The sequence below is a fragment of the Jaculus jaculus genome, chromosome 14 (assembly GCF_020740685.1).
Source record: "Jaculus jaculus isolate mJacJac1 chromosome 14, mJacJac1.mat.Y.cur, whole genome shotgun sequence".
Classification (NCBI taxonomy): domain Eukaryota; kingdom Metazoa; phylum Chordata; class Mammalia; order Rodentia; family Dipodidae; genus Jaculus; species Jaculus jaculus.
The window spans coordinates 4732100-4802091 of record NC_059115.1 but is presented as its reverse complement, the minus strand read 5'-3'; the positions used below and the strand labels follow the sequence as shown (position 1 = coordinate 4802091).

The 69992-nt window shown below is 50.3% G+C and overlaps 2 protein-coding genes across 3 annotated transcripts in view; one reads left to right on the top strand and one right to left on the bottom strand.

The window, feature by feature from the left end:
• Positions 1-717, bottom strand: part of Gipr (gastric inhibitory polypeptide receptor) — a 13638-nt gene extending 12921 nt beyond the window's left edge. Inside the window, exon 1 of the mRNA XM_045134498.1 lies at positions 644-717. The gene's annotated coding sequence lies outside the window, so the exon portion shown is untranslated. The remainder of the gene's footprint in view (positions 1-643) is intronic.
• A 19894-nt stretch (positions 718-20611) lies between these two features.
• Positions 20612-59780, top strand: Eml2 (EMAP like 2). Of its 2 annotated transcripts, XM_004672952.2 has the most exons (22): positions 20612-20795; positions 23599-23817; positions 24681-24807; positions 24957-25061; positions 27663-27691; positions 30203-30332; positions 32553-32702; positions 34599-34668; positions 34752-34862; positions 37394-37489; positions 38716-38850; positions 40666-40765; positions 46385-46539; positions 46681-46806; positions 48518-48649; positions 49691-49758; positions 51248-51336; positions 51522-51619; positions 52140-52227; positions 53551-53646; positions 56402-56532; positions 59367-59780. In XM_004672952.2, the coding sequence occupies exons 1-22, from the start codon at positions 20612-20614 to the stop codon at positions 59490-59492; spliced, it is 2565 nt and encodes an 854-aa protein (XP_004673009.2). In that variant the 3' UTR covers positions 59493-59780. The 2 variants fall into 2 exon arrangements, with proteins under 2 accessions (XP_004673009.2, XP_044989505.1); XM_045133570.1 differs by lacking the exons at positions 20612-20795; positions 23599-23817; positions 24681-24807; positions 24957-25061 and adding an exon at positions 26975-27046.
• Positions 59781-69992: the final 10212 nt, after the last annotated feature.

Sequence of the window (69992 nt, the reverse complement as noted above, 5' to 3'; positions counted from 1 at the left end):
CAAGGGGGCGCACGCATCTGGAGTTCCTTTGCAGTGGCTGGAGGTCCTGGCATTCTCTCTCTCTCTGTCCCTCTTTCTCCCAAATAAATAAAATATTTTTAAAAAATCCTTCTTGCCGGGCGTGGTGGCGCACGCCTTTAATCCCAGCACTCGGGAGGCAGAGGTAGGAGGATCGCCGTGAGTTCAAGGCCACCCTGAGACTACAGAGTTAATTCCAGGTCAGCCTGGACCAGAGTGAGACCCTACCTCGAAAAACCAAAAAAAAAAAAAATCCTTCTTGGTCCCAAATACTCACCTATCCCTACCTCAAGTACTGTGTAGGGGAGAACAGGAGGTACCAAAGGATCTCAGAGCCCCCCCCCCCCAAGAAAAGCAAACACGGGATCAGGCACATGAGACGGAAAATGAAAGCCAAACGAGGCATATACAAGTGACCAGAGACCAAAGGTCAGAAAAAGCGACAAAAACACGGGGTGGGGGGGAATGGGTTAGGACACAAGAGATGTGGAGAGAGAGAGAGCCAGAGAAGGGGGTGGGGGGGGAACAGGAAAAGAAAGAGATGAGGATGAAGAGGACTGAGAGAGGGCAAGGGGTCTCAGAACAGAGGGAGAGAGGAAGGCAAGCTGGCATGGGGAGACCTCACCTGTCCCCAGCCCCTGGATCACCGCGGTCTCCAGCAGCGCCTTGTCGCGGCTGCCTGCCAGCGCTCAGAAAGAGGTGACGAGGCTCCCGGCAGCCTGGGGTGTCGGGAGGAGGTGGGGCTGGAGTGGAACAGACAGCAGCAGGGGGGGTTAGACAGCGGGAACTGGGGGGACAGTCACGTGTGCCCCAGCCACTCCCGCTCACATGGAGGGACGGCAGTCATACAGACACGGTCTTGAGGAGCACGGCAGCCCCCCCCCCAGAGCACACGACCACCCCACCCAGCCACTTACACTCGCACCCACACGTTCCCCCTAAGCCAGAACCTCAGGGAGGCGCAGCCAGTCATAGAAACTCACACACTGCTGCGCCCATGTCACACACACACGCGCGCACACACACACGCACGCATGCACGTCTCACAGTCCCATTACTCTTGTCATTTCTTTTATTTATTTATTTGGAGAGAGAAAGAGGCAGAGAGTGAGAGAGAGAGAGAATGGAGACGCCATGGCCTCCAGCCACCGCAAATAAACTCCAGTTGCATGCGCCCCCTTGTGCATCTGGCTTACGTGGGTGCTGGGGAGTCGAACTGGGATCCTTTGGCTTTGCAAGCAAACGCCTTAACCATTAAACCATCTCTCCAGCCCTCTGTCATTGTTTTTTAAAGTACTCTACGATACTTTACTACTTGTTGTTTATTTTTACTTATATATTTGAGAGAGAAAGTCAGAGAGAAAGAGGGAGAGAGAATGGGCACACCAGGGCCTCCACCCACTGCAAATGAACTCCAGACGCGTGCGCCCCCTTGTGCATCTGGCTAACGTGGGTCCTGGGGAATCGAGCCTGAACGGGGGTCCTTAGGCTTCACAGGCAAGTGCTTAACCGCTAAGCCATCTCTCCAGCCCCCTCGGTCATTGTTATTATTGTTTTGTTTTGCTTAAGACAGGGCCCAGGCTGGCCTAAAACTGTGGACCCACCTGCCTCAGCCTCCCCAGTGCTGTGATGACCAGTGTGCATCACCACACCCGGCTGCCAGTAACACCGTCAGGGGCACTCAAGAGGGCGCGTCAGACTGTCTTCCCCACTGCCCTGTGTGTCTCAGAGGTTTCCAAGACACCTCCATCGCAGCTGGATCGCCACCACTGCCCAGGGCAGGCCCTCAAGCAGCCAAGCGTGGTGGGGCACACCTTGAATCCCAGCACTTGGGAGGCAGAGGGAGGAGGATCGCCGTGAGTTCGAGACCACCCTGGGACTATATAGTGAATTCCAGGTCATCATGAGCTAGACTGAGACCCTACCTTGGAGAAAGAAAGAGAGAGAGAGAGAGATAGGGAGGAAGGGAGGGAGGGAGGGAAGGAGGGAGGGAGGGAGGGAGGAAGCACTGTCTATGACACAAATGTACACAGGTGTGCAGTGACTCACACAATCCATTCAGTCCTTTCATGAGCGTCTCAGTCAGGTAACCACACCCACTCATGCTTTCACAGTGCGACACACGTCGCACAATCTCTCAGGGCCCACGGTCACGTCCCAACGGCACACGTCCCGAGGTGTCACTGAGATACACACTCTCACAAGCTCTAATGTCACGCATCATCTCCACCTGGAGTCATGCGCAGTGACCTGGTAATACCAGTACCTCGCTTTCCCATAACCCCACCCATATTTACAAGTCAAATGCATGCTTTTTTTGGCGGGGAGAGAGGTGTGGTTTTCGAGGTAGAGTCTCGCTCTAGCCCAGGCTGACCTGGAATTCACTATGTAGTCTTTGGCTGGCCTCAAACTCACAGCGATCCTCCTACCTCTACCTCCTGGGTGCTGAGATTAAGAGGTGTGTGCCACCACACCAGGCTTCAAATACATTTTTCATTTTTAAAAGATATATATTTAGGGCTGGAGGAATGCTTAGAAATTAAGGTGTTGGCTTGCAAAGCCAAAGGATCCCGGTTTGATTCTCCAGGACCCACGTAAGCTAGATGCACCAGGGGATGCATGCATCTGGAGTTCATTTGCAGTGGCTGGAGGCCCTGGAGTGCCCATTCTCTCTGTCTCTCTGCCTCTTTCTCTCTCTCTCAAATAAATTAATTAAATATTTTTAAAAATTATAAAAAACATATATTTAGTTATTTGAAAGAAAGAGGTAAACACAGAGAGACTGAATATGGACACACCAGGTCTTCCTACCACTGCAAATAAAATGAACCGCAGCCACTTTGTTCATCTGGCTTTACATTGGTACTGGGGAATCAAATTCAGGCCATCAGGCTATGCAAGCAAGTACCTTTAACCACTGAGCAATCTCTCCAGCCCACACATGGGTTTTTTTTTTAAAGAAATATTTTATTTGTCTATTTAATTGAGAGAGAAGCTGAGAGAAAGAAGCAGACAAAGATGGAGAGAGTGTGGGTGCACCAGGGCCTTCCTGCCACTGCAAACAATCTCAAGCTGCATGTGCCACTTTGTTTATCTGGCTTTATGTGGGTACTGGGGAATCAAACGTGGCCTGTCAGGTTTGCAAGCAAGTGCCTTTAGCCACTGAGCCATCACCCCAGTCTGTCGCATACATTTTTAAATACATATATTTTTATGTATTTATTTGCAAGGAGAGAGAGAGAGAGAGGAAAGAGACAAAGAGAATGGGTGTGCCATGAACTGCAGATGCATATGCCACTTTGCATCTGGCTTTATGTGGTACTGGGGACTTAAACCTGTGTCATCAGGCTTTGCAGGCAAGTGCATTAACTGCTGAGCCATCTCTCCAGCCCACACATACATTTTTTTTTCTTTTCTTACAATCTCTCCTTCCAGAATCTTCCTTTGCCCTAGATGTGAGAAACATCTGTCCATGGAGTGTGGGACGGGGAGACTTGGAACCCAGTCGGGATCCTCAAGCACTCTTCCGCCTTCACCCACACCACCCCTGCAGGCCCTTTCCTCATGCGATTGACATTCGTGCGCACGCGCTCCCAGGGGACCCACAAGATAAGTGGGACAGGGGTGAGTTTGCCCATTTTGCAGGCAACAAACCGAGGCCCACAGGAAGCGCAGAGGGAGTAAAGAGAGGGTGGAAGCAGATTGGTCTGGGAGGAGGGGGTGGGGGGTCCTCATCGCATGGCCCCTGGGAACCCATGGTCTCTGCCCCACATTCCTGGCGCCCTGTGGGTCCTGGGAATGTCTGTCCCTGAGTGGAGAAGGAAGGAGCTCTGGGGCAGCACCTCGAGGAGAGGCTTGGGTTGAGAAGATTCTCCTGGGCCTCGAGAGGCCCTGAGGGTCACTGGACTGTGGAGGCGGAGGGGCCCTACCCAGAGAGACTGACATGGTGAGAGACAGGAAGAGAAACCAAGAGTCAGGAAGATAAGGACAGTGAGGCAGGCGTGGTGGCGCACGCCTTTAATCCCAGCACTCGGAAGACAGAGGTAGGAGGATCACCGTGAGTTCGAGGCCACCCTGAGACTACAGAGTGAACTCCAGGTCAGCCTGGGCTAGAGTGAGACCCTACCTTAGGGGGAAAAGAAAGAAAGAAAGAATAAGGGGAGTGAGACAATGGCTCAGGGCCTCTCATCCCAATGCTCTGGAGTCTGAGGCAGGAGGATTCTGAGTTTGAGGCCAACCTGACCAGATTCTGCCGCAGAAACACAGTGCTGAGTGTGGTGCGCGCTGCAGTGGCCTTTAGTCCTGGCCCCAGGAGCATCACCCTGTCTCAGGCCAGCCTGGGTCAGAGTGAAACCTACTTTAATCCTAGCGCTTGGAAGGCAGAGGTAGGAGGAGTGCTGTGAGTTCGAGGCCACCCAGAGACTACATGGTGAATTCCAGGTCAGCCTGGGCTACAGTGAGAACCTACCTCAAAAAAAAAAAAAAAAAGAAGAAGAAGAAGAAAGAAGGAAAGAAAGAAGGAAAGAAAGAAAGAAAGAAAGAAAGAAAGAAAGAAAGGGAAAGAAAAAGAAGATGAGGAACTGGCTTAGCAGTTAAGGCACTTGCTTGCAAAGCCAAAGGACCTCGGTTCAATTCCCCAGTGCCCATGTAAGCCAGATGCACAAGATGGCGCATGAATCTGGAGTTTGCTTTCAGTGGCTGGAGCCCTGCCATGCCCATTCTCTCTATCTCTGTGTGTCTCTCTCTCAAATAAATAAATAAGTAAAATATTAAAAGAAAAAACAGGGCTGGAGAGATGGCTTAGCGGTTAAGATGGCTTGCCTGTGAAGCCTAAGGACCCCGGTTCGAGGCTCGGTTCCCCAGGTCCCACATTAGCCACATGCACAAGGGGGCGCACGCGTCTGGAGTTCGTTTGCAGAGGCTGGAAGCCCTGGTGCTCCCATTCTCTCTTTCTCCCTCTATCTGTCTTTCTCTCTATGTCTGTCGCTCTCAAATAAATAAATAAATAAAAATTAAAAAAAAAAAAGAAAAAGAAAAAACAATTCTAAGGGCTGGAGGGATGGCTGAGTTTATAAGGCGCTTGCCTGCAAAGCCAAAGGACCCAGGTTTGATTACCCAGGAGCCATGTAAGCCAGATGCACAAGGTGGCACATACTTCTGGAGTTTGTTTGCAGCAGCCAATTGCCCTGGCATGTCCATTCTCTTCCTCTTTCTCTCTCTGTCTCTCTCTCTTTCAAATAAATAAAACATATTTTTAAGCAATTCTAAAAATGAAGAAAAACTAAGAAAAATAAATTAATTAATGTGGGAGGAGGCAGCCTAACAACTGTGGTTCAATTCCCCAGTACCCATGTAGAGCCAAATGCACAATGTGGTGTGTGCATCTATGTATCTGGAGGGTTGTTTTTGTTTGTTTGTTTTTGTTTTTTTTTTTTTTTTTTTGCTTTTTTGGTATTGGTATTTTAATGTAGGGTCTCACTCTAGTTCAGGCTGACCTGGAATTCACTATGTAGTCTCAGGGTGGCCTTGAACTCAAGACCCTTCTACCTCTGCCTCCCAAGTGCTGGGATTAAAGGCATGCACCACCACATGCAGCTTGGAGTTCTTTTTAAATATATATATTTTTTATTTTTATTTATTTATCTGACAGCAATAGAGAGGATGGGCACGCCAGGGCCTCCAGCCACTGCAAACTCCAGATGTGTGTGCCCCCTTGTGCATCTGGCTAATGTGGGTCCTAGGGAAATGAGCCTCAAACCCGGGTCCTTAGGCTTCACAGGCAAGTGCTTAACCACTAAGCCATCTCTGCAGCCCAGCTTGGAGTTCTTTTGCAATAGCTAGAGGCCCTGGCTCACTGCACCCATTCTCTTGCTTTTTCCACATCTCCCTCTGCTTGCAAATAAATAAATAAAAATATTTAAAACTGGGCATGGTGGTTTGCCTATAATTCCAGCACCTGGGAAAATAAGGTAGGAGGATGCCTGTGAGTTTGAGGCCAGCCTGAGAATATGGAGTGAGTTCCAAGTCAGCCTGGGCTACGGTGAGGCCCTGCCTCAAAAACAAGCAAAGTAAATTGAAGTGCTGGGGAGATGGGTCAGTAGACAAAAGTGTTTTCTATCCAAGGGTGAGGACTGGAATTCAAATTCACATAAAACTAGATGCCCCTGTAATGCCAACACCCCTGTATGAGATTGGAGGCACCGACTGGACAGTAGACTGGCCTGTGTAATGGTTTAAAAAAGGGAGGGGGCAGGAGAGGTGGCTCAGTGGTTAAGATGCAAGCCTGCAAAGCCTAATGACCAGGGTTCGATTCCCTAGTACCCAAGTAGAGCCCGATGCCACAAAGTGCTATATGGGCTGGAAAGATGGCTTAGCAGTTAAAGTGTTTGCCTGTAAAGCCTAAGGACACAAGTTCAACTCCCCAGAGCCCATGTAAGCCAGATGCACAAGGTGGTGCATGTGTCTGGAGTTTGTTTGCAGCAGCTAGAGGCCCTGGTGTGCCAATTCTCTCTCCCTCTCTCTCTCTCTCTCCCTCTCTCTCTCTCTCTCTCTCTCTCTCTCTCTCAGTTTTTCGAGGTAGGGCCTCACTGTAGCACAGGCTGACCTGGAATTCACTATGGAGTCTCAGGGTGGCCTCGAACTCATGGCGATCTTCCTACCTCTGCCTCCCGAATGCTGGGATTAAAGGCGTGTGCCACCATGCCCGGCTCTCTCTCTCAATTCATTAAAAAAAAAAAAATTAATGGGATGGAGAAATGGCTTAGTGGTTAAAGGCTTGCCTGTGAAGCCTAAGGACCCCAGTTTGAGGCTCAATTCCCCAGGACCCACGTTAGCCAGATGCACAAGGGGGCGCACACATCTGGAGTTCATTTGCAGTGGCTGGAGGCCCTGGTGTGCCAATTCTCTCTCTCTCTCTCTGCCTCTTTCTCTGTCTATCTGTCTTTCTCAAATAAATAAATAAATAAAAATAAACAAAAAAAAAAATAAGACACCTTGTCTCAAACAAGGTGGAAGGTGAGGACCAATATTTGAGGCTGTCCCCTGACCAGCACCTGGTGGAAGGGCACCTCCACACCTGAGGGACACGTGTAGAAATGCACACGTACACACAAAGATAAAATAAATAAGCCAGCCAGGCATGGTGGCACACACCTTTAATAATAGCACTCAGGAGGCATAGATAGGAGGATTGCCATGAGTTCAAGGGCACCCTGAGACGACAGTGGATTCCAGGTCAGCCTGAGCTAGAGTGAGACCCTACCTCAAAAAAAGAAAACAAAAAAGAAAAATAAATTCAACAAATAAGCCAAAAAATAGCTTCGTCAGTGGGCTGGAGAGATGGCTGACTGGCTAAGGCATTTGCCTGCAAAGCCAAAGGACCCAGGTTCTATTCCCCAGGACCCATGTTAGCCAGATGCACAAGTCTGGAGTTTGTTTGCAGTGGCTGGAGGCTCTGGAACGCCCATTCTGTCTCTCCCTCTTTCTTTATCAAATAAATAAACTGGGCATGGTGGTACACACGTGTAATCCTAACAGTCAGAAACCAGAGGAGACAGGTGGCTCCTTAGGGCTCACTGATCAACCAGTGTAGCCTAACAAGCCATAGAGAGACCCCGTCCCCCCAATATTTAGAAGACATCCAAGAATTGGGCGTGGTGGCACACACCTTTAATCCCAGCACTCGGGAGGCAGAGGTAGGAGGATCGCTGTGAGTTCAAGGCCACCCTAAGACTCCATAGTGAATTCCAGGTCAGCCTGGGCCAGAGTGAGACCCTACCTTGAAAAAGCAAAACAAAAAAACAAATAAAAGTACTCACAGATTTGAAACTTTTGGTAGTCTGAAACCAAGCATCCTCCCCTTGCCTGGCGGATTCTGTGGGCCACACAGAGTAGAGGAAATAGCACTGGAGTCAAGCGACCTCAGTCTTGCTTCAAGGACAACGACAGGGACAAGTGAAGGACGACATCTTTTAATCTTTCGGGAGGAGCTGGACTAGTGAAAAGGAGAGGAGGAGCCTCGGAACTTTTCCATGATTATTTTCGGACATTACCACGTGAATCTAAAAACTGGGATTCAAGTTAAACTGGGAACTGTCAATAAAATGTCTCTCAGCCTTTAATCCCAGCATTCACTCGAGAGCCTGGGGTAGGGAGGGAGATCGCTGTGAGTTAAAGGCCAGTCTGGGCCTAGAGAGTGAGTTCCAGCCTGGGCTAGGGTGAGACAGACAAACAAACACACAGACAAATAATAAATAAATAAATAAAACACTTCTCAGGGTTGGCGAGAGGCTCATCTTGCCTACTTGAAAGGGTTCAGGCCCATTTTCTCTCTTTCTTCCTGCAAATAACAATAGCAACAATAAAAGCAAAAAAAAAAAAAGAGAGAGAGAGAGAGAGAGATTGGGCTGGAGGGATGGCTTAGCGGATAAGGCGTTGGCCTGCAAAGCCTAAGGGCCCAGGTTCGATTCCCCAGGACCCATGTTAGACAGATGCGCAAGGGGACACATGCATCCGGAGTTCTTTTGCAGTGGCTGGAGGCCCTGGCATGCTCATTCTCGCTTCCCCCCTCTTTGTCAAATAAATAAATAAAAATATTTAAAAGACAGAGAGAGAGATAACCTGGTATGGTGGTGCACGCCTTTAATCCCAGCTCAGCAGGCAGAGGTAGGAGGATCGCTGTGAGTTCGAGGCCACCCTGAGACTACGTAGTGATTTCCAGGTCAGCCTCAGCTAGAGTGAGACCTGACCTTGGGAAAAAAAAAAAGAAAAAAAGGGAGAGAGGAAGAAATGATAGCAAAGTAGGAGTGAGTAAGGCGGTCCTGAAGAGAGAGCTGCATCCCCCAACCCGACACACACACAGAGTGCAGAATTTGGTTCCCTGCCCAGCCCCCACCCAGCCCAGCCATCAGGGTCCTCCAAAGCCACCCAGGGTCTGGAGACAGGGCAGCGTGGCCTTTGCACACAAACAGCTCTGTCCAGGTCCTGTGCTCTGGGATGGGAACTTCTAAGAGACAGTCAGAGAAGCAGCTGGTGCCTGCCTGACTGCCCAACCACTCCCCAGCAGCCCACCCCTACCCCAGGGGACCCAGCTCACCCCCCCCCCCCACTCCTGCCTCATCTCCAGGGTCCGTGGTTCTTCCCGTCTCTAAATATAGCCTGCTGTCTCTCCCCAGCCCCCAGCCTCTCTCCTAGCCTGCCTCTCTGGCTCGCTTTCCCTTCCTACTTATCATTTTACTCTCTCCCTCCCTCCCTTTTGCCCTCTCTCTCCTCTCCTCCAGATTTCTCCTTTCCTCTAATCCTACATTGAGTGTGTCTCTTTCTCTGTCTTCTGCAAGACACTCTCCCTTCTCTCCTGTCTCATTCTGCCTCTTTACTGTCTATGTATTTATTTAGTTTTGGCTTTTCAAAATACATCTCAGCTTAGCCCAGGCTGACCTAGTGTTCACTATGGAGTCTCAGGGTGGCCTCGAACTCACAGCGATCCTCCTACCTCTGCCTCCCCAGTGCTGGGATTAAAGGCGTGCACCACCACGCCTGGCTTCTTTACTACTTTTAAATATTTTATTTATTTGTTTGACAGTGAGAGGAAGAGAGACAGAGGTAGAGAAAGAAAGAGAGAGAGAGAGGGAGAAAGGAAGGGAGAAAATGGGTGCTCCAGGGCCTGTAGCCCCTGCAAACAAACTCCAGATGCATACACCCCCTTGTGCATCTGGCTAACATGGGTCTTGGGGAATCGAGCCCTGAACCATGGTCCTTAGGCTTCACAGGCAAGGCTTAACTGCTAAGCCATCTCTCCAGTCCTGTTTTAAATTTTTTATGTTATTTTGTTTTGCATGTGGGGCTGTAACCCTGGGTCCCATACAAGCTGGCCATCTCTTTACCACTGATTCTCCATCACTCTTCTTGCTGGTCATTAATCTCTCCCATTCTCTTCCCGCCTTTTGATCTTCTCTTTGGGTGTCTGTTTCTCTCCACTGCCCCTGGTCCTGACTTCCCTGGCTCTTTGCTCTTGCCCTCTGCCCTGGAGCAGCGACCAGGCCGAGGATGTGATGGTTGGGCAGAACTGGAAGGCCTGGGTTTCCCCCCATGGGGCTCTTTAGCCAAACAGAGCTTGCAGGGAGCAGGCGGGGACCTGGGGTGCTGGCAGATGGTGCAGGAGAAATGAGGCAGAGAGAGATAGGGAGAAGGGGCACCCTGTGGGACCTGAGGCCAGAAATGGGAGAGGCAGACAACACTTGAGAGTCACAACTACAGACAGGAGGCCTGAAGTAACAGTGACTGAGTGAAGAGACCGAGACCCAGAGACATAGCAACAGGAGACAGAGATAGCCTGAGGGAGACATGCCCACCCACGTAAGGAACCAGAGAAAAGCGGACGTCTCAGGGAGACCTAGAAGACAGAGCCAGAAAAAGAGGGATATAGGGCCAGCCACGGTGGCACACGCCTTTAATCCCAGCACTCGGGAGGCAGAGGTAGGAGGAGGATTGCCGTGAGTCCAAAGCCACCCTGAGACTACATGATGAATTCCAGATCAGCCTCAGCTAGAGTGATACCCTACCTTGAAATATCAAAAAAAAAAAAAAAAAAAAGGGTCAGAGAGATGGCTCAGCGGTTAAGTACTTGCCTGTGAAGCTTAAGGATCCCGGTTTGAGGCTTGATTCCCCAGGACCCATGTAAGCCAGATACACAAGGGGGCGCATATGTCTGGAGTTCCTTTTCAATAGCTGGAGGCCCTAGTGGACGCTGCTCTGACACACACACACTCTCTCTCTCTCTATCGCTCCCAAATAAATAAATAGAAAAACAAGGAGGGGAGGATATGGCTTAGTGGATAAAGTTTGTTGTGCCACTCTGAGGACTTGAACTCAGGTCCACAAACGCCCATATAAAATGCTGGGCCTGGTGGCACGCACCTGTAATCCTAATGCTGTGGATGTGAGGATAGAATGTTCCCCAGAGCTTGAAGGCCAGCTAGTCTGGCTGAATTGGTGAGCTCTAGTTTCTTTGGGATAACTTGTCTCAAAAAAAAAGGTGGAGGAGCTGGAGAGATGGTTTAGCAGTTAAGGCACCTGCCTGTGAAGCCTAAGAACATAGGTTTGCATCTCCTGGTCCCCAGGTAGCCAGGCACACAGAGATGCAAGCATGCCATGTCTGACATGCGCACAAGGGGGCGCACGTGTCTGGAGTTGATTCACAGTGGCTGAAAGGCCCTGACACACCCATTCTCTCTCTCTGTCGGTCTCTCTCTTTCAAAACTAAAATAATGTGGTGGACCCAGGCTTGGTGGCACATGCCTTTAATACCAGCACTTAGGAGGCAGAGGTAGGAAGACGGCTGTGAGTTCGAGGCCATCCTGAGACTGCATAGTGAATTCCCCGTCAACCTGGGCTACAGCAAGGAACCTACTTCAAAACAAATCAACAAACTAAGACTAAATAAATATAGTGGAGAGTGATGGAGGAAGACACCTGATGTCAACCTTTGGTTTCCACGGGCATGGACATGCATGGCTACCCCCACACAGTCACATGGGCCTACACACATGTGATCATGCATACACTCACACACACTCACACACAGACCATGGTGCTGCGAACCAAGCGTGGTATCTACTGCAATTCCAGCACTCCAGAAGTACAAGAAAGAGGATCAGGAGTTCAAGGGCATCCTTGCCTGCATAGTGAGTTTGAAGAAATACTTGGCTACATGAGACCCTGTCACATACACACACACACACACAAAAGCCAGGTGTGGTGGCACATGCCTTTAATCCCAGTACTCCTCTGGAAGCAGAAGTAGGAGGATCGCCATGAGTTCAAGGCCACCCTGAAACTACAGAGGGAATTCCAGGTCAGCCTGAGCTACACCAAAACTCCACCTTGTAAAAACAAAAACAAAAACAAAAACAAAACAAAACAAAAACAGAGGGAAGGGGCTGGAGTGATGGCTTAGCAGTTAAAGCACATGCCTGCAAAGCCAAAGGGCCCAGGTTCAATTCCCCAGGACCCCTGTAAGCCAGATGTACAAGGTGGCACCTGAGTCTGGAGTTTGTTTGCAGTGGCTGGAGGTCCTGGTGCGCCCATTCTCTCTCTCTCCCCCTTCCTCCCTTCCTCTTTTGTTCTGTCAATTAAAAAAAAAAATTATATATATATGGAGAGAGAGAGAGAGAGAAGACCCAAAGAGACACAGTAACAAAGACATATGAAACCCAGAGATAGGTATCTGGCAAGACAGAAAGAGAGAAGGGAAAGTATCCAGAGAGACTGAGGGACAGAGAAGGAACCCAGAGATAGGAGACCAAGCATAAGAGACCAGGGAAGGTCCCCAGAAAAAAAGTGTGTGTGTGTGTGTGTGTGTGAGAGAGAGAGAGAGAGAGAGAGAGAGAGAGAGAGAGAGAGAGAGAGAGGCAGAGAGGGACATACATCCCCAAGAGACCAGAGGAGTCCATTCTCCCTAAGACTCGGGAGATGAAACAGATAGACAGCCCCCCTCCCCCCAGCCTCTTTTGGGCCTAGAGGGTGTCTGTCTCCATAGCAACCTTCCCAGATCCCCAGGGCAAATATTGTCCTGGCCAAAAGTGGCCTCCGGGCTGTGTTGACACAGTCTAGTGCTGGGTGGGGTGGCGGGGGCCCAGAGTCCCAAAGACCAGGGTGGCCCTACCGCGCGCGCGCGCACACACACACACACACACACACACACACACACACACACACACACACACGAGAGGGACTCTCAGCTGGGGTTCTATTGACAGCAGCGTCAGCCTCTCTCCACCTCCAAAATCCCTTTGCAAACACCCCCTCCCACCGGATCCCAGCAGCTGAGTTAAACCAGTAGACGTCCCAAATGCCCCCTGGTGGCTGTGGATGAGGATGGACGCCCTTTCGCAAGCTTCAGAGGTGGCCCATTGAGGCTGCGGGTGCAGCTTAGTGGTAAGGGTGCCGGGTGGAGATGGAACCCAAAGTGGCAGGAGGAGGAGAAAAGCCAGGCGTGGTGACATGTCTTTAATCGCAGCACTGAGGAGGCTAAAGGATGAGGGATCTCTGTGAGTTTGAGGCCGGACAGGCCTACAGGAGTGAGTTCCAGGTCAGCCTGGGCTAGTGTGAGACCCTGCCTTGGAAAACAGAGAGGGCTGGGGAGATGGCTTAGCGGTTATGACACTTGCCTGAGAAGCCTAGGGACCCAGGTTCGATTCCCCAGTTCCCACATAAGCCAGATGCACAGGGTGTCACATGCGTCTGGAGTTCATTTGCAGTGGCTGGAGAACCTGGTGTGTCCATTCTCTCTCTCTGTCTGTCTCTTTCTCTCTTAAATAAATAAATAAACTATAAAGGGGCTGGAGAGATGGCTTAGCAGTTAAGGTGCTTGCCTAAGAAGCCTAAGGACCCAGGTTTGATTCCCCAGGACCCACGTTAGCCAGATGCACAAGGGGGCGCGTGTGTCTGGAGTTCATTTGCAGTGGCTGGATGCCCTGGGATGCCCATTCTCTCTTTCTCTTTCAGATGAATAAATAAAAAACAGACACAGAGAGAAAGAGGCGGAGAGAGAGAGAGAATGGGTACACCAGGGTCTCCAGCCGCTGCAAACGAACTCCAGATGCATACGCCACCTCGTGCATCTGACTAACGTGGGTCCTGGGGAATCAAACCTTGAACTGGGGCCCTTAGGCTTCACAGGCAAGCCCTTAACCACTAATTAATTAAGTAAGTAAGTAAGTAAAATAATTTAAAAAGGCCAGTGTGTTGGGCTTGTCTCAAAAAACAAAACAAAAAAACAAATGTAAAAGCCGAGCGTGATGGCGCATGCCTTTAATCCCAGCACTCAGGAGGCAGAGGTAGGAGGATCACCGTGAGTTCGAGGCCCCCCTGAGACTACAGAGTTAATTCCAGGTCAGCCTGGACCAGAGTGAGACCCTACCTGGGTCTCTCTCTGCCATACTCTCCAGCCATAAAATATATTTTTAAAATATATATTAAAAAAGAGCTGGGTGTGATAGTGCATGCCTTTAATGGCAGCACTTGGGAGGCAGAGGTAGGAGGATCGCCGAGAGTTCGAGGCCATCCTGAGAGTATATAGTGAATTCTAGGTCATGAGCTAGAGTGAGACCCTACATCAAAAAACAAAAAACCAAAAACAAAGTATATATATCTATTATATTTGTATATTATATATTATAAATACATATGTACATACACACACACACACACACACACACATATATATATGTGTGAGAGAGAGAGGCCTTGGTGGGGAGAAAAAGGCATGTGGGTCATGGGGCCTGCCTAATCACCTCCCCCAGCACAGCGGCCCCCTTCCTCACCTGTCTTCCAGGCCCTTGACATCACCCGGTGAAAAGCTCTTGGACTCCAAATAGCTCGTCAGCTGTCCCCAGAGGCAGTGTGCCGAGCACTTCACACACACGTGCTCATCCAGCCTGCTCTTCCACCCTGGGAAGTGGGTGCTTCAAGACTCCCATTTGCCAGAGCAAAAGCTAAGATCATCTTGCTCACATGGCCTCTGTCAGTGGTCCTCCTGGCCAGAGCCTGGGGGCCCTTGGAGGATAAGGGCTCAGCACTGCCACCATGCCCAGCCTGTTTTTTTGTTGGTTTGTTTTTCCCAAGGTAGGGTCTTGCTTTAGCCCAGGCTGACCTGGAACTCACTGTGTAGTCTCAGGCTGGCCTGGAATTTACAACAATCCTCCTACCTCTGCCTCCCAGAGTGCTGGCATTAAAGGCATGTGCCACCACACTCAGCTCAGATCAGGTTTTTGTTTGTTTGTTTGCTTGTTTGTTTTGTTTCTCCAGGTAGGGTCTCACTCTGGTCCAGGCTGACCTGGAATTAACTCTGTAGTCTCAGGGGGGCCTCGAACTCACGGTGATCCTCCTACCTCTGCCTCCCGAGTGCTGGGATTAAAGGCATACGCCACCACGCCCGGCTTTTACATTTGTTTTTTTGTTTTGTTTTTTGAGACAAGCCCAACACACTGGCTTTTTAAAATTATTTTAATTAATTAATTTTTTAAATTTCTTTTTTAAAAATTTTTTGTTTTTATTTATTTATTTGAGAGTGACAGAGAAAGAGGGAGGGGGGAGATAGAGAGAGAGAGAATGGGCACATCAGGGCCTCCAGCCACTGCAAATGAACTCCAGATGCATGCACCACCTTGTGCATCTGGCTTATATAGGGCCTGAGGAATCGAGCCTCAAGCCGGGTCCTTAGGCTTCACAGGCAAACACTTAACTGCTAAGCCATCTCTCCAGCCCTTCTTAAAAATTTTAAACGTTTTTAAAATTTATCTATTTAAAATTTTTTTTCTGATTTATTTTAATTTATTTATTAGAGACAGACAGAGAGAGAGAAAGAATGGGTGCACCAGGGCCTCCAGTCACTGCAAATGAATTCCAGACACATGCGTCACCATGTGTATCTCGCTTATGTGGGACCCGGAGAATCAAACTTGGTCCTCAGGCTTCGCAGGCAATTGCCTTAACCACTAAACCATCTCTCCACCCCAAATTTATATATTTTATTTATTTATTTGAGACAGAGAGAGGGAGAAAGAAGAAAGAGAGAGAGACCGGGAATGGCGCACCAGGGCCTCCAGCTACTGCAGACAAGCTCCACACCCATGTGCCACCTTGTGCATCTGGCTAACGTGGGACCTGGAGAATCAAATCTGGGTCCCTAGGTTTCCCAGGCAAGTGCCTGAACTGCTAACCCATCTCTATACCCCCTCCCTTTTTTTTTAATTTTAGAGAGAGAGACAGATAGGGAGATAATTGGCATGTCAGGGCCTCCTGCCATTGCAAACAAACTCCAGATGCATGTGCCACCATGTGCATCTGGTTTATGTGGGTCCTGGAGGATCGAACCTGAGTTCTTTGGCTTTTCAGGCAAGCACCTTAACTGCTAAGCCATCTCTCCAGCCCAAACCTCCCGTTTTACTATTATTTTTTTAATTTTCTTTTCTTTTTATTTATTTGAGAGAGAGGGAGGGAGGAAGAGAGAAAGAGGCAGACAGAAAGAGAACGGGTGCATCAGGGCTTTTAGCCACTGCAAATGAACTCCAGATGCATACACCACTTTGTGCATCTGGCTTACATGGGTCCTGGGGAGTTGAACCTGGATCCTTTGGTTTTGCAGGCAAGTGCCTTAATGCCTAAGCTATCTCTCCAACCTTTTTTTTGGGGGGGGGGGGAATGGGGATTCCAAGGTAGGATCTTGCTCTAGCCCAAGATGACCTGGAATTCAGTATATAGTCTCAGGGTGGCCTCGAACTCACAGCAATCCTACCTCTGCCTTCCGAGTGCTGGGATTAAAGGAATGCACCACCATGCCCAGCATAACCATCCCATTTTCATTATCTTCCTAGCACTTCTCAGGACCGGAAATGATTTTATCAGCACTGTACCTGTTACTTCATGGTAAAATGGAAAAGGAAAATAAGACTGAATCGTGAGGGCAACTGGGTGCTTTGGCACAAAGGAAGCGTTCAACAAATGTCAGCTGTTGTTGATTTTGTGTATGACGGCTTCTCTCCTATGTGAACCTGGAGGACCCGGGAGAGGTAAGGTTGGCTTGGTCGCTCTGGGAAACCTCAATATCCATGTCACAGCTTGGCACATGGCACACTGCATGTGTGTTCTGTGTGTCCAGAGGCAAATCTCTGCTCTTGGTCTTCCTTCTTCTGCCTTTTAAAACACCATCCGAGCCAGGCATGGTGGCGCACGCCTTTAATCCCAGCACTTGGGAGGCAGAGGTAGGAGGATCGCCATGAGTTCCAGGCCACCCTGAGACTACATAGTGAATTACTGGTCAGCCTGGGCTAGAGTGAGACCCTACCTCAAAAAAACAAAAAAGAAAAAGAAAAAGGAAAACACCATCTGGAGGCTGAAGAGATGGCTTAGTGGTTGAGGCACTTGCCTCCAAAGCCTAAGGATCCATGTTTGACTCTCCAGATCCCACTTAAGCCAGATGCACAAGGTGATGCAAGCGCAAGGTCGCACATGTCCACTAGGTGGCGCAAGCGTCTGGCGTTCGATTGCAGTGGAGCCAATTCTCTCTCTCTCTTTAAAAAAAAATCACCATGGGGGGGGGGGGCGCTGGAGAGATGGCTTACCCCGGTTCGAGGCTCGGTTCCCCAGGTCCCACATTAGCCAGATGCACAAGGGGGCGCACGCGACTGGAGTTCATTTGCAGTGGCTGAAAGCCCTGGCACACTCATTCTCTCTCCCTCTCTCTCTGCCTCTTTCTCTCTCTGTCACTCTCAAATAAATAAATAAAAATGAACAAAAAAACCCTCACTATCTGCTGGGCATGATGATGTATACCTTTAATCCCAGCACTCAGGAGGCAGAGGTAGGAGGATTGTCGTGAGTTCAAGAGACTACATAGTGAATTCCAGGTCAGCCTGGACTGGAATGACTGGAATGAAATGCTACCTTGAAAAACCAAAAAAAAAAAAAAAAAAAAAAAAAACGCCATCTGTGTGGGCTGGAGGGGTTGCTCAGTGGTTAAGGCGCTTGCCTGCGAAGCTTAAGTACCCAGGTTCAATTCCCCAGTACACATGCAAAGCCAAAAGCACAAGGTGATGCTTGTGTCTGGAATTCATTTGCAGTGGCTAGAGGTCCTGGTGCACCCATTCTGTTGCCTCTCAAATAAATAAAATATTTTTTAAAAACACCAGCTGGGGCTGGAGGGATGGCTTAGCAGTTAAGGCAGCTGCCTATAAAGCCAAAGGACCCAAACTTGATTCCCCAGGACCCACATAAGCCAGATGCACAAGGTGGCACATGCATTTGGAGTTCATTTGCTGAGGCTCAAGGCTCTGGAGTGTCCATTCTCTCTCTCTCTCTGCTTCTCTCTCTCCCCCTGAAATAAATAAATAATTATAAATACCATGTAGGGGCTGGGGAGATGGCTCAGTGGTTAAAGGTGCTTGCTTGCAAAGCCTTTTGGCCTGGGTTTGATTCCCCAGTACCCACATAAAGCCAGTGGGACAAAGTGGCACATACATCTGTAGTTTTTTTTTTTAATTTTTTTGGTTTATTTTTATTTATTTATTTGAGAGTGATAGACAGAGAAAGAGGCAGAGAGAGAGAGAGAAAGAATGGGTGCACCAGGGCTTCCAGCCACTGCAGACGAATTCCAGATGCGTGCGTCCCCTTGTGCATCTGGCTAATGTGGGTCCTGGGGAATTGAGCCTTGAACCGGGGTCCTTAGGCTTCACAGGCAAACGCTTAACCGCTAAGCCATCTCTCCAGCCCACAGACATCTGTAGTTTGTAATGACGAGAGGCCCTGGTGAGCCCATCCTTTGTGCCCTCTTTCTCTCCTCACGAATAAATAAAAATACTTAAAATATAAAATTAAATTAACAACATTGTCAAGCCAGGGACAGTGAGGCACGACTTTAATATTTTAATACTTGGGTGGCTGAGGTAAGAGGGTCACTGTGAGATAGAGGCCAACCCGGGCTACAGAGCGAATTCCAGGTCAGCCTGGACTAGAGTGAGACCCTGCCTCAAAAACAAAACAAAACATGATGGGCATGGTTGCACACGCCTTTAATCCCAGCCTTCGGAAGGCAGAGGATCGGTGTAAATTCAAGTCCATCCTGAGACTACAGACTGAATTCCAGGTCAGCCTGGGCCAGAGTGAGACCCTGCCTCGAAAACCAAACCAAAACAAACAAATACGTGTGGGAGAGTGATCCAGGGCATGTAAACCCAGCATTCGGGGCCTGGAGAGATGGCTCAGCAGTTAAGGGTACTTGCTTGCAAAGCCTAAAGGCCAGGGTTCAATTCCCCAGTATCCATGTAAAAACAAATACCACATGGCTCATGTATCTGGAGTTCCTTTGCAAGGGCAGGAGGCTCTGGTGGCCCTTACTGTCTGTTCGCCTCTTTGTCTCTCCGTCTCAAATTTATTTTTCAAAAAATTTAGGGTTGGAGAGATGGCTTAGCTGTTAGGGCCTTTGCCTGCAAAGCCTAAGGACGCAGGTTAAATTCCCTGGTACCCATGTCAGTCAGATACAAAAAGCAGTGGGTGCATGCCAGGCTTGGTGGTGCACACCTTTAATCCCAGCACTGGGGAGGTAGAGGTAGGAGGAACACCGTGTGTTCGAGGCCACCCTGAGACTACATAGTGAATTCCATCCAGGGCAGCCTGGACTAGAGTGAGACCCTACCTCGAAAAAAAAAAAAAAGTGACTCATGCGTCTGGAGTTCGTTTGCAGTGACTAGGGCCCTAGCGCTCCCATTCTCTCTCTATTTGCCTCTTTATCTGTCTCTCTAAGTATATATATATATACATATTAGTTTTTCCAGGTAGGGTTTCACTCTAGCTCAGGTGGCTTCGAACTCACGAGGATCCTCCTACCTCTGCCTCCTGAGTCCTGGGATTAGAGGCGTGTGCCACCAAGCCCGGCTCATAAATAAACTGTTTTTTAAAAAGGGGGAGGCTGGAGGGATGGCTTAACGGTTAAGGCATTTGCCTGCAAAGCCAAAGGACCCAGGTTCCACTCCCCAGAACCCACGTTAGCCAGATGCACAAGAGGACGCACACCTCTGGAGTTCATTTGCAGTGGCTTGAGGCCGTGGCGCGCCCATTCTCTCTCTCTCTCTGTCAAATAAATAAATAAATAAATAAATGAAAAAGAAACATATTAAAACGAAGTATACCAATCCACGGCCTGAGGCCTTCGTTGATCCTGAGTAGAGGCTTGGGGAAGTTAGGGGTCAAGTTTGCTACCCTCCTTTCCCATCCCCACCCCCCACAACTTCGGAGACCTCTAACTCACAGCGCCTGCCAGCCAGTGTCACCTCAATGCTGGGCCCAGGGCAAAATGTGGCCTGGCCAATAGGTTGTGGGAGATTTAAGGACCTTAAGGGGCGGAGCTAATCTAGGGCTCTGGACCAAGCAGGATGCTTTGCATATTTGGGGGCGTGCCTAATGGTCCTGGGGGCGTGGCTAGAACTCTGCCACCAAATCCTGGGGGTGGGGTGAGGGGTGGAGCTAAGAGCCCTGAGGGGTGGGTCTAGATCTAATAAACAAGGACCAAGGACCCCCCCCCCAAGCATGAGTTCAAGGGAGCAGCTTCCTAGGGTACCTGGGAGCATTGGAGGTTTTCTTTCTCATGTCAAGCTCTGGGGGTCGTGCGAGGAGACTCCTGGGAAATTCAATAGAAGATTTAAAGCGGCCTTTAAAGATGGAGAGGTGTGTCTTTCCTCTCCCTCCACCCCATCCTCCTTCCAGAGGTCTTTCCCATCCGTCTGTCTGCACATCGCTATTGGCCGAGGAGCCTGCGCGACAAGCTTCCATTGGCTCAGAACTGGCGGGGTGGGGGTCTAGAGAGGGGGCGCTCTGCTCGTGGGAGGGACCCGACAGTACCTACGAGGGCCTGGGCACAACCAATCCTGGCCTGAAGATTGTGTTGGTGGTGGTGGGAGGAAGGGGGATTGGCAGAGGGTAACCCCGACCTCTTCCCCCTCCCCTCTTTTTTTTTTTTTTTTGGGGACATTCTAGGGGGGGGTGATCCCAGTGCCAGGCTCGGCGCCGGCCGCCTGGATGCTGGGTGGGGGCAGAGCTGGGGATGCTGGAACGAAGGGCGTTGCTATGGCAACGGGAGGCAGGGCCTGGTGGGGGGGTGGACCGGGCCCGGACTGGGGCTGGGGGGGCCGGCGGCGGCGGCGGCGGCTGTGGTGGGGAGATGGCGGAGCGCGGCCCGGCCTTCTGCGGCCTCTACGACACGTCTTCGCTGCTGCGATACTGTAACGGTGAGAGACCACCCCCTGGCCCCCCGCCTCAATTCCGACCCCGGCCCCGCCCAGGGTTGGGCGCATCTCCGGCTCCATCCTCCTTCTTCCAAAGTCCTTGTCGCCTTCCTGGAAAATCACCTTTTCTTCCCTTATCTCATGGCAACGTCCTCCGTCCCCAAAGCCAGCATCCCTTCCCCTGCATCCCCTCCACCTTCTGCGGAGGTGGCTAGACAGAGGGTACGGGGCACGGACCCCGCTTGAGCCTGTGGATGAGAGAAGAGGATTTGCGTCTGAGGAGGTGTGTGTGTGAGTTTGGGGCGGGGGGCGACTGAGCCTGAACTCTGCTCCGACTCTGCCCCCCTTAAACCTTTTGGACCCTTCCTTGTGTGCCTGGTGTATGTGGGGGGGGGGGTGTTGACTTGAGGGCAGGATACGGGTAAAGAGGACTTTTCCACCACTGTGTCCCTCCCGCATCAGGACCCCTCCTTTCTCCCTCATCTCTAAACAGAAGGACTGTTTGGGGGTGTCAGACTCAGGTGAGGGTATCTGGGGGGGAGATGGTAGGCGAGGTGGGATAAGTGGGAAGCGGAGGCTGGTCTGTGGACCAAGGAGATGGTCAGGAGGGAGCTGGGGTAGGGTGGTGCTGAGCAAAGGTCACCATCCCCCAGTCTGGAGGTCACTCCCTGGGCACACAGCCATTGGTCAGGGACTCCTGGAGTTGACAGAGAATCTAGGATGTTCATTTTGGTTTCCTCTGCCCCTCTAGGAAGTAGGATCGCCTGACCTCTGAGGTTGGGACGGGTATGGGTTCCATCAGTAAAAGGCTGTGCCCTGCAAAGTACCAGGGCTATGAGAGTCTGGGGCAATAGGGTAGCATTGTTAAGGGTTCGTCTAATCCTGGTTTTATTGAGCACATATCATGAGGCCAGAAACATGCTAAGTGCAGCACACACACAAGCTTGCAATAGTCTCTGTCTGTCTGTCTGTCTCTTGCAGTATTATTAATGGTTGGTGGGAAGGGGTTCAGCATAAAGTGAATAAGTGCCCCTACCCCATAACACACACACTGTTGGCAATGTGACTTTTTTTTTTTTTTTTTTCACCGTAGGGTCTTGCTCTAGCCCAGGCTGACCTGGAATTCACTGTGTAGTCTCAGGGTGGCCTTGAACTCACAGCGATCCTCCTACCTCTGCCTCCTGAGTGCTGGGGTTGAAGGCGTGGGCCACCGCGCCCGGCTGCAATGTGACTCTTGATGATCTCTGTACACTCCCTCTAACCTTCTGCCTCAGTTTCCTCCTTGCGAAGTGTGGTATACACAGCACACTGTTAGGGGTTCCAAGTCCCTACACCTCTCTCCCTCTACCCTCCCCCCCCAGAGGCCCCTATGTCCCCTCTGCAGGTCCAGAGACCAGACCTGCCAAGTGTTGGGGGAGGGCAGGGCATCATGGCCCGGCAGACGATTGGGCCACGGAGGGAGAGGAAGGGGAGGGGCAGGCCACTCTGCACTGCGGAGCCTACTGGGCAGGCGGGGCGGCCTATGGACACTGGATGGCAGGTCCGACCTCCCTGCCCCATCACTGTCTGTCCTGCCATTTTTATGGACACCAGGCTGGAAGCCAGGGCCTCTTCGGTTGTGGACAGCAATGAGTCTGGGTAGGAGGGGTCTGGGAGGGAGAGAGGGGGAGAGGGTCACCTAGGCCCCCACTGGGGGAGGAAATGTTTGGGGTATGGTGAGAAGTGATTGGAGTCATTCAAACTGCACCCGTGATGAGGGAGGGAGCTAAATTTGGGGCGTGGGGTACAGAGGCTAAATAAAGAGGGGGACAGAGGAGATGAACTATGCGGGGGGGGGTGGCGGGAGAAAGAGGTTGGATGTCGTGTCTCCCGCATCTCCACTTCTTGGGTCCCCGAGGTCTGTGTGGCGCTTGCAATCCCCAGTCCTGCCGCGAGGGGTCGTAGAAGTTCTGTCCTTGCTGTGGCTGGTGCGGGGCGGGGCGGGGCGGGGCGGGACGGGGGGGGGGTCGAACCCCTTTTCTGAGAAGAGGAGGGTTATAGGGAGTATAAAGACATGATCTTTGGGGCTTGGCAAGTGTTCTAGAAACAGTGAGCGAGAATATTAAAACCCGTGAGAGCATATGAACATTAATTACAGAAGGTAGGGGGCTCCTCTCTAGGAGGTCGGTGTCGCCAAGAGTCGGTTGACGTCACCTTTCAAACGATGGTCTCACTCGTAAGTGTTTAGCAACTTAGTCACAGAGTCTTTGAAAAGCCCGAGTGAGGCTGCGGGATGGTGATGGCTTCCAGAGAGGGAGGGAAAGCCTGGGAACTCACAGCCCTCGGGAGGCAGAGGTAGGAGGATCGTCGTGAGTTCGAGACCACCCTGAATTCTGAATTCCACCACAGTGAATTCCAGGTCATCCTGTACCAGAGTGAGACCCTATCTTGCAAAAACCAAAAAGAGAGACAGAGACAGAGAGACAGAGAGAGAGAGAGACGGGGTGGGGGTGGGGGGAAGAGAGGAAGGGACTTCCCCAAGGTCGCACAGTCTGAGCGCTGTGGTCCGAAGAGGAGGCGGAGAAGGGGGTGGGGATTTCCTTCGTCCCCGATGACGAAGCCCTCTTCCTGGACCCCGGGTCCAAGCATCCTCGCCCAGCCCCAGGTTGCAGGAGAGTCCCCGGAGCGCGGCTGGACTGTTACTGGGCTGGGGGTGGGGGTGGGGGGAACTTGGGAGAACACGAGGGACCTCCTACAGCCCGGGTCTTCTCCACCCCCCACACCTCCCCCCCCCCCGCTCCCCCAAACCCTCTCCTCGGCCTTGCAGATGACAATCTGTCGGGCACCAGCGGCATGGAGGTGGACGACCGCGTGTCGGCGCTGGAGCAGCGGCTGCAGCTGCAGGAGGACGAGCTGGCCGTCCTGAAGGCGGCGCTGGCCGACGCGCTGCGTCGCCTGCGGGCGTGCGAGGAGCAAGGCGCCGCGCTGCGCGCCAAGGGCACCCCCAAGGGCCGCGCGCCCCCGCGCCTGGGCACCACCGCCTCGGGTACCCGGGTTAGGCTGGAGGGCGTGTGCGTGTGATGGGGATGGGTCGAGGCACGGACCTCACAGTCAGCATCTTCTGTCCACTCTTTTAAAGAAAATATTTGTGTTTATTTGAGAGAGAGGGAAAGAGGAAGAGAGAGAGAGAGAATGGGTGCACCATGGCATCTAGCCACTGTAAAGGAACTCCAGACACACGCGCCGCCACCTTGTGCATCTGGTTTACGTGGGTCCTGGGGAATCGAACTGAGGTCTTTTAGCTTTGAAGGCAAGTTCCTTAACCGCTAAGCCATCTCTTCAGCCCTTTTTAAATATTTTTAAGCAGAGAGAGAGAGAGAATATGCCAGGGTTTTCAGCCACTGCAAACCAACTCCAGAGACATGTGCCAACATGTGCATCTGGCTTAAATGGGTACTTGGGTATTGAACCTGTGTCCTTAGGCTTGTTCTCTTTAATTTTTTTTTTCTTTTTATTGACCCTGATATGGTGGCACACGCCTTTAATCCCAGCACTCAGGTGGTAGAGGTAGGAGGATCGCCGTGAGTTCGCGGCCAGCCTGAGACTATAAAGTGAATTCCAGGATAGCCCGGGCTAGAGCGAGACCCTACCTCGAAAATTAAAATATATATTTATATTTTAGAGGGAGAGTGAAAGAGGCATCTATCTATCTATCTATATCTCAGAGAGAGAGAGAGAGAGAGAGAATGGGCATGCCAGGGCCTCCAGCCCTGAAAACGAACTCCAGAGGCATGCACCATCTTGTGCAGCTGGCTTACATGGGTCCTGGGGAATCGAACCTGGATCCTTAGGGTTTGCAGGTAAGCCACCCAAGTCATCTCTCTAGTCCATCCTTTGTCCACTTCACAGTGTGTCAGCTGCTGAAAGGCCTGCCCACCAGGACGCCCCTCAATGACTCGTTGGGACCCCCGCGACGTGTGGGTGGCTATGCCACCTCCCCATCTTCCCCCAAGAAAGAAGCGACCTCCGGGCGTAGGTAATGCCAGGAAGACGAGACCTCAAGCCTCCTGGCAACAGAGTCAGAGGCTGTCAGTATACGCCAGGGTTCCAGCAGCGCTGGTTCGGGGTCCACGCGCCACCCCACCCCCGCCCCATCTCATCCCTTGTCTGCTTGTCTTTCTGCAGCGGCCGCCGTTACCTGTCACCTGAGCGCCTGGCCTCGGTGCGCCGCGAGGACCCGCGGAGCCGCACCACGTCCTCCAGCAGCAACTGTAGCGCCAAAAAGGAAGGGTTAGTATGCGGATGGGGCCCAAAGCCCAGGCCGGCAGGGAAGTGCCCGGGGGAACCGAGTCATGGTCCCTAGACACAAGGTCATAAGCTAAAGTGGGGTGAGCTTGTTCCTAATGGTGTGTGGGGGGGGGGCTTGTTCAGGGTGGCCAGATGGAAATGGAAGGCCTGGGGACCGGGCCAGAGCTTTGGGAAGCGGAACTGGAACCCAGAGGCTTGGCTGGCTAAGGTCGACAGCAAAAAGGAGGCTTGGGAGAGTAGCCAGGCTCATGGGCGAAAATCCGCATTGAGTTTGGGGTGAAGTCAGGGCCTCATGATTTCTGTACAGAATGGAAGGATTCCAAGGTAGAGGTGCGGTGGAATTTGGAGGTGTGGCTAGTGTTTACTAACTTGGATCAGAACACGGGGTAAGAGGCAGACGAATTTAAGACCAGATGAGCGTTCAGGAGGCCGAGCTAGGAGGATCACTGTGAGTTGGAGGCCACCCTGAGACTACACAGTGAATTCTAGTTCAGCCTGGGCTAGAGTGAGACCCTACCTCAAAAAACCACACACACACACACACACACACACACACACACACACAGATGAAGCCCTCATAAGCCCAGAACACCAGATGGCACTGCCAGTTGAAAATGGGCATGATATAAAACTTGAACCATGCCATCAGTGAGAGTGGTCTAATTTAAAGAGGCGGAGCCAACGTGAAGGTCTTGGAGGGACTCAACAGTTGGCTTGAGAAAGCAGGAGGGGGTCATAATGCCCAGCGGTGCTGGGGGAGCGAGGCTGAGGGTAAAGTTTAGGGTGCTAGGTATGAGTCCGGGGTCAGTCTGAGTTTCATATTAAGTTCCAGGCCCACCTGGGCTATGTAAATAAATCACCCGAGCTTGGTGGCTAGCACTTGGGAGGTGAAGGCAAGCAGAAGGATCAGAGGTTCAAGATCATCCTTGGCTAAACAGAGTCTTGGAGTCCAGCCTGTGCTACTTGACACCTTGACTAAAAAACAAACAGGTGTTAAGCCGGGCGTGGTGGCGCACGCCTTTAATCCCAGCACTTGGGAGGCAGAGGTAGGATAGCTGAGAGTTCGAGGCCACCCTGAGACTACATGGTGAATGCCAGGTCAGCTTGAGCTAGAGGGAGACACTGCCTCGAAAAACAAAACAAAACAGGAGGTGGGTGTGATTTCCTGATTGGCGTGGCCAGCAGCCGAGTTGGGCGGGGCCAAAGTCACGGTGGGCGTGGTCATGACTTGGAGGCTGGGCCCTGGCCGGACCGGGCTCAAAACCCTGCGCATTTTTAATTGCCGTTGTAGTAATCGCAGGGTGTCGGGCAGTACTAGCAATTACCCATTTCTTCCTCCGCCCTCCCCGGGAAATATTCTACCCGCTGTCTTTTTTTTTTTTTAAAGCTATTATTTATTTACCTATTCATTCATTTCTTTGAGAGAGAGAATGGGTGCTCCAGTGCCTCTAGGCACTGCAAACTGCAAACGAAATCCTGAGGCATGCCCCCACCTTGTGCATCTGGCTCCCGTGGGTTCTGGGGACTCGAGCCTGGGTCGTTTTAGGCTTTGCAGGCAAACGCCTTAACCGCTGAGCCATCTCTCCAGCTCCCCTAGCCCCCTGCGCTGTTAAAATGAGGACACCCAGGCAGAAGTTGGGTAACTTGTCAAACTGCTATAGTGAGGCGGCACTGTGCGCGGGAGTGTGGGTGGGCGGCGGAGAGGTCGGGGTTCGGGCCTGCAAGCTCTGTGTTCTCGACCATGGTCAACAACCCTTCCAAAAAGAGAGCCTGTGGGCCGGGCGGTGGGGCCCGCGCGGGGGGCACCCGGGCCTCCGGCGGGGGTGGGCGCGGGGGGCGGGGCAGGGCGCGGCGGCGCGGGCACCTCCCCGGGCCGGAAGCGGCGGGGCTGGTCTCCGGGCTCCACCTCCCCACCTCCCGGTCCCCAAGCTCCGCCAAGTCGCCGCCATGAGTAGCTTTGGACCTGGGTGAGACCCTCTCGCCGACCCCCCTCCTTCTCTTCTTCCTGCTCCCCACCTCCCCCAGTTGCACTCCGGGATCCTGGATCCCCGAAACCACTGCCAACCCCAAGGAAACCCCAAGGTCCTTTCCTCCCGGCAGAGAAAATGTGGGGAGACACGCCCCTTGCCCTAAACTTTGTCACCGTTTCTTCCCTCCGTGCTTGCAGTTTGGGGGGGCAGGGGTGGAGGTGGGGATGACATGGGGGCCTGGGGGAGGTGGACAATGTTGGGGAGCATCGCGCTGATGAGGAAGGAGGGCTTCCTGATGACTCCCCGCTTCCAGGATCGCATACCTGCCACTTGGAGCTGTATGACTTTTTTTTCTGATTTTTTTTTTCTTTTTCTGGCGATCACTGCCTCTCTGGGCCTGTGTCTTAGGCTCTGCAAGATCTAACGAGCAAAGCACACGGCCTGCAGAGAGGCAGCGCTCCGCTGCATACCCGGCGGCCCTGGTCCTTCGTCGGAGAGCTCCCCCGCGGCGCGGTGGGTTGGGGAGCGCTTCCGTCCCCGCTGTCTCATCTGCCTGTTAAAGCATTTTTTCTCCCCCCTTCCCCTTTCCCCCTCCTGTGTCTATTCCTGACAGCAAAACCAAAGAAGTTATCTTCAGTATGGGTGAGTGTGAGGAGGATTGGGAGGTGCGGGGGGCTCGGTTGACGTCTTAAAGGGTGCCAGCTTAGAACCAGAGGTCAGGAGTCTTTGCCTCTCCAGCCTTTCTCCACCTGCTTTAAAAATATATATATATATTATTATTATTATTCCTTTTTTATTGTTGTTGTTTTTTCGAGGTAGGGTCTCACTCTAGCCCAGGCTGACCTGGAATTCACTACGTAGTCTCAGCGTGGCCTTGAACTCACAGTGATCCTCCTACCTCTGCCTCCTGAGTGCTGGGATTAAGGGCATGCGCCAACAAGCCAGGCTTTATTATTATTATTATTATTATTATTATTATTATTATTAACAACATATTGCGTATGGCTACATCATGCGTTGGTATCTTCTTTTTTTGTTGGTTTTTTGTTTTGTTTTGCTTTTCGAGGTAGGGTCTTACTCTAGCCCAGGCTGACCTGAAATTCACAATGTAGTCTCAGGGTGGCCTCGAACTCACAGTGATCCTCCTACCTCTGCCTCCTGAGTGCTGGGATTAAAGGCGTGCACCATCACACCCGGCAGTACATTCTTTTATTTTATTTTATTTTATTTTTATTTATTTATTAGAGAGAGAGAGAAAGAATGGGCACACCAGGACCTTCTAGCCACTGCAAACAAACTCCAGATGCATGTGCCACCCTGTGCATCAGGCTTACCTGGGATCTGGAGAATCGAACCTGGCTCCTTAGGCTTTGCTGGCAAGCAACTTAAAGCTCTCCAGCCCCCTCTCCCCCTTTTTTTGAGGTAGGGTCTCACTCTAGCTCTGGCTGACCTGGAATTTACTATGTAGTTTCATGATGGCCTCAAACTCACAATGATCCTCCCTACCTCTCTCTCTCTCCTGAGTGCTAGGATTAAAGGCGTGCACTAGCAGGTTCGGCTGGTACCTTCTTTTCCCTCATCCCTGTCCCCATTCTGTTGGGGACCCTCCTCAGTGAGGGTGCAGGTATTCCCTAGGGGGTTGTGGTTTATGCGTTATGGGAGCAGCAGTCAGTTATTTGTGGGCGGGGGGAATGCCTCTGGGCATGATGTCTCAACCTGTGGCTCTTATATTCTTTCTGCCCCCCTCTATTTTGTTTTTTTTAAATTAATTTATTTATTTGCAAGCAGAGAGAGATTGAAACAAGAGAGAGAGAGAATGGGCACGTTAGGGCCTCCAGCTGCTGCAAACAAACTCCAGATGCACGTACCACCTTGTGAAACTGGTTCTGTGTGGGTGCTGGGAACTGAACCCCTGGTCCTTAGGCTTTGCACACAAGTGCCATACCCACTGAGGGAGCTCTCCAGCCCTCTACCTGTTTGTATGTTTGTTTGTTTTTCCTTTATTCGTTTTAATGTTATAGCCGCACTTGGTGGCACATGCCTTTAATCCCAGCATTTGGGAGGCAGAGGTAGAAATGCCATGAGTTCAAGGCCACCCTGAGACTCCATAGTGAATTCCAGGTCAGCCTGGGCTAGAGTGAGACCTTACCTCGAACCCTTCCCTCAAAAAATGTCAGGGGGCCAGGTGTGGTGGCACACGCCTTTAATCCTAGTACTCATGAGGCAAAGGTAGGAGGATTGCTGTGAATTTGAGGCCACGGTGAGACTACATAGTGAATTCCAAGTCAGCTTGGGTGAGACCCTACCTCGAAAAACCAATTAAAAAAAGGGGGGGTGAGGGTTGGAGCGATGGCTCAGTGCTTGCACAAGCATGAGGACCTGAGTTCGGATCCCCATTACCCACATAAAAAAATGCAGAGGAAGGGGCGTGGCTGGCCTATAATCCCCAGAACTGGGGAGGTGAAGCCTAATGCTTGGGGCTCACTGGCTTGCTGCAATTAGGGAGCCCTGAGTTCAGGGAGAGATCCTGTCTTAAAGAACAAAGGGAAGGAGGCTGTGGTAGGGGATCGCCCTAGTTCAAAGCCAGCCTGGAGTGCAGGGTCAATTCCATTCCTGGGCAGCCTGAGCTAGAGACCCTGCCTTTAAAAAAAAAAGCCCCTATTGAAGACCTTGATGTTATAGATCTCTGGCTTCCAAACCCATGCACATGTGCACACACATGAAGGCATATGCTCACACGTGTCCACACACACACCACACACCGGCATATACAAGGTGAGAGAGCAAGCCGGGCACGGGGGCGCATGCCTGTGAGGCAGAGGTGGGTGGATCACAGGAGGTTCGGGACCACCCTGAGACTACATAGTGAATACCAGGTCAGCCTGGACTTCAGCGGGACGCTACTTTGAAGAGCAAAGAAAAACAAAACAAAACTGGGAGAGCAGCCAGGACTACATAGGGAGAAACTTTCCACAAATAATACTTCTGTAAGCTAAGCGTGGTGGTTCATGGTTCTAATCACTGCCCTGAGGAGTCTGAGGCTGCAAGTTCCAGGAGAGCGGGGTTAGAGTGAGACCCAGTTATTAAACAACGGTGGGGAGAGGAGTGTGAGTAAGAGAAGCTATCCTCTGACGTCTGTGGGTGTCTTTGCAGAGGAGGGCTCTGTGAAAATGTTCCTCAGAGGCCGCCCTGTGCCCATGCTGATCCCGGATGAGCTGGCGCCCACCTACAGCCTGGACACACGCTCCGAGCTGCCCTCAAGCCGGCTCAAGCTAGACTGGGTGTATCCTTTGGATTTGTTTTCTCCCTGCCACCTGAGAGAGGACAGGGCCTGGTGAGGGACTTCAGCACGAGAGACCTGGACTTCCACGGGAGCTTTGCACAGGCGGACTCTAGACAAGTGCTCTACCTCTGAGCCAGCCCCCAGCCCCTCACTGTGGATCCTAGACAAGTGCTCTACCTCTGAGCCACGCCCCCAGCCCCTCACTGTGGATTCTAGACAAGTGCTCTACCTCTGAGCCACGCCCCCAGCCCCTCACTGTGGATTCTAGACAAGTGCTCTACCTCTGAGCCACGCCCCCAGCCCCTCACTGTGGATCCTAGACAAGTGCTCTACCTCTGAGCCACGCCCCCAGCCCCTCACTGTGGATTCTAGACAAGTGCTCTACCTCTGAGCCACGCCCCCAGCCCCTCACTGTGGATCCTAGACAAGTGCTCTACCTCTGAGCCAGCCCCCAGCCCCTCACTGTGGACTCTAGACAAGTGCTCTACCTCTGAGCCACGACCCCAGCCCCTCACTGTGGATCTAGACAAGTGCTCTACCTCTGAGCCACGCCCCCAGCCCCTCACTGTGGATTCTAGACAAGTGCTCTACCTCTGAGCCACGCCCCCGGCCCCTCACTGTGGATCTAGACAAGTGCTCTACCTCTGAGCCACGCCCCCAGCCCCTCACTGTGGACTCTAGACAAGTGCTCTACCTCTGAGCCACGCCCCCAGCCCCTCACTGTGGACCCTAGACAAGCGCTCTACCTCTGAGCCAGCCCCCAGCCCCTCACTGTGGACTCTAGACAAGTGCTCTACCTCTGAGCCACGCCCCCAGCCCCTCACTGTGGACTCTAGACAAGTGCTCTACCACTGAGCCACGCCCCCAGCCCCTCACTGTGGATCTAGACAAGTGCTCTACCTCTGAGCCACGCCCCCAGCCCCTCACTGTGGACTCTAGACAAGTGCTCTACCCCTGAGCCACGCCCCCAGCCCCTCACTGTGGATCTAGACAAGTGCTCTACCTCTGAGCCACGCCCCCAGGCCCTCACTGTGGATCCTAGACAAGTGCTCTACCTCTGAGCCACGCCCCCGGCCCCTCACTGTGGATCCTAGACAAGTGCTCTACCTCTGAGCCAGCCCCCAGCCCCTCACTGTGGATCTAGACAAGGGCTCTACCTCTGAGCCAGCCCCCAGCCCCTCACTGTGGATCTAGACAAGTGCTCTACCTCTGAGCCACGCCCCCAGCCCCTCACTGTGGATCTAGACAAGTGCTCTGCCTCTGAGCCACGCCCCCAGCCCCTCACTGTGGATCTAGACAAGTGCTCTACCTCTGAGCCACGCCCCCAGCCCCTCACTGTGGATCCTAGACAAGTGCTCTACCTCTGAGCCACGCCCCCAGCCCCTCACTGTGGATCTAGACAAGTGCTCTACCTCTGAGCCACGCCCCCAGCCCCTCACTGTGGATCTAGACAAGTGCTCTACCTCTGAGCCACGCCCCCAGCCCTCACTGTGGATCTAGACAAGTGCTTTACTAATGAGTCATATCCTCAACCCTTGATTTTTTTTTTTTTTTTTTTTTTTTGAGATAGTGTTTTGACTTGTAGCCTCTGGCTGACCTCTAACTCAGGAGTCTCTTGCTTTAGCCCGCTAAGGGCTGGAATTACAGGTATCCTGACCCCGGTCGGTTTCCTTATGTCTTACAAAGACACTTCTCACTGGATTCCAGACCTATGAACATCCTGAGATGCGTGCTCGTTTACAGAGCTGTGCTTTGGAGGGTCAGGATATGGGTCTAATGGAATGTGATAGCTCATGCCTATTACCTCAGTACTCCAGAGGCCAAGGCGTAGCACTCCAACCACTTGGCAGTCACCTGGGGTACAGTGTGGAACTCTTCCATCACCAACCTCCCCACCCAAGAAGCAAAAATGTACCATGCCGAGCATGGTGGCACAAGCCTTTAATCTCAGTGCTCGGGAGGCAGACAGAGGTAGGAGGATCGCCGTGAGTTCAAGGCCACCTGAGACTACAAAGTGAATTCCAGGTCAGCGTGAGACCCTACCTCAACAAAAACAAAAAGAGAACGAAAAGGACCAATATATTAGGAAGAGCCCACTGTTGAAATCCTCTACAGAGGCAAGAAGGGGGACAGGAACCTCATTCCAGTTGCCCTGTCAAGTTGACGCCTGCCATTCTCAGTGCCAAACAGGCTCCTTGACTTACCCCTGGCCATTTGCAGCTATGGCTACCGTGGCCGGGACTGCAGGGCCAATCTCCACCTGCTGCCCACGGGGGAGGTGGTGTACTTCGTGGCTTCGGTCGCGGTTCTCTACAGCGTGGAGGAGCAGAGGCAGCGACACTACCTGGGACACAACGATGACATCAAATGGTGAGACGAGGCCCGGAGCTTGCGCGCTGACTGAGCCGCTGTGGAGGTCCGGGGCCTCTTCCCGTGTGACCGCCACCTCTGCGAGGGAACCGGGGTGGCCGAAAGGTGTGGGACAGGGCTCAGCCTTTGTTCTGTCTACAAAACCATCGGTTGTCCTCAGGCAAAAGTCAGTGAGGGGTGCTGGAGAGATGGCTTAGCGGTTAAGCGCTTGCCTGTGAAGCCTAAGGACCCCGGTTCGAGGCTCGGTTCCCCAGGTCCGACGTTAGCCAGATGCACAAGGGGGCGCACGCGTCTGGAGTTCGTTTGCAGAGGCTGGAAGCCCTGGCGCGCCCATTCTCTCTCTCTCCGTCTATCTGTCTTTCTCTCTGTGTCTGTCGCTCTCAAATTAAAAAAATAAAAGTAAAAAAATTTAAATTTAAATTTAAAAAAAAAGTCAGTGGGGAAAAAATGTGGATTGATTATAGATATGCTTCATACTTCTCTCCCTTTTAAAAACAAGTATTTTATTTTTATTTATTAGAGGGAGGAAGAGAGAGAGAATGGGCGCGCCAGGAGCGCCTCCAGCCACTGCAAATGAACTCTAGACGCATGTGCCACCATGTGCATCTGGCTTACGTGGGATCTGGAGAATCGAACCTGGGTCCTTAGGCTTCGCTGCCAAGCACCTTAACCACTAAGCCAGCTCTCCAGCCCTTCCCTCCCTTTTTTTGTAGCCCAAGTGGCCTAGAACTTGTGATATTCCTGCCTCAGCCTCCCAAGTGCTTGAATTACAGACCTGTACCCTTACAATTGGAAACTGGGAGGAATTGTGGCTTCACCCAATGCCCAGACTTTTTCTGCTTTTGAGCTGTTTGCAGTACAGGCCTGAACCCTGTGAACACTTGAGTTGGAAACCCAGACCTGATTCTGTCTTCTGTATCATTCCGATTTTAGTATATGTGTTGCCAAAGCAAGCACTGGCTCTGTCTTCCGACAACCTGTTATTGGAGAAAATGCCTAAAACCCGAGCACTACGGAATTGAAGACAGGGAGGTCAGGAGTTCAAAATCATCCTTGGCTACATAGTGAATTTGAAGCCAGTTTGGCCTACATGACACCCTGTCTCAAAAGAAAAAAACAAAACAAAACCCTAAAACCCTAAATCAGCATGTGTTGAATAAGTAACTGGATTAGTCCGAATGTAGACAGCTAAGCATTTTGACTGTAGCCTCCTGTTGGAAAAGCCCCTGAACCCTGTGAGGGGCTATTCCTCAGTAAACCATGTTCTTTAAAAACAAACAAATATTATTATTGTTTTCTTTTTTGTTTTTGTTTTTGTTTTTCGAGGTAGGGTCTCACTCTAGCTCAGGCTGACCTGGAATTCACTACGTAGTCTCAGGGTGGCCTGGAACTCACAGTGATCCTCCTACCTCTGTCTCCCGAGTGCTGGGTTTAAAAGCTTGAGCCACCACGCCTGGCTTGAAAGATACTATTTTTTATTCTAAATATTTTTTTTATTTGCAAGCAGAGAGACGGAGAAAAATGGTCATCCCAAGGCTTCCAGCCACTGCAAATGGACTCGACACATCCATCACTTTGTGTATCTGGCTTTATGTGGGTACTGGGGTTTCGAACCCAGGTCATTAGAGTTTGCAAGCAAGTGCCTTAATCGCTGAGCCAGCTCTACAACCCTAAAAATATTTATGTACTCGAGAGACAAAAACAGAGAGAGAATGGGCCCACCAGGACCTCCAGCCATTGCAAATAAACTCCAGACGCATGTATCCCCTTGTACATCCGGCTTATGTGGGTCCTGGGGAATCGAACCTGGGTCCTTAGGCTTCGGCAGGCAAGTGCCTCAACCGCTAAGCCATCTCCCCAGCTATGAACCCTGGTCTTGTGTCCCTGTCTCCTCAGTCTGGCTGTTCACCCAGATATGGTCACCATCGCCACCGGACAAGTGGCAGGCACCACCAAGGAGGGAAAGGTAATGAGTGGAGGGACAAAAGGAAGAAGGAGAGGGAAGGACCGAACCCCGGAACCCCACAGTAATGGAATTCTCTTCTCCAGCCACTGCCGCCCCACGTGCGCGTCTGGGACTCAGTTTCGCTGTCCACCCTGCACGTGCTGGGCCTGGGGGTATTTGACAGAGCCGTGTGCTGTGTGGGATTCTCCAAATCAGTAAGTCCTTGACCCAGCCTCGCCCAATCCCTTACTTCTATTTACTACTTTCTTCCGCATGGAGGCCACACCCCTCTGTGACATCACCATGGTGACCACACCCCCCTAGAATCCCGGGCTGGGGGGCTGAGCTCCAATTTTTGTAACCTCACAGGACTCTGGAGTTATGGATTATGTTTGTTTGTTTGGTTGGTTTTTCGAGGTAGGGTCTTGCTCTATCTAGCCCAGGCTGACCTGGAATTCACTATGCAGTCTCAGGGTGGCCTCGAACTCACAACGAGCCTCCTACCTCTGCCTCCCGAGTGCTGGGATTAAAGGCGTGCGCTACCACGCCTGGCTTTTTGGGGTGGGGTTATGCTTTCTGACTGAGTTTCCTGCCCTCGTTGTTTCCCAACACATGAGCCCACCCTTGTCCAGTGGTTGGTACCTACTGCATTACTTTTTTGGCCCCTGCACTCTGGAAAGTTTCTTATCGCTCAGGCATTACAAAACACAGTGCCTGGCTTCTTGAGCCAAACAAACCCAGGTAAACACAGACATTATTAAAGTAAGTCTTTTGGAATTTGTGGAGCAATTTGATATTGCCGAAACCATGGCCCTCCTAATGTGTGGAGTGAATGGATTTTTTCAATCAAACCTCACAGTCTTATCTTAGTTTTATTTAAAAGTTTTGAAAAAAAAAATAAAAGTTTTGAGCCAGATGTGGCACACACCTTTACTCCCCACCACTCGGGAGGCAGAGGTAGGTGGCTCTCTGTGAGTTTGAGGCCACCCTGAGGCTACATAGTGAATTCCAGGTCAGCCTGAGCCAGAGTGAGACCCTACCTCGAAAAACCAAAACAAACAAACAAACAAAAAAAGTTTAGTTCTGCTGTGGATTGGGGAGTAAAATACAACTTGTCCTCCCCAAAAATAGCTTAATAAGCAGGCACATGCCTGGTAATCCCAGCGCTGTGGAAGTAGAGGCAGGAGGATCAGGGGTTTAAGGCTAGACTCTGAAACATGGGGCTCTGCTGAAGGAATAAAAAAAAGGAGCCTGTGGCTGGAGAGATGGCTTAGTGGTTAAGGCTCTTGCCTGCAAAGCCTAAGGACCCAGGTTCCATTTCTCAGTACCCATGTAAGCCAGATGCACAAGGTGGTGTTTGGAGTTCTTTTGCAGTGCCCAGGGCCCTGATGGGCCCATTCTCTCTATTCGGTCTATTTGCCTTTTTTTTTTTTTTAAACATTTTGTTTTTTACTCATTTTATTTTATTTATTTGAGAGAGAAAGAAGGAGAAAGAGAGAGAGAAAATGGGCATGCAAGGGCATTCAGCCACTGTAAACAAACTGCAGACTCATGTGCCACTTTGTGCATCTGGCTTATGTGGGTCCTGGGGAATTAAACCTGGGTCCTTAGGCTTCCCTCTAGCCCGATCTGCCTTTTTTTTTTCTCTCTCTCTCTCTCTCTATCTTTCTCAAATAAATAAAAATACTTTTTGAGCCAGGTGTGGTGGCCCACACCTTTAATCCTAGCACTCAGGAGGCAGAGGTAAGAGGATCACCATGAGTTTGAGGCCACCCTGAGACTACATAGTGAAATTCAGGTCAGCCTAAGCTAGAATGAGACCGCACCTCAGGAAAAAAAAAAAAAAAAGCCAGATGTAGTGGAGCACACTTTTTTTTTTAAATTAATTATTTATTTATTTGAGAGCGACAGACACAGAGAGAAAGACAGATAGAAGGAGAGAGAGAGAATGGGCGCGCCAGGGCTTCCAGCCTCTGCAAACGAACTCCAGACGCGTGCGCCCCCTTGTGCATCTGGCTAACGTGGGACCTGGGGAACCGAGCCTCGAACCAGGGTCCTTAGGCTTCACAGGCAAGCGTTTAACCGCTAAGCCATCTCTCCAGCCCTGGAGCACACTTTTAATCCCAGCACTTGGGAGGCAGAAGGATCACTGTGAATTCAACGCTACCCTGAGACTACATAGTGAGTTCCAGGTCAGCCTGGGCTAGAGTAAAACTCTACCTGGAAAAACCAAAAACCAAAACGAAACAAAAAGCCATTCCTGGACTAGGGGCGTAGCTCAGTGATACAGTGGGCTTGTCTAGAATCCGCCAGTGATGGGCTAGGGTAGGTATACCAGCCTCTGGGTTCCGTCTCCAGCAAACCACACACAAAGGGTTTTACAAAGGGATAATTTTATTTACTGGAGACAGAGAGAAAGAGAGGAAGACAGAGACAGACTAGGCATGCCAGGGCTTCCACCCACGGCCAAATGAACTCAATATGCACGTGTGACGTTGTGCATCTGGCCTCTGTGGGTCCTGGGAGATTGAGCCTGATCCTTGGGCTTCACAGGCAAGCACCTTAATCGCTAAGCCATCTCCCCAGCCCAGAGTATTTCAATGTGCTTCCCATAAGATAGGCCAGAGCCTTCGAAGCTCTTCAAACAGACCTGCACCAGGAATGCAAGAACGTCCTAGTTGGATGAGATGGGGGGATAGGCCATCTTGACCTCCCCGCCCCCCACTCTCCTCTTCCTCTTCTGCAGAACGGGGGCAGCCTGCTGTGTGCCGTGGAAGAATCCAACGACCACGTGCTCTCCGTGTGGGACTGGGCCAAGGAGACCAAGGTGGTGGATAGCAAGGTGGGTTGGCCTGACCATTCTCATCCCCTGCAGCTGGGGTGCCCCTGCATCACTTGCTACATCTCTTGGTGACAAGTCTGACTGAAGACTCCTGCTTGGCATTGTCACAGACTGGCTTTGTGCAACTGACTTCTTCTCCCTGGGCGTCAGTTAAGGAAGGACAGTGGCAGGACCCTCCTTGGTGGGCCTTGTTGTGAAGGTTGGGTATTATGTTGGTGAATGTTGGTACGGTGTTTTGGGCCTGGAATCCCAGAACTCGGGAGGAAGCTGAGGCAACAGGGTTATGAGTTCAACTCCAGCCTGAGTTACACAAAGCGAGACTGTTTGTAGATAAATAGATAATAGATAGATAGATGATAGAGATTATTGATACATAGGTAGATGAGCCATGTGTGATGGTGCACACCTTTAAAGTATTTTTTAAATGTATTTATATTTGTTTATTAGTTATTTATTTGACAGAGAAAGAGAGAGAGAAAGAGAGACAGAATGGGTACGCCAGGGCCTCTAGCTACTGAAAACACACTCCAGACATGGTGGTGCACACCTTTAATCCCAGCACTCGGGAGGCAGAGGTAGGAGGATTGCCGTGAGTTCAAGGCCACCCTGAGACTACATAGTGAATTCCAGGTTGGTCTGAGCTACAATGAAACTGTACCTCGAAAAAACAAAAAGCAAACCAAAAAAGAGGGGCTGAAGAGATGGCTTAGAGGTTAAGGTGCTTGCCTGTGAAGCCTGAGGACCCATGTTCAGCTCTCCAGATCCCACTTAAACAGATGCACAAACATGAGGCAAGCACAAGGTTGCACATGCCCACTAGGTGGCATAATGGCTGGAGGCCCTGGTGTGTCAATTCTCTGTCTCTCCCTCTTCCTCTTTCTTTCTTTCACTCTCTCTAAAATAAAATTTAAAAATTGTTTCAAAATAAGCCGGGCGTGGTGGCGCACGCCTTTAACCCCAGCACTCAGGAGGCAGAGGTAGGAGGATCGCCATGAGTTCGAGGCCACCCTGAGACTACATAGTGAATTCCAGGTCAGCCTGGGCCAGAGTGAGACCCTACATTGAAAAACCAAAAAAAGAAAGAAAAGAAAAGAAAAATAAAGGTCCAGGAGGCAAATGCGTTGTGCAGTGTACAGTCTGCATTCCTGTAGAGCTCAGCCCTGCGTGGGAGCCTAGCCCTGGTGGCTTTGAGGTCCCCTCATTTGGAGTTTCCTCTATCCCCAAAGTGCTCCAACGAGCCGGTGCTGGTGGCTACCTTCCACCCCACTGACCCCAAGCTGCTAATCACCTGTGGGAAATCCCACATCTACTTCTGGAGCCTGGAAGGGGACAGCCTGAGCAAGCGACAAGGCCTGTTTGAGGTGAGTGCTGGGGAGGTCGTGGGTGCAGAAGGGTGGCATTGAGAGAAGCGGGCAGGGCACTAGGTAGGTGGCATTTAGCTTTTTAAAGTAGTTACTTAAGGCTGCAGGAATAGCTTAGTGGTTAAGGTGCTTTTCTGAGAAGCTTAAAGACTCACGTTCAACTCTCCAGGTCCCACGTAGGCCAGATGTACACGCACAAGATGGCCCACCCGTCTGAAGTTCCATTACGGTGGCTGGGGACCCTGGCGCGCCAATCCTCTCACTCACTCTCTGATAAATAATAACAATAATAAAACAAAATAAAATATTTATTTATTTATTTGATAGACCGGAGAAGAGCGAGAGAATGGGCACACTGGGGCTTCTTGCCAGAGCAAATGAACTTCACTTTGTGCGTCTTGCTTTTACGTGGGTACTGGGGACTTGAATCTGGGTTGGCAGGCTTTACAAGCAAGCGCCTTTAACCGCTGAGCCATCCCCACAGCTCCAGCAGACAGCATTTAGGGTGTCAGGGTCTGGGAACTACAGGGATGTTGAGTGGCACCTTCTGGGCCTCGGTTTCCCTGTCTACACTACAGTAGAATCCTCCTGAAGTCAGAAGTGTAAGAACTCAGCGGTATGAAGGACTGTGCAGCCGTGAACATGTAATTAGTGTGGCATGAATGGGAGCTGCGGTCACAGATGTGGGTGATCACAGAATGTCAGAGACCGGCTGAGAGAGACACCCGCTGACTCAACCGGAGCAGGAGGGGTGGGGAAGTGGCCCAGTCGGGGAAAGTGCTTGTCTCTCAAATATGAGGACGTGAGTTCGGATCCCCAGCACCCATGTAAAATGCTTTGGCATGATGGTGCGTGCCTGGCATCCGAGCACTGAGGAAGGAGAGGAGAGGGGAAGATCCCTGGGGCTCATTGGTCAGCCAGTCTAGCCTAACGGGTGAGCTCCAGTTCAGTGACAGACCTTGTCGGGGGGCTGGGGAAAAGACCCCGGGAGGGGGGCGGGGAGCGCTCGCCATGCAGACAGGAGAGGAGGACCTGGCTTTGTATCTTGTGCACACACCCCAGCGTCCACGTAAAATGCTATGTGGGCCACACAGTGAATCCCACGCCAGCCTGGGCTAGAGCAAGACTCTACCTTGAAAACCCAAAATAAGCCGGGCGTGGTGGCGCACGCCTTTGATCCCAGCACTCGGGAGGCAGAGGTAGGAGGATCGCTGTGAGTTCGAGGCCACCCTGAGACTACATAGGTCAGCCTAGACTAGACTGAAACCCTACCTCGACAAACAAAAAACAACAAAAAGTCAAAATAAAAGGAGAAGCCAGGCGTGGTGGCGCATGCCTTTAATCCCTGGACTAGAGTGAGACCCTGTTTAAAAAAAAAAAATCTGAGCAGGGGCAGAGGACCTGGGAAGGGACGCCCATGTGCTGGCACCTTGGAAAGGGCTCTCTGCTGGGAAAGGTGGCACGCGGGGCATGGAACTGAGGTACAGACCCGCAGAAACTAGGAAGGCAGCGTGGGAGGCAGGGAGAGATGGATTCATGATACGGAAGAGGAAGAGGGGAGAAGTCTGCAGAGAGAGTGAAGAGCCAGAAGTTGGGCCCTGGGTGGGGAAGGAAGACCATGTGGTCAGAACCTCCCAGTGAACCTGAGAATTCCAGAGGGGCGAAGGCCATGGGAGAGGGAGGTATTTTTGAACAGGGCCTCCTACCCAGGCACACAGGGTCTCTCCAGACCAAGGCCTTGGATGCAGGTGACCGAGGCAAGGCCACCTGTGCTTCGTTGACCCTCTGACACCATCCCCTCCTCCTCCGATTTAGAAACATGAGAAACCAAAATATGTGCTGTGTGTGACCTTCTTGGAGGACGGAGACGTGGTCACTGGAGACTCTGGGGGGAACCTCTGTGTCTGGGGCAAAGGTCAGTGTCACCCTATCGGCCTCGACTCCAACTCCCCATCTTTTTGAAACCCTTGGCTGTTCCTTTCTCTCTCTCTCTCTCTCTCTCTCTCTCTCACTCTCTCTCTTTTAAAAATTTATTTATTTGACAGAGAAAGAGGGAGGGAGGGAGAGACAATGGGTGCGCCTGGGCCTCCAGCCACTGCAAAGGGACTCCAGACACGTGGGCTCCCTTGTGCACCTGGCTAACGTGGGTCCTGGGGAATCAAACCTGGGTCCTTTGGCTTTGCAGGCAAACGCCTTAACTGCTAAGCCATCCCTCGAACCTTTCTCTTTCTCTTATAAAAAAATTTTTTTGGTGGGGGGAGTATTGAGGTAGGATCTCACTCTAGCCCAGGCTGACCTGGAATTCACTCTGTATTCTCAGGGTGGCCTTGAACTATGGCGGTCCTCCTATCTCTGCCTCCTGAGTGCTGGGATTAAAGGCGTGCACCACCATGACCAGCTAGATTTTTTTTATTTTTTATTTATTTATTTAATTCTAAAGAGAGAGAGAGAGAGAAAATATTAATATGGGCACACCAGGGCTTCTAGGCACTGCAAACGAACTCCAGATGTGTGTACCACTTTGTGCATCTGGCTTTATGTGGGTCCATTTCTCCAGCTCCTTTTCTTTTCTTTTCTTTTTTTCTTTTGTTTTGATTTTGGTTTTGGTTTTTCAAGGTAGAGTCTCACTCTAGCCCAGGCTGACCTGGAATTCACTATGTAGTCTCAGGGTAGCCTCAAACTCACAACGATCCTCCTACCTCTGCCTCCCGAGTGCTGGGATTAAAGGCGTGCGCCAACACGCCCGGCTCCCCTACTTTTCTTTACCTTGGAATGAATGACACGGTAGGATAAATCTTACATGTCCAATTCTTTTGTTGTTGTTTTTGTTTTGTTTTTCGGGGTAGGGTCTCACTCTAGCTCAGGCTGACCTAGAATTAACTATGTAGTCTTAGGGTGGCTTCGAACTCATGGTGGTCCTCCTACCTCTGCCTCCCAAGTACTGGGATTAAAGGCGTGCGCCACCATGCCCGGCTCTTAACTGTCCGATTCTAATACCCTCACCAAGGCTCAACTCAGATAGCCCCACCTACATGAAGTCTTGGTTGATGCTGGCAGGCTTGTCCCCTCTGATTCCCATGTTAGGAGGCAGGTTTGAAGTATACACAAGCAAAATAACTCAGCTGTCACCTGTGGAGTACATGAGTGCTCGTAGAGGGTGGGTGAATGGTAGAATGACAGGAAAACAAGAGCTGGAGAGATGGCTTAGTGGTTAAGGCACTTGCCTGCAAAGCCAAAGGACCAGGTTCAATTCCCCAGGACTCATATAATCCAGATGCACAAGGTGGTGCATGTGTCTGGGAATTCGTTTGCAGTGGCTAGAACCCCTGGCGTGCCCATTCTCTCTGTTAATATATCTGCCTCTTTCTCCCTCCCTCCCTCCCTCCCTCCCTCCCTCCCTCCCTCCCTCCCTTCCTTCCTGTCTCTCTCTCTCTCTCAAAAAAAAAAAAAAAATAAATAAATAAAATATTTATGGGCTGGGCGTGGTGGCACATGCCTTCAATCCCAGCACTTGGGAGGCAGAGGTAGAAGGATCACTGTGAGTTCAAGGCCACCCTGAGACTATATAGTGAATTCCAGGTCAGTTTGGGCTAGAGCAAGACCCTACCTACCTTGAAAAACCAAAAAATTTAAAAAATTTTAAAAAGCTAGGTGGAGAGATTGTTGAATGGATGGGTCGTGGCATGAATGGATGGCTTCAGGTGCATGAAATAATGGAAGGAGTGAATGAATGCATGAATAAATAGTGGATGGACACATGAATGGGTGGATAAGTGGGTGAATGAATAAACGGGTGAATAGATGGATGAGTGGGTAGGTAAATGGATGCACGAAAGGTCGGTGGATAGACAAGTGCATTTATGGATGAACGGATAGTTTGTTCCAGCCTGTGAATCAATGAATGAATGAGTGAATAATAGAGTGAATGAGAGGCAGGCGTGCTGGCGCACGCCTTTAATCCCATCACTCTGGAGGCAGAGGTAGGAAGATCGCTGTGAATTTGAGGCCACCCTGAAACTTCATAGTGAATTCCAGGTCAGCCTGGGCTAGAGTGAGAACCTACCTTAAAAAAAAAAAAAAAAGAATGGTAAGGGCTGGAGAGATGGCTTAGCGGTTAAGGTGCGTTCCTGTGAAACCTAAGGACCAAGGTTTGATTCTCCAGGTCCCATGTAAGCCAGATGCACGTGGTTGCACATGTATCTGGAGTTCGTCTGCAGTGGCTAGAGGCCCTGGTGTGCCCAGTCTCTCTCTGTGTCAATCGCTCCCTCTCTCTGTCTCTAATAAATAAAAATAAAATCTCTTAGGGCTGGAGAGATGGCTTAGCAGTTAAGCGCTTGCCTGTGAAGCCTAAGGACCCCGGTTCGAGGCTCAGTTCCTCAGGTCCCACGTTAGCCAGATGCACAAGGGGGCGCACGCGTCTGGAGTTCGTTTGCAGAGGCTGGAAGCCCTGGCGCGCCCATTCTCTCTCTCTCCCTCTATCTGTCTTTCTCTCTGTGTCTGTCGCTCTCAAATAAATAAATAAATAAATTTAAAAAATAAAAAATAAAATAAAATAAAATCTCTTAGCTGGACGTGGTGACGCACACCTTTAATCCCAGCACTCAGGAGGCAGAGGTAGGAGAATTGCCGTGAGTTTGAGGCCACCCTGAGACTCCATAGTGAATTCCAGATCAGAGTAAGACCCTACGTTGAAAAGCCAATAAAATGAAATAAAAATAAATCTTTTTTAAAAATCTCCCAGAAATTCAATCTTAGACTTCACAAAACTCTGGGAAATAAATATATCTGTTTACAAAAAAAAAAAAGAAAGAAAGAAAAGTAATAACAAATAATCTAAATAAATAAATAAGGAGGTTGGGAATCTAGCTCAGTGTTCAAATATGTGCCTAGCATATACAAAGTCCAGGGTTCCACCCTCAGCACACAGAAAAATTAGTTACCAGAGCTGGGTGTGGTGGTGCATGCCTTTAAACCCAGCACTCGGGAGGCAGAGGTAGGAGGATCGCTATGAGTTCAAGGCCACCCTGAAATTACATAGTTAATTCCAGGTCAGCCTGGGCTTGAGTGAGACCCTATCTCGAAAAACAAACAAACAAAAATTTAGTTACCAGGGCTGGAGAGATGGCTTAGCAGTTAAGGCCCTTGCCTGCAAAGCCTAAGGATACAGGTTCGATTCCTCATTACCCACGTAAGGTAATATGCACAAGGTGGTGCATTGCATCTGAAGTTTGTTTGCAGTGAATAGGGGCCCTGGCACACCCATTCTTTCTCTCTTATTTATTTATTAATAAATATTATTATTTTTATTTTCGGTTTTTTTCAGGCTGACCTGGAATTCACTATGTACTCCTAGGCTGGACTCAAGCTCTGTGTGATCCTCCTACCTTTGCCTCCCAAGTGCTGGGATTGAAGGTGTTTACCACCATGCCAGGCAGAGAAAGAGAGAGAGAGAGGGAGGAGGGAGAGAATGGGCACACCAAGCCTCTGGCCATTGCAAATGAATTCTAGACGCATGTGCCACTTTGTGCAGCTGGCTTTATGTGGGTCCTGGGGAATTGAACCCAGGTTGTTAGGCTTTGCAGTTAAGTGCCTGAACCACTGGGCTATCTCTCCAGCCCTCACCAGCCAGTTTTTAGTCCCCTAGCAGTTTCTTCTATTATTATTATTATTATTAATGTTTTATTTTTATTTATTTGAGAGAGGGAAAGAGGCAGAGAGAGAGAGAGAGAGAGAGAGAGAGAGAATGGGCGCGCCAGGACTCCCAGCCACTGCAAATGAATTCCAGCTGCATGTGCCATCTTGTGCATCTGGCTTATGTAGGTCCTGGGGAATCGAACCGAGGTCCTTTTTGGTTTCACAGGCAAGTGCCTTAACTGCTAAGCCATCTCTCCAGCCCCCTAGCAGTTTCAGTCCTGTCCTGTGCTTCTCCCTTTGCAAGATCAAGTTGTTCCTTCTGCTTAAAAGGAATGGGTTTTATTTATTTATCTTTTTTGTTTATTTGAGAAGGAGAGAGAGAAAGAGAGAGAGAATGGGCACGCCAGGGCCTCCAGTCATTGCAAAGGAACTCCAGATGCATGCGCCCCCCCCCCCCCCGTGTGCATGTGGCTAATGTGGGTCCTGGGGAATTGAACCAGGGTCCTTAGGCCTCACAGGCAAGTGCTGACCCAGCAGCCTGGGGCCACCCCCCTCCCACGCAGTGCCATTTTCGTCTCCTCTGTGTCCATGTCACAGATCCGCTTCAGCAATCTTGTGTCTCCCCCACCCACTCTCTCCCTCTCCCTCTCTTTCTCCCCCCCTCCCTCCCTCTCTCTCTCTCTTTCTTTCTCTCTCTCGCTATTGAAGTGTGTGGCTCCTGTAAAAATGTAATATGAGCCGGGTGTGGTGGCGCACACCTTTAATCCCTGCACTGGGGGGAAAGTAGAGGTAGGAGGATCTCTGTGAGTTTGAGGCCAACTTGAGTTAATTCCAGGTCAGCCTGAGCTAGAGTGAGACCCTACCTCAAAAAAACAAAACAACAACAACAAACAAGCATAGTATGAGGGATTGGAGTGATGGTTTAGCAGTTAGGTGCTTACCTATGAAGCCCAAGGACCCAGGCTCAATACTCCAGATCCCACATAAGCCAGATGCACAAGGTGGCGCATGTGTCTGGAGTTCATTTGCTAGCGGCTCTGGTCGCCCATTTTTTCTATCTCTCCCCTTCTCTCTTCCTCTGTCTAATAAATAATTTTTAAGGGCCAGGTGTGGTGGCGCACACCTTTAATCCCAGCACTCGGGAGGCAGACATTGGAGGATTGCCATGAGTTCAAGGCCACCCTGAGACTTGATAGTGAATTCCAGGTCAGCCTGGGCTAGAGTGAGACCCTACCTCAAAAAAACAAAATAAAATAATTTTTTAAAAACTTGTAATGTGAGCCGGGCGTGGTGGTGCACACCTTTAATCCAGCACTAGGGAGGCAGAGGTAGGAGGATTGCCATGAGTTCAAGGCCACCCTGAGACTCTATAGTGCATTCCAGGTCAGCCTGGGCTAGAGTGAGACCCTACCTCGAAAAACCAAAAAAAAAAAAACGTGTAATGTGAGATTGCCTTGCTCACCACCATGTTCCCAATGTGAGACTGTGTCAGAGCAGCTAGCTAAACAGTTGCTGATTGAATTTGTCACTGGATGGGTGAAGGGGTCAGTGGAGTGGTAGATGAGTGAATGGGGAGATGGATGGGAAACCAGATGGAAAATGAAAATGAATGGATACTCGAAGACTGATACATGGGTGGTTGGATGAAAGAAGGAGTTGGGGAACTGCATGAGGGCTGGTTGCATGTATGGATGTGTCGATGAATTGCTGGATCAACAGACGGAGATCTAAGTCAGCCTGAGCTAGAGAAAAAAAAAAACGAAGCAAGGAAAGGAAGAAAGGAGAGAAAACTGGAAAGATAAGTGGACAGATGGCTATAGGCCTGAAAGCATTAGGTACCTACAGAGGTCGGTGCAGGGGCAACCGCCCTGTGCCCACCTCCGCCCCTGGCCACCCACAGGCGGGAACCGCATCACCCAGGCCGTGCTAGGTGCCCATGATGGTGGCGTGTTTGCGCTCTGCGCCCTGCGGGACGGGACGCTGGTGTCCGGAGGAGGCCGAGATCGGAGGGTGGTCCTCTGGGGTTCTGACTACAGCAAGCTGCAGGAGGTGGAGGTGAGGAGAGGGGGTGAGTTCACGGGAGGTGGCGAGACCCACCCCCACTGGGGGCTCCTGTGCCTCTGTAGAGGTTCCCTGCCCCAGCATGCCCTCCGTACGCACGCCTTCCGTGTGTCCTCAGCACCTCTGTCCACCCAGGTCCCGGAGGACTTTGGCCCCGTGCGCACCGTGACAGAGGGACGGGGAGACACACTGTATGTGGGCACCACACGCAACTCCATCCTGGTGGGATCCGTGAACACGGGTTTCTCAATGCTGGTCCAGGTAAGCAGCTGCGTTTGGCTCCCTGGCCCTCCGCAAACCTTCCGCCACCATCATCATCATCATCGCCGGGTCCTCCCTCTCCTCTCACTTCTCTCTCCCCTCACTGTCCCTGCCCCATTGCTTCTCTGGAAATCCCACTTCCTTTCACTTGCTGACACCTCAGACCCTCACCCCACCCTTGCCCAGGACCCCCTAAATCACCCCATGGTCTATGAGCAAGTGAGTTACCTGCTTTTTTTTTTTTTTGCTATGTTGAGGTAGGGTCTCACTCTAGCCCAGGCTGACCTGGAAGTCACTATGGAGTCTCAGGGTGGCCTCGAACTCACTGTGATCCTCCTACCTCTGCCTCCTGAGTGCTGGGATTAAAGGGTGCCCCACCACGCCTGGCTTCCTTTCCTGAATTTTTTTTTTTTTTTTTTTTTTTGGTTGAATTACCTATCTGTCTTTTGAAGGGGCCTCAGTGCCCCTTCCCCAGGTGGGCTGCATCATGATGATAATATCCCACTATCTGACTGATAAGTGCCCTTGCAGGTTGGCACATGGGCCCCATACCTCTCAGGGATCTGGGAAGGCCCTCTTTGGGGTGGGGCTTGATATCTTCTTTAATTTTTTAAAACTGTTTTATTTTTATTTATGTATTTATTTGAGAGAGAGTGAGAGAGGCAGAGAGAAAGAGTGTGTGTGCGGGAGAGAGAGAGAGAGAGAGAGAATGGGCACTCCAGGGCTTTCAGCCACCACTGCAAATGAACTCCAGACACATGTGCCCCCTTGTGCATCTGGCTTATGTGGGTCCTGGGGAATCAAACAACGAAGGTCCTTGGCTTTGCAGGCAAGCGCCTTAACCACTAAGCCATCTCTCCAGTCCCTTCTTTAATTTTTTTGTTTGTTCGAATCAAGGTCTCAAGTAGCCTCATACTCACTATGTAGCTGAGGCTGGCTTTGAACACCTGATCCTCCAGCCTCGGTCTTCTGTGTGATGGCATTACCGGCATGTGCACCACATCTGGTTCTTCTTCCCACTTAAATGCCCACCTTTCCCTGGTGTCTCACACAGCTGGCCCCACCCAATTAAAAAACCTACCCGAGCCGGGCATGGTGGCGCACGCCTTTAATCCCAGCACTCGGGAGGCAGAGGTAGTTGGATCATCATGAGTTTGAGGCCACCCTGGTACTACATAGTAAATCCCAGGTTAGCCAGGGCTAGAGTGAGAAAAGCCAAAACAAACAAACAAAATGACCTTCAAAGAAGCAGCCAGCTGCCACATTTGACCAACTTTCCACCCTCAAGAGAGCTGAGGTCCACCCTGAATGGAAATTCTAGACTTTTAGTCTCTGTCTGACTCTAGGCAAAACCCAAGAAGCCATTCCCGTATCTTTGGAGCTGGAGCCTGGGAGGTGTTCGGAGGGCATGGTGGATGGAACCTGTGTGATTCCTGAGGTCCCTTGACCTTCTCTTGCCTCCTATGCTGCAAAAAGGACAGCAGAGGTGGGGGTGGGAAGCAGGGGCATGGACAGGATTTTCCTCAAGCCACACACTGGGACCAACATCTGTGGGTCACCAGAGACGGCTACCCTGGGGAAGAGTTTGCTTTGCCTGGGTCCCCCTGGGCAGGGTGAGGGCTGCTGCAGCTGGTCCAGCGTATTTTACGGGATGGCTAGACGGAAGGGCCTGTGTCTCTGCCTCAATCCCGTCATCCTCCCTTCCTACCAGGGCCACATGGAAGAGCTGTGGGGCCTGGCCACGCACCCCAGTCGGCCACAGTTTGTGACCTGTGGGCAGGATAAGCTGGTGCATTTGTGGAGCTCTGAGACCCATCAGCCCCTGTGGAGTAGGGTCATCGAGGTAAGGGGGTCAGGGATTTGGACATGCTCACACCCAGAATTCCTTTTACCATGCCTCCGAGTTCAGCACATCACATGGAGACTGTACAAGATCTTTAAAAAAAAAATCTTATTACGATAGGCATGGTAGTACATGCCTTTAATCCCAGTACTTGGGAGGCAGAGGGAGGAGGATTATTGTGAGTTCAAGACCACCCTGAGACTCCATAGTGACTTCTAGGTCAGCCTGGGCTAGAGTGAGACCCTACCTTGAAAATAAAAAATCAAATAAGTAAATAAATATTGAGAGGGAGAGAAAGAGACAATGGGAATGCTAAGGCCTCTAGACACTGCAGACGAACTTCAGACACATGCACCACCTAGTACATCTATCTGGCTTGCATGGGTACTGGGGAATTGAACCTGGGGCCTTAGGCTTTGCTTTATATGTATATTTGAGTCAGACATGGTAGCGCACACCTTTAATCCCAGCATTTGGGAGGCAGAGGTAGGAGGATCACTGTGAGTTCGAGGCCAACGTGAGAATACAGAGTGAATTTCAGGTCAGCTTGGGCTAGAGCAAGACCCAACCTCAAAAACCAAAACTTTTCTGGGCGTGGTGGCACATGCCTTTAATCCCAGCACTTGGGAGGCAGAGGTAGGTGGATCGCCATGAGTTCGAAGCCACCCTGAGACTACATAGCGAGTTTCAGGTCAGCCTGGACTAGTGTGAGACCCTACCTCGAAAAAAACAAAACAAAAAATTTGTGTGGGGGAATATCCTGTTTCCCCATTTTCCTAGCATGCGTAGGGCTCCAGGTTCAATCCCGAGTACTGAAGGAAGGGAACCAGGGAAGGGGAGAAGAGGAGAGGGAGACAAAGAGTGTAGATAATCTTTTCTGTGATGTTGCCGCTTGTTGGAAATTACCAAGAACTCCCAGCATTGAGACTCTGGATGCAGCCGAGGGCAGAGACACTCATGCGATATTGAGAGCTATTTCTGAGGCCCAGGAGTGGCCAGATTGACCCCAGTTCTCAGCCCCCCACCTTTCTCCCCTCCCAGGACCCTGCCCGCTCGGCTGGCTTCCACCCCAGTGGCTCTGTGCTGGCCGTGGGGACCGTGACTGGCAGGTAAAGTACTGGTGTGGGTGGCGGGGCTTCTCTGCTTCTTTGGGGGAACAAGGCCTTATCCCCTTTCCCACAGCCCCCAAGGACATAGGGGTGATAACTAGGAACTACTACTTTGCCAGCCCACCCCATTTTAGCCACGCCCCTTTCTGTCCAATCCCCTCCCCATGGCAGACACGCCCATCACTTTCCGAGCTAGACCTGCCCTTTTTCAATTTTAATACATTTTAAAAATGTTTTGCTTATTTTTATTTATTTATTTGAGAGTGACAGAGAGAGAAAGAGGCAGAGAGAGAGAATGGGGGCGCCAGGGCCTCCAGCCACTGCAAACGAACTCCAGATGTGTGCTCCCCCTTGTGCATCTGGCTAACGTGGGTCCTGGGGTTCCGAGCCTTGAGCCGGGTCCTTAGGCTCCACAGGCAAGCGCTTAACTGCTTAAGCCATTTTTAAAAAGTGTATTTTAGCCATGGTGGGACACGCCTTTAATCCCAGCGCTGGGGAAGCAGAGGTAGGAGGATCACTGGGAGTTTGAGGCCACCCTGAGACTACATAGTGACTTTCAGGTCAGCCTGAGCTAGAGTGAAACCCTACCACAAAACACCAAGAACTAAAAATACATTTTACTGGGCTAGAGGGATGACTTAGCAGTTAAGGTGTTTACCTGCAAAGCCAAAGGATCCCGGTTCGATTCTCCAGGACCCTTTATTTACTTATTTATTTATTTGGGAGAGAGAGAGAGAGAGAATGGGTGTGCCAGGGTCTCCAGTCACGTCACTGCAGACGAACCCCAAATGTGTGTGCCCCCTTGGTGCATCTGGCGTTTGTGGGTCCTGGAGGATTGAACTAGGATCCTTCGGCTTTGTAGGCAAATGCCTTAGCCACTTCTGTGTTTTGTTTTGTTTTTTTTCAAGGTAGAGTTTCACTCTAGCCCAGGCTGACCTGGAACTCACTATGTAGTCTCAGAGTAGCCTCGAACTCACGGCGATCCTCCTACCTCTGCCTCCCAGTGCTGGGATTAAAAGGTGTGCGCCGGGCTGGAGAGATGGCTTAGCGGTTAAGCGCTTGCCTGTGAAGCCTAAGGACCCCGGTTCGAGGCTCGGTTCTCCAGGTCCCACGTTAGCCAGATGCACAAGGGGGCGCACGTGTCTGGAGTTCATTTGCAGAGGCTGGAAGCCCTGGCGCGCCCATTCTCTCTCTTCCTCTATCTGTCTTTCTCTCTGTGTCTGTCGCTCTCAAATAAATAAATAAATAAATAATTTAAAAAAATAAAAATAAAAATAAATAAAAGGTGTGCGCCACCACGCCGGGCCAGACCCATCCCTCCTAAACCCGCCCCTCCCGCCTCCATCCCACATCCCTACCCTGGCTCTTCCCACCCGTTCCATAGGGCCACCGTCTCCAGACCCCTACATAAGGTGGGGAGAAGGGGGGCTTAGATCGCTCCTGCCCCACCTCAGCTCAACCCCCCCCTGCACCGGTGCCTTCCCTCCAGGTGGCTGTTACTGGACACAGACACCCACGACCTGGTGGCCATCCACACGGATGGCAATGAACAGATCTCGGTGGTCAGTTTTTCTCCAGGTAGGCCTGAGAGCTTGGAGAGCCAGGGCCAGGGGGGTGGACTGGGGACAGCTGCAGCGGAAGCCCGGGGCGGCTAGGCACGGGGAGGGGCTGTCATGGATGGGGGAGAAGCGGGGGGCGAGCTGAGTCCGGGCGAGGAGGGGGCGGGGCCTGGGTGCCTCCTCATAGCCCCTCCCCCTCCCCAGACGGGGCGTACCTGGCCGTGGGCTCCCACGACAACCTGGTGTACGTGTACACGGTGGACCAGGGTGGCCGCAAGGTCAGCCGCCTGGGCAAGTGCTCGGTGAGTGGGCAGTGGTCCCCAGCCCGTGTGCAGCCCACCCCCACCCCAGAGGGTGAGGAATTAACCAGTCTTCTACCTCAAGGCAGCTACACACAGCTTCAGCGCTCAACTGATTTTCTTTTTCTTGTTTTTGCCCTTGACCCCTGTCAGGGCACCTTGGTCCCCCCGCCACCCTCCTGTGTTCCCAGCTGCCCCTTACGTGTAGCCCCCCCCCTCGTCCCATGTAGCCCCGCCCCTTACGTTCTGATCCCGCCCCCTTTGCATCCAAAATCCCCCCACCTCTGCCCACGTGTTCCAGATGGCAGTTCCAGTCGTCTTTTAAGCGCTTTTTGTCAGCCCCGCCCATCGCAGTCTGGCCCCTCCCATGGTAGTCTGGCCACGCCCCCTGCACCCCCAAAGCCTTTGTATCTTCCCCTCTAAGGCCCCTATGTTCTCGCCTCTGTATTCAGTCCGTCCCCGCCCCCCCCCCACCTCTGGTCCTGCGCTCTCCTGTGCTAACCGCCCCTCGTGTCCCCTGCAGGGCCATTCCAGCTTCATCACCCACCTGGACTGGGCCCAGGACAGCAGCTGCTTCGTCACCAACTCGGGAGACTACGAGATCCTGTACTGTGAGTTCTCCACCCCAACCCGAGCGCGCCGGAGGCTGCCTCATTTGCATGTGATTTACATAACGCTTCCCTAGGGGCTGGCTTAGGACCTCCCCCCTTATGATTTCAGCTAAATTCATTGACTTACTCGAGGGAAGCGGGGAAGAGGGTGAAAATGGGCACACCAGGGCCTCCTGTCACCACCGAGGAACTCCAGACGTGTGCGCCACCTTGTGCATCTGGCTTACGGGGGTATTGGAGAATTGAGCCTAGGTTGTCAGGCTTTGCAAGCAAGTGCCTTTATCTACTGAGTCATCTCCCCAGCCCTAGTTGGTGGTTTATTTTTATTTACTTGTTTTTGGTTTTTCGAGGTAGGGTCTCACTCTAGCTCAGGCTGACCTTGAATTCACTGTGTGGTCTCAGGGTGGCCTTGAACTCATGGTGATTCTCCTACCTTTGCCTCCCGAGTGCTGGGATTAAAGGCGTGGACCACCACACCAGACTACTATTTTTGTATTTTTATTTATTTGCAAGAAGAGAGACAGAATGGGTGCACCAGGGTCTCTTGCTGCAAACTCCAGGCACGTGTACCACTTGGTGCATCTAGCTTTACATGGGTACTGGAGAACTGAGCCCAGGCTTTCAGGCTTTGCAAGCAAGCACTTAACCACTGAGCCAGCTCTTTAGTCCCCTTCTTTGCCCTCCCCCCACCCACCCCACTTAGAGTCTCACTGTAGTCCCAGGCTGGCCTCGAACTCATGATTCTCCTACTTCTGCCTCCCAAGTGCTGGGATTAAAGGTGTGTATCACCACACCCAGCTGGTTTTTTAAAATATATTATTTTACTTTTATTTATTTATTTATTTGACAGAAAAGGAGGGAGATAGAGTGAGAGAATGGGCGTGCCAAGGCCTCCAGCCACTGCAAACAAACTCCAGACACACGCGCCCCTTGTGAATCTGGCTAATGTGGGTCCTGGAGAATCAAACCTGGGTCCTCTGGCTTTGCAGGCAAACGCCTTAAACTCTGAGCCATCCCTACACCCAGTTTTTTTTTTAAATTTAATATTTTTATGTGTTTATTTGGGGGGTACAGAAAGAAAGAATCAGAAATAGAGAGAGTAGAGAGTACAGTCACGCCAAGGCTTCATGCCACTGCAAATTCCAGACGCATGCTACACATTGTGTATCTGGCTTTATGTGGATAGTAGGGAATCGAACCCAGGCCATCAGGCTTTGCGAGCAAGCACCTTTAACCACCGCCGAGCTGTCTCTCCAGGCCCCTAGATGGGTTTCAATGGGCGTTCTTCAGGTCTTGAACTTCTCCCTGGATTATCCTCCCCAGGGGAACCTGCCACCTGTAAACAGATCACCAACGCGGATGTCATGAGGAATGTGGAGTGGGCCACTGCTACTTGTGTGCTGGGCTTTGGGGTGTTCGGTAAGTTCAGGAAGGAAGGAGGTCCCACTCATGAGAACTCGGGGTTCCAAGAAACGTCCCGGCCTGACTGATGGATTCACGACTCTACAGGGTTATGTCCAAGACAGGGAATGCAGTCCTTTTCTATGTGAAAACAGTATTTGTGGGAGAAGAAAGGGCAGAATGAGATACCTGGTAAGATTCCTTAAAGCTGTGATGAAGCTGGGCATGGTGGCACACGATTTTAATCTCAGCTCTTGGGAAGATTGCCGTGAGCTCCAGACCACCCTGAGACTACATAGTGAATTCCAGATCAGCGTGGGCCAGAGTGGGACCCTCCCTCGAAAAGCCAAAAATGATAATTTTTAAAAAGCTGCCGGGCGTGGTGGTGCATGCCTTTAATCCCAGCACTCGGGAGGCAGAGAGAGGATCACTGTGAGTTTGAGGGTACTCTGAGACTACATAGTGAATTCCAGGTCAGTCTGAGCTAGAGTGAGACCCTACGTCGGGAAAAAAAAAGCTGTAATAAACTGAGACCAAATGGCCAAATGGATGGTGACTTCTGACCAGGCTCAACACAACCAGGCCAACTGGGACCCAGCAGCCCCCAGTTGGTGGACCTGGGGCTGTGACAGTCCAAGGAGAGGGAGATGGACGCATGATCAGACAGTGATGACCCCCAGCGGGTAAGCCTGGGACAGAGAAATGACTTGGGGGCACCAGGGTTTTATTGATCAGGGGACGCTAGAGAAACAGAACTGATAGAGTGAATTAAATAGGGAATTTACGGGCTGGAGAGATGGCTTAGCAGTTAAGGCATTTGACTGCAAAGCCAAAGGATCCCGGTTCGATTCTCCAGGACCCACTTAAGCCAGATGCACAACGGGGCGCATGCGTATGGAGTTCGTTTGCAATGGCTGGAAGCCCTGGAGCACTCACTAACTCCCCCCCCCCCGACTCTCTCAAATAAATAAATAAATAAGTGAGATGTATTTTTAAAAATAGGGAATTTACTGGCCTAGCTTAGGGTGGTCTAACAGTAGCAGTCTGCAGACCCGAGAGTCAAGGAACCCAGTAGTCCTCAGCAGTCCCCATCCAGCAATGAAGGCCTCACAGGCTTCTTGGCGAGCCGCTGGTCTCCAGTCCACTCTGGAAGGCTGAGGAAACTTAGTTCCAATGCTGACAGTGACAGCTGAACGGGAGAGATGCAGGAGCAAGGGAAGGGCATCACCAGCAAGCGGTGCCAATAGCCAGGCAGGAAGAAGGGGGCTCTTTCCTCCCCGAGCTTCCTTATATAAAGCCCCCCTCTGGGAGGGCAGCCCGCTCTGGGGGAAGGACTTCCTCCTTCAGTCAGTCCTTCCTGGAAGCAACCTTAGAGACCCACCTAAGAGGAATCACTGGAGAGATGGTTTAGCAGTTAAAGCGTTTGCCTGCAAAGCCAAAGGATTCCTGTTCGTTTCTCCAGGACCCACGTAAGCCAGATGCACAAGGGGGCACATGCATCTGCGTTTTGTTTGCAGTGGCTGGATGCCCTGGTGTGCTCATTCTCTCTCTCCTTCTCTCCCTCTTTCTCAAATAAATAAATATATATATTTTTAAAGTTCATTCTAAAGCCTGGCGTGGTGGCGCACACCTTTAATCCCAGCACTCAGGACACTGAGGTGGGAAGATCGCTATGAGTTCGAGGCCACCCTGAGATTACATAGTGAATTCCAGGTCAGCCTGGACTACATTGAAACCCTACCTTAAAAAACAAAAACTAAAATAAAGTTTATTCTGTTTCCCAGCTATGATATGGAAAGTTTGAAGAAGGGGGGCAAGAAGTTTGGGGTTCACCTGTCCTTCCTGGGAGTCCTAAGTCACAGGGGACAATTTTTTTGTTTTGTTTTCGTTTGGTTTGGTTTTTCCAGGTAGGGTCTCACTCTAGCTCAGGCTGACCTGGAATTGACTCTGTAGTCTCAGGGTGGCCTCGAACTCATAGCAATCCTCCTACCTCTGCCTCACAAGTGCTGGGATTAAAGTCATGCACCACCACGCTCGGCCCTTTTTTAATTTTATTTTAATTTTTCTTTTTTTTTTATAAATAAGGCAGGCACATGTCTTTTTTTAAAATTATTTATTTATTTATTTATTTGAGAGTGACAGACACAGAGAGAAAGACAGAGAGAGAATGGGCGCACCAGGGCTTCCAGCCTCTGCAAACAAACTCCAGACGCGTGCGCCCCCTTGTGCATCTGGCTAATGTGGGACCTGGGGAACCGAGCCTCGAACCGGGGTCCTTAGGCTTCACAGGCAAGAGCTTAACCGCTAAGCCATCTCTCCAGCCCTAATTTTTCTTTTTTGTTTTTTTGAGGTAGGGTCTCACCCTACCTCACTGTTTTGTTGTTGTTATTGTTGTTGTTTTCGAGGTAGGGTCTTACTCTAGCCCAGGCTGACCTGGAACTCCCTATGTAGTCTCAGGGTGGCCAGCAACTCATGGTGATCCTCCTACCCCTGCCTCCTGAGATTAAAGGTGTGCTCCCCCACATCAAGCCCTTAAAAAATTTTTTTTGATTTACTTGAGAGAGAAAGAGAGAGAGAATGGGTGCTCCATGATCTCCAGCCACTGCAGATGAACTCCAGATTCATGTACCACCTTGTGCATCTGGCTTACATGGGTCCTGGGGAATCGAGCCTGGGTCCTTTGGCTTCGCAGGCAAGTGCCTTAACCACTAAGCCATCTTTCCAGCCCGTCCAGTTACACCTTAACCAAGCCTCCTCCCCATCTTGTCCACAGGGATCTGGTCCGAGGGAGCAGATGGCACTGACATCAATGCCGTGGCCCGCTCCCACGACCGGAAGTTGCTGGCTTCAGCTGATGACTTTGGCAAAGTCCACCTGTTTAGCTATCCCTGCTGTCAGCCTCGAGTGAGTTCCTGCTTCAGGGCTGCTGGGACTGGGGGAGCCAACAAGAGTGAGGGCAGGGGTCAACCTGCTCTAGTCCAGGCTCAGTTTCCCCATCTGTGCAGTGAAGAAATCCGAAAGCCAGAAGCTCAATGATCTTTAGTGTTTGAAGGTGTGACCTTTTTTGGGGGGAGGGGTAGGGTCTCACTCTAGCCCAGGCTGACCTGGGATTCACTCTAGTCTCAGGATGGCCTCAAACTCCCGGTGATCCTCCTACCTCTGCCTCCCGAGCGCTGGAATTAGAGGCATGTGCCATCATGCCCAGCAAGGTGTGGCTCTTTTAATATTCTGAGCCTCTGCAGTTCTGAAGCACCTTTTGTCTTTTCTCGTTGACTCAACAAATATTAAATTGATCAACCTAATGCATGTCTGGGCAAGGAAATATATCAGCAAGCCCAAACAGCGCCTTTACCAAAGTCACGTTCCAATCTAGATCCAAGATGCTACAAGGCTAAGATATATATATATATATATATGTATATGTTTTTTCAAGGTAAGGTCTCACTCTAGTCCAGGCTGACCTGGAATTTACTCCATAGTCTCAGGGTGGCCTCAAACTCATGGTGATCCTCTTACCTGTGCCTCCTGAGTGCTGGGATTAAAGGCCAAGGCTAAGATTTTGAATTATCAGGAGCTATGATTCCCCTGCAAGGACTAAATTTCAGCTCCATAGGGCCAAATACTTGCTCTCCCTCTCTCTCTCTCTCTTTCTTTTTTCTTCATTTATTGGTTTTTCAAGGTAGGGTCTGACTCAGGCCCAGGCTGACCTGGAATTCACTATGTAGTCTCAGGCTGGCCTTGAACTCACGGCGATCCTCCTACCTCTGCCTCCCAAGTGCTGGGATTAAAGATGTGCACCAACACATCCAGCCTTGTAACCCCAACCACTTTTAATAGAAGTGGTTCTGAGTACCCAGGCCTCATAAGTTTTATTTGTTGTTTTTTCCCTCAGTGCTGGGGTTAGAACCCAGAGCCTCAAGCATAGGTTTTAAGGGGTACTGTTCAGCCACACCCCTAACACCTAGTTTTTAGGTTGTATTTGTTTGTTAGGGGGCTTTTTGTTTGTTTGTTTGACTTTGAGGTAGGGTCTCACTCTAGCTCAGGCTGACCTGGAATTCACTATGTAGTGTCAGGGTGGCCTTGAATTCATGGTGATCCTCCTACCTCTGCCTCCCAGATGCTGGGATTAAAGGCGTGCGCCACCAAGCCTGACCCCTCTTTGTTTTTTAAATATATTTACTTAATTATAGTTTGTTTTTTTACTTTTTATTTTCCAAGGTAGGGTCTTGCTGTAGCTCAGGCTGACCTGGAATTCACTATGGAGTCTCAAGGTGGCCTCAAACTCAAGGCGATACTCCTACTTCTGCCTCCTGAGTGCTGGAATTAAAAGTATGTGCCACTATGCCCAGCAAATATATTGACTTAATTATTTGAGAAACAGGGAGAAAGAAGCAGAGAGAGAGAGAGAGAGAGAAAAAGAGAGAGAGAGAGTATGGGTATACTCATGCTTCCTTCCACTCCAAATCCAGATGCATGCGCTTGAGCCACACTGTGCAGCTGTTCCTTAAATATTCATTTATTTATTTATTTATTTATTTATTTATTTATTTATTTATCTATCTGAGCACAAGAGAGAAGCAGAAAGACAGAGACAGAGAATGAGAATGAGAATGAGAATGAGTATTCCAGGGCCTCCAGCCATTGCAAACACACGCCAGACACATGCGCCACCTTATGCATCTGGCTTACAGGTTCCTGGGGAATCAAACCTGGGTCCTTAGACTAGGCTTAGCAGACAAATGTCTTAAACTGCTAAGCCGTATCTCCAACCCACGCCCTTTTTTTGGTTGTTGTTGTTTTGTTTTGTTTTCTTTTTCTTTTTTTGGTTTTTCGAGGTAGGGTCTCACTCTGGTCCAGGCTGACCTGGAATTAACTCTGTAGTCTCAGGGTGGCCTTGAACTCATGGCGATCCTCCTACCTCTGCCTCCCGAGTGCTGGGATTAAAGGCGTGTGCCACCACGCCCGGCTGTTTTGTTTTCTTTACCTGGGTACTGGGAAATGTAACCCCAGCTGTCAGGCTTTGGAAGCAAGTGTCTTTAGCCCCTGAGCCATCTCTCCAGCAGTATCTTTGTCTTTTGAAACAAGGTCTCATATATCTCATGCTCGCTTTAAACTTGCTATGTAGCCAAGCATGACCTTGAGCTTCTAATTCTTTTGCCTCCAACTCCCAAATATCAGGATTACCAGTACCACCAGGCCCAGTCCCTAGTTGTTTTTTTTAGTTTATTTCTATCATTAATTTGGCGAAGAAACTCATCTAATCCAGGTGTGGTGGCATACACCTTTAATCCCAGCACTTGGGTGGTAGAGGTAGCCATGAGTTCGAGGCTGCCCTGAGACTCCATAGTGAATCTCAGGTCAGCCTGGGCTAGAGCAAAACCCTATCTTGAAAAACCAAAAAAAAAAAAGAAAGGAAAAGACAAAGAGCCAGGCATGGTGGCACACGCCTTTAATCCCAGCACTCGGGAGGCAGAGGTAGGAGGATCGCCATGAGTTCGAGGCCACCCTGAGACTACAGAGTGAATTCCAGGTCAGCCTGGGCTAGAGTGAGACCCTACCTTGAATAGGCCCCTCCCCCAAAAAAACAAACAACAAGAACAACAAAAACACCACCACCAACAACAACTACAACAAAAACCGTCCCGGAGGAAGTAAATGAAAATAATGATAGCCCTCAGGGTGACATAACCCTTCTAATCCTTTTTCCCCCTCCCCACTTAATTCTTCCCTTTTATCAGGCCCTCAGCCACAAATACGGCGGACACAGCAGCCACGTGACGAACGTGGCCTTCCTGTGGGATGACAGCATGACGGTGACCACGGGAGGCAAGGACACCAGCGTGCTGCAGTGGCGGGTGGTGTGAAGCCGGGGTCCCGGGGCCCCGGGGCCGGGGTGGCGTGGAGTGTGGCAAGGCTGGAGCTCTATTTTCGGGAGATGATTATTGCAGAGTAGAATAATATATACCCAGAGTACGTCTATAGCACAGGGCCTATGGGGAGGGAGGGTGGATAGACAGACAGAAGTGTCTGTTTATCTGGGAGGGAAGACAGGTCACCATACCTTGGGCAGCCATTGGTGTTTGGTTTGGGTGTTTCTTTTTTTTTAAGTTTATTATTTTATATCATACAGAAATAAAAACTTTGTGCACTGAGCCATGGAGTCACGGTCTGTGTATGTGTGTGTGTGTGTGTGTGTGTGTGTGTGTGTGATGAGAAAGTATAAATACTGAATGCTTCGGCCAGTGTTGGACATAAGTGAACAAATTGTGTCCCCCCTCCTCTCTGTTTTTAAAATTTTTAAATTTATTTATTTATTTATTTATTTATTTGAGAGACAATGGGCACATCAGGGCCTCCCGATACTGCAAATGAACTCCAGATGCGTGCGCCACCTTGTGCATCTATCTGGCTTACGTGGGTCCTGGGAAATTGAACCAAGGTCCTTGGGCTTTGCAGGCTAATGCCTTAACCACTGAGCCATCTCTCCAGCCCTGTTTTTCTTTAAATTAAAAAAAAAAAAAAAAGTTTTATTTTTTGAGAGAGAGAGTCGGATAGAGAGAAAGAACGTGCCCGCCAGGACTTCCAGCCACTGCAAAAGGACTCCAGATATATTCAGTACCTTGTGCATCTGGCTTATGTGGGTCCTGGGGAATCAAATCTGTCTCTTTTGCCTTCGAAGTCAAACGCCTTATCTCCAGCCCTTTCGGTTTGTTTGTATGTTTGTTTGTTTTTCAGAGAGAGAGAGATTTGGCACACCAGGACTTCTGGCCACTGCAATCAAACTCCAGACACGTGTGCCGCGTTGTGTGACCATGTGCTCACGCGTCACCTTGTGCGCCTGGCTCATGTGTGATCTGGGGAGCTGAACCTAGGTCTTTAGGCTTTGCAGGCAAGCACCTTAACTGCTAAGCCATCTTTCCAGCCCTTGTGGGCTTTAAAAATATATGGATGGATGGATGGATGGATAGATAGATGGATATTATTTTTTATTTATTTGAGACAGAGAGAGAGAGAGAGAGCGTGAAAGAGGCAAATTGAGAGAAAACAGGCGCCCCAGGGCCTTCAGCCACTGCAAACCTAGATCTTTAGGCTTTGCAGGCAAGCACTTTAACGGCTAAGCCATGGCTCCAGCCCTGCAGCTATTTCCAAGGCAAGGTCACATTCACTCTAACCCAGGCTGACCGGGAACTCACTCACTGTGTAGACCCAGGCTGGCCTTGAACTAAGGGTAATCCTACTGCCTTTACCAGATGCACAAGGGGGCATATGCATCTGGAGTTCTTTGCAGTGGCTGGAAGCCTTGGCATGTCCATTTTCTCTTTCTCTCTGCCTCTTCCTCTCTCTCTTAAATAAATAAAATATATTTCAAAAAATAATAATGAGGGCTGGAGAGATGGCTTAAGCGCTTGCCTGTGAAGCCTAAGGACCCCCGTTCAAGGCTTGATTCCCCAGAAGCCATGTTAGCCAGATGCACAAGGGGGCGCACACGTCTGGAGTTCATTTGCAGTGGCTGAAAGCCCTGGCATGCCCATTCTCTCTCTCTCTCTATCTCTTTCTCTCTCTGTTGCTCTCAAATAAATAAATAAAAATAAACAAAAATTAAAAATGAATAAAAAATGAACAAAAAATAATAATGAGTAGAACTAGCCTAAGTAGGATCCGTTTTTGAGTGCTCTGGGCTTTGTCCCAGGAGAACTATTTATGGACACTAAAACTTGAATTCCTCATAATTCTGTGTGTGTCAAGATATGCTAATGTTTTGATTTCTTTGGAACCACTTAAGCAAAGAAAATACTCCAAGTGTGGTGGTACATTCCTGTCATTTTAGCATTCAAGGGGGTGGAGGCAAGAGAACCAATTCAAGGCCTTTGTTAAAATACAGAGTTCAAGCCCTGTCTAAAAAAGTATCCCCCAAGCCGGGCATTGTGGCACACGCCTTTAATCCCCTCGAAAAAAAAGAAAAAGGTAAATATACACTATGGTGGTTTGATTCAGGTGTCCCCCATAAATTTAAGTTTTCTGAATGCTGGGTTCCCAGCTTATGGAGATTTGGGAATTAACACCTCCTGGAGGCGGTGTATTGTTGGGGGCGGGCTTATGGATATTATAGCCAGTTTTCCCCTGGCCAGTGTTTGGCACACTCTCCTGTTGCTGTTGTCCACCTTATGTTGGCCAGGGGGTGATGTCCACCCTCTGCTCATGCCATCGTTTTCCCTGCCATCGTGGAGCTTCCCCTAGAGTCTGTAAGCCAAAATAAATGCTTTATTCCTAAAAGCTGCTTTTGGTAGGGTGCTTTCTGCCAGCAGTAATGCAACACACACACACACACACACACACACACACACACACACACACACACACACAGTGCTGAAGAGATGGCTCAGTAGATAAGGCACTTGGCTGCAAAGCCTAAGGACTCAGGCTGGATTCCCCAGTACACACATAAACCAGATGCACACAGTGATGGCGTTCTTTTGCAGTGGCTAGAGGCTCTGGAGCCCTCATTGTCTATATCTGCTTCTTTCTCTCTGAAATCAATACAATCTTTAAAAGCAAATAAACAGGCTGGGCGTGGTGGTGCACCCCTTTAATTCCAGCACTTGGGAGGCCAAGGTAGGAGGATCGCTGTGAGTTCAAGGCCACCTTGATACTACATAGTGAATTCCAGGTCTACCTGGGCTAGAGTGAGACCCAGCTGGAGAAACCAAACTAAATAAATAAATAGAATCCAGGTGTGGTAACACATACCTTTAATCCCAGCACTCTGGAAGCAGAGGTAGGAGGATCACTGCGAGTTTGAGGTCAGCCTGAGACTACATAGTGAATTCCAGGTCAGCCTGCTCTAGACCCTACCTTGAAAAACCAAGTAAATAAATAAACAAACAAACACGCTGGAGAGGTGGTTTAGTGGCGAAGGCGCTTGCCTGAGAAGCCTAAGGATCCAGGCTCAACAAGGTGGCTCATGTATCTGGAGGTCCTGGTACGCCCATTCCCTCTCCCTCTCTCTCTCTCTCTCTCTCTCTTTCTCTCTCTCTCTCTCTCTCTCTGCCTTCCTGCCTCTTTCTCAAATAAATAAATACATGTACAAATAAATCACATTCTAACTTGTGAGTCATAGAGAAAGAGGTATCTGGGAGCGGAAACGTTCCAACCCTTGCTTTATTAATTTTTGTTTTGTTCTTTTCAGAAAGGGTCCCACACTAGCTCAGGCTGACCTGGAACTCACTTGGTAGTCTTAGGCTGGCCTCCAGGTCATGTGACCCTCCTGTCTCTGCCTCCTGAGTTCTGGCATTAAAGGTGTGTGCCACCATGCCTGGCCCTTGTAACTATATGTATAATGAACAGCCTCTATTCATATACATAATGTACCCAGATCATAACATCATAATATCTTCCCACCACCCTTCTTCTTTGTCTCTTTTTTTTGGGGGGGGGCGGGTGTGTCAAGGTAGAGTCTTGATGTAGCCCAAACTGACCTGGAATTCCCTGTGTAGTCTCAGGTGGTCCTGGAACTCACAACAATCCTCCTACCTCTGCCTCCTGAGTGCTGGGATTAAAGGTGCTCCACCACACACAGAGATTTCTATTTTGATGTCATCATTTTAAAATATTTTTTTTGTTTATTTTATTTATTTGAGAGTGACAGACAGAGAGAGGAAGAGGCAGGTACATAGATAGAGACAGAGAGAATGGGCGCACCAGGGCCTCCAGCCACTGCAAACGAACTCCAGATGCGTGCGCCTCCTTGTGCATCTGGCTAACGTGGGTCCTGGGGACTCGAGCCTTGAACCAGGGTCCTTAGGCTTCACAGGCATGTGCTTAACCACTAAGCCATCTCTCCAGCCCAAATGTCATCATTTTTAAAAAGTATTTATTTTTATTTTTTAAATACTTTATTATTTATTTATTTATTAGAGACAGAAATAGAGAAAGTGAGAATGGGCACACCAGAGCCTCTAGCCACTGAAAACGAACTCCAGATGCATGAGCCACCATGTGCATCTGGCTTACATGGGACCTGGAGAATCGAACCTGGGCCCTAAGGCTTCACAGGCATGCGCCTTAACCACTAAGCCATCTCTTCTGCCCAAAATATTTTATTTTTATTTATTCATTTAGTTGGCACAGAAACAGGGAGAGAGAAAGAAAGAGAATGAATGGGCACAGCAGGGCCTCCAGCCATTGCAAAGGCACTCCAGACACGTGCTCCGCCCCCCTTGTGCATCTGGCTAAAGTGGGTCCTGGGGAATCAAACCTGGGTCCTTTGGCTCTGTAGGCAAGCACCTTAACCATTAAGCCATCCCTCCAGTCCCTTAAATATTTTTTAACAATTTATTTTGAGAAAGAGAAAGAGAATGGGCGTGTCAGGGCTTTCAGCAGCTGTGACCAAACGCTAGACACGAGCGCCACCTTGTGTACAAGTGTGACATTCAGCACTGGCATCTGTGCGTCTCACTTACCTGGGTCCTGGGATTTGAACAGGAGTTCTTAGGCTTCACAGGCAAGAGCCTTCACTGCTGAGCCATCTCTCCAGTCCTCCAGCCCAGTTATTGAGATAGTTTCACTCTCTAGCCAAGACTGACCTGGAATTCACCCTGTAATCTCAGGCTGGCCTTGAACTCACAGAGATCCTCCTACCTCTGTCTCCTGAGTACAGGGACATAGTGTGTGACACTATGCCTGTTTTGGTTAATTAATTAATTTATTAATTTCTTTATTTATTGGTTATTCAAGGTAAGGTTTCACTCTAGTCCAGGCTGACCGGTAATTCACTATGGAATTCACTGTGGACTCTAGGCAAGTGCTCTACCTCTGAGCCACGCCCCCAGCCCCTCACTGTGGATCTAGACAAGTGCTCTACCTCTGAGCCACGCCCCCAGCCCCTCACTGTGCATCTAGACAAGTGCTCTACCTCTGAGCCACGCCCCCAGCCCCTCACTGTGGATTCTAGACAAGTGCTGTACCTCTGAGCCACGACCCCAGCCCCTCACTGTGGATCCTAGACAAGTGCTCTACCTCTGAGCCACGCCCCCAGCCCCTCACTGTGGGATCTAGACAAGTGCTCTACCTCTGAGCCACGCCCCCAGCCCCTCACTGTGGACTCTAGACAAGTGCTCTACCTCTGAGCCACGCCCCCAGCCCCTCACTGTGGACTCTAGACAAGTGCTCTACCTCTGAGCCACGCCCCCAGCCCCTCACTGTGGATCTAGACAAGTGCTCTACCTCTGAGCTACGCCCCAGCTCCTCACTGTGGATCTAGACAAGTGCTCTACCTCTGAGCCACGCCCCAGCCCCTCACTGTGGGTTCTAGACAAGTGCTCTACCTCTGAGCCACGCCCCCAGCCCCTCACTGTGGATCTAGACAAGTGCTCTACCTCTGAGCCACGCCCCCAGCCCCTCACTGTGGGTTCTAGACAAGTGCTCTACCTCTGAGCCACGCCCCAGCTCCTCACTGTGGATCTAGACAAGTGCTCTACCTCTGAGCCACGCCCCCAGCCCCTCACTGTGGATCTAGACAAGTGCTCTACCTCTGAGCCACGCCCCCAGCCCCTCACTGTGGGTTCTAGACAAGTGCTCTACCTCTGAGCCACGCCCCCAGCCCCTCACTGTGGATCTAGACAAGTGCTCTACCTCTGAGCCACGCCCCCAGCCCCTCACTGTGGGTTCCTGGCACTCCAGCACTAATTGACACCTAGAATTCCTTTTTCCTGGTTGAGGTCGGTCTTTGGTAGGGTCTGGCTCTAGCCAAGGCTGATGTGGAATTCACCAAGTAGTCTCAGGCTAGCCTTGAACTCTCAGAGATCATTCTACCTGCACTCCTGGCTCACCCCTAGGTTTTTACATCAATGTTCTGCCGCTTTGGGTTCAAAGCCCATTTATTGTCCCTCCTCTATGGAGTCTTTCTATTCAAAGCTCAGGAAAGCGGTCCAGGGCCGTTAAAAGAGACACACACCTTAAGGTAAGAGGATTTCTGTTATTTCATGGCCAGTCTGGAACTACAGAGTGAATTCCAGGTCAGCCTGGGCTTGTGCGAGACCCTTCCTCAAACAATCAAAATAATAAGGAGGAGAAATCAAAACCACAACAAAACAAAAGCAAAATAGTCTCCCCCTAAATTGTTGCCATCTATATTTGTTAAGAGGTCATTTTATGGAAGAGATGAAGAGATGACTCAGCAGTTAAAAGGGCTTGCTTACAAAATCTCATGGCCCGGGCTTTAATTTCCCACTTCCCACATAAAGCCAGATGCACAAAGTGGCACGAGTCTGGAGGCCCCGAAGTGCCCATTCTCATTTTCTCTCCTTGCAAATAAGTAAATATACATATATGTTTTTTGTTCAAGGTAGGGTGTCACTCTAGGCCAGACTGACCTGGAATTCACTATATAGTCTCAGAGTGGCCTCAAAGTCACGGTGATCCTCCTACCTCTGCCTCCCGAGTGCTGGGATTAAACGCATGCACCACCACGCCCGGCAAATAAATAATTTTTTTAAAGAGGACATTTTTAGCCGGGCGTGGTGGCGCATGCCTTTAAACCCAGCACTCGGGAGGCAGAGGTAGTAGGATTGCCATGAGTTCAAGGCCACCCTGAGTGAATTCCAGGTCAGCCTAAGCTAAAGTAAGACGCTACCACGAAAAACAAAAAGAACAAAAAAGAGGGCATTTTTGTTGTTGCTGCTGCTGACAGGACTTGGGTTAAATTGCAGTATCAATTTTAATGTGAACCCAGAAAGAAGGGGCCTCTTGGGTCGGAGAGCTCGCTCAGTGGTTAGGGACTTGCCTGTGAAGCCTAAGGACCCTGGTTCGAGGTTCCTAAGCCAGATGCACAAGGTGGTGCAGGCATCTGGAGTTCGTTTGCAGTGACTGGAGGCCCTGGCATGCCCATTCTGTCTCTCTCTCTCTCTCCTTCTCTCTGCCTTTCTTTCTTTCTGTCTTTCACTCTCAAATAAATAAAAATACAAATAAAAAAAATTTTAAGGGTGCTCTAAAGGGCCTGCAGGTGGCCACTTAGAATTGCTGTATTTAGGGGGAATCTTCCAGAAGGGGATCTACTGTACTGATCTTGAAGCTATTAGGATTTCTTTCTTTGTTCATTTTTGGCTTTAAAAATGTATCATTATTATTATTATATATTTTGAGAGAGAGGGAGAAAGAGGCAGAAAGAGAGGGAGAGGGAGAGAGAATGGGCGTTCCAGGGCCTTCCGCCTCTGTGAAGGAACGCCCGACCTGTGCGCCCTCTTGTGGTGGATGTGCAACATTGCGTGCTTGCGTGACCATCTGGCTACATGGGACCTGGAGATTCCAACGTGAGTTCTTTCAGGCGTTCTTGAACTTTGCAGGCAAGCTCCTTCACCGACAAGCTTTCTTTCCGGCCCCTCCCACTTTTTTTTTTTTTTTTTTTTTTTTTTTGGCTTTTTGAGGTAGGGTTTGCTTTAGCCCTGGCTGACCTGGAATTCACTATGTAGTCTTAAGGGGGCCTTGAACTCACTATGATCTCCTACCTCTGCCTCCCCAGTGCTGGGCTGCTAGAAAGGCTATCATGACATGCTCTTTGGAGCTGTCCTTGGCTGCTTCCATGACACAGGTTTCTCAGGTCCTTTCATTTTTTTACTGGAGTTCTTCAAATGAAGGGAGGGAGTTACACTATGGTTCAGAGAGAGAAAGGTATTTGTCCAGGCCACACAGGAAGTGATTATAACAAGTCTCTTTGTAAAATTTCTTATTTATTTACTTATTTATTTGAGAGAGAGGCAGATAGGGAGAAAGAGAATGGCCATGCCAGGGCCTCCAGCTACTGCAAATGAACTCTAGATGCATGCGTCCCCCTGTGCATTTGGCTTGCATGGGTCCTAGGGAATTGAACCGGAGTCCTTAGGCTTTGCAGGCATTTCCTAAGCCATTTCCTCAGCCCACAAGTCCCTTTTTTAGTTGTTTAAGTATTTATTTATGTATTTGAGAAAGAGAGAGAGAGAGAAAGGGAAAGGCAGACAGAGATTAAGATAGAATGAATGTGTGAGGGTCTCTTGTCACTGCTACAAAGAAATTGCAGACATATGCACCATTTGTGGATCTGGCCTGAGTCCTGGGGAGTCCATTTGCTGCCATCAGGCTTTGCAAGCAGGCACCTTAACTGCTGAGCCATCTGTCGTGGTTTGATTCAGGTGTCTTCATAAACTTAGGTGTTCTGAATGCTAGGTTCCCAGCTGATGGAGATTTGAGTATTAATACCTCTTGGAGAAAGTGTATTGTTGGGGGCCAGCTTATGGGTATTATAGCCAGTTTCCCCTTGCCAGTGTTGGCACACTCTCCTGGTGCTGTTGTCCACGTTATGTTGGTCAGGGGGGTGATGTCCACCCTCTGCTCATGCCATTGTTTTCCCTGTCATCATAGAGCTTCCCCTCGAGTCCATAAGCCAAAATGAACCCTTTTTTCCCCCACAAGCTGCTGTTGGTCGGGTGATTTCTGCCAGCAATGCGATCCTGACTGCAACAGTAAATGTTGTTACCAAGGAGTGGTGTCATTTACTGCTAGAGCCCTAACTGTGTGGCTTTGGCCTTTTAGAGGTGATTTTCATGAGCAATGTGGATAAATTTGGAGCCTTGGTCTAAGAGACGCCTTGCAGTGCTGTAAGTACAGCTTGATGGACTATTCTGGTCAGAGTTGAAAGACCTGAATGCAGTAAGAACTATGGACTGTGATGTTTGGTTTATGAGGGTGAAAAGGAGCTTTGCCTGGACTGGGCTAGAAGCAGTTTGTGTGAGAGGCTTGCTGTTATGCCCATGTCCTGAGACCTTGCACAGGGCTCTTTTGTGTAGAAATGGACTAGTGTTTGCAGAGGGGTATGGCACAGAAAGAAATCTTTGGGCCAAAAACTGCTGCCTGTTTGGCTGCGACTATACAAGAGATTACAACCATTGAGATTTGGCCAGCTGAATTACATTGAGAAAACAGAAAGAATGCAGCCTTTTTTTTTTTTTTTTTTTTTTTTTTTTTTTTTAGTACGGTCTCACTAGCCATGGCTGATCTGACCTGGAATTCACTATGTAGTCTCAGGGTGGCCTCAAACTCATGGTGATCCTTCTATCTCTGCCTCCCAAGTGCTGGAATTAAAGGCGTGCACCACCACACCCAGCAAAAATGCAGTCTTTTGAATAGGCTGAATGTTGAAGGAGTGTCCTATTGCAGTCAGGTTCGCATTGCTGGCAGAAATTACCCGACCAATAGCAGCTTTTGGGAAAAAATGGGTTTATTTTGGCTTACAGACTTGAGGGAAAGCTCTATCATGGCAGGGAAAAATAATGGCATGAACAGAGGGTGGACATCACCTCCTGGACAACATAAGGTGGACAATAGCAACAGGAGAGTGTGCCAAACACTGGCATGGGGAAAACTGACTATAACACCCATAAGCCCACCCCCAACTATACACTGCCTCCAGGAGGCCTTAATTCCCAAATCTCCATCAGTTGGGAACCTAGCATTCCAAACACCTAAATTTAGCTAGGCATGATAGTGCACGCCTTTAATCCCAGCACTCGGGAGGCAGAGGTAGGAGGACTGCTGTGAATTCGAGGCCACCCTGAGACTACATAGTGGATTCCAGATCAGCCTGAGCTAGAGTGAGACCCTACCTCAAAAAAACAACACATAGACACACAAACAAACAGAAAACACTTAAGTTTATGGGGGACACCTGAATCAAACCACCACACCGCCTCTCCAGCCCAGTTCCCTTTTTAGTTTATTCGAAATTGAATAAGCTTATTTATATGAAGTTTGGGGACGTGCAAGACCAATCCCTAGTGAAAAAAAGAAAGATCACAGCTGCCTGTAGGTGTAGGGGAGGATGTGCCTGAAATGGGCGGGAAGCCCAGCTCTGGGGCTGGAAGTGTGTTGTGTGGGGCTGAGGTTTGCGTGACTCTCATTTCTCAGGGCTCCTAGCACTCTCCTGAGGGCCCGCATTCATTTATTTAAAGTATTTACTTACACGTGTGTGTGTGTTCAGGGGCCTCTTGTTATCACAAACAAATGAGAACCCTGCTACTCCCTGCGCCCAGCTCACTTGAGTGACTTGGGAGTTGACCCCCAGGCCAGCCACAAGCTTTGCAAGCAAGTCCTTAACTGCTGAGCAATGTAACACGACCCAGGGGCATTTTATTTTATTGGTTATTTGAGGCAGGGTCTCACTGTAGCCCAAGCTGATGTGGAATTCACTATGTAGTCTCAGAGTGGCCTTGAACTCTCACTCTCGGTGATTCTCCTACCTCTGCCTCCAGAGTGCTGGGATTAAAGGTGTGCGCCACCACGCCCGGCTCATTTTAATTTTAATTGCAAACATAGGGAGCTGGTGCTTGGAGTGTATA

Excerpts from the sequence above, each read along its gene's own strand:
- Eml2 (XM_004672952.2), top strand. The coding sequence starts at position 20,612 with ATGCTGGAACGAAGGGCGTTGCTATGGCAACGGGAGGCAGGGCCTGGT. Across the intron at positions 38,851-40,665 it reads AGCGACAAGGCCTGTTTGAG|AAACATGAGAAACCAAAATA; the intron begins GTGAGTGCTGGG and ends CCTCCGATTTAG. Across the intron at positions 48,650-49,690 it reads TGTGGAGTAGGGTCATCGAG|GACCCTGCCCGCTCGGCTGG; the intron begins GTAAGGGGGTCA and ends CTCCCCTCCCAG.